The 72089-nt window shown below is 41.3% G+C and overlaps 1 protein-coding gene and 1 long non-coding RNA gene across 6 annotated transcripts in view; both read left to right on the top strand.

Moving 5' to 3' along the window:
* The first annotated feature begins 11461 nt into the window (after positions 1-11461).
* On the top strand, positions 11462-30264 carry LOC133564819 (uncharacterized). 5 transcript variants are annotated; one of them, XR_009809348.1, is made up of 7 exons: positions 11462-11653; positions 11783-11832; positions 11961-12017; positions 23487-23855; positions 27673-27864; positions 28077-28146; positions 28457-30264. It is a non-coding gene; the product is annotated as an uncharacterized LOC133564819 (long non-coding RNA). The 5 variants fall into 5 exon arrangements; XR_009809345.1 differs by having other exon boundaries at positions 28105-28146; XR_009809344.1 differs by having other exon boundaries at positions 23487-23672; positions 23761-23855; positions 28077-30264.
* A 25108-nt stretch (positions 30265-55372) lies between these two features.
* bcas3 (BCAS3 microtubule associated cell migration factor) overlaps positions 55373-72089 on the top strand; it is a 262841-nt gene continuing 246124 nt past the window's right edge. Inside the window, exons 1-5 of the mRNA XM_061919330.1 lie at positions 55373-55460; positions 56511-56586; positions 60647-60701; positions 61016-61091; positions 63146-63252. Coding sequence (XP_061775314.1) covers positions 56516-56586; positions 60647-60701; positions 61016-61091; positions 63146-63252 — 309 coding nt within the window. The 5' untranslated portion in view covers positions 55373-55460; positions 56511-56515. The remainder of the gene's footprint in view (positions 55461-56510; positions 56587-60646; positions 60702-61015; positions 61092-63145; positions 63253-72089) is intronic.

Here is a 72089-nt window from a genome sequence, read left to right on the forward strand (position 1 = left end):
TGTTCAAGGCCTGTTCAAGTCCTGTTCAGGTCCTGCTCAGGTCCTGTTCAAGTCCTGCTCAGGTCCTGTTCAAGTCTTGCTCAGGTCCTGTTCAAGGCCTGTTCAAGTCCTGCTCAGGTCCTGTTCAGGTCCTGCTCAGGTCCTGTTCAAGTCCTGCTCTGGTTCTGTTCAAGTCCTGCTCAGGTCTTGTTCAAGGCCTGTTCAAGTCCTGCTCAGGTCCTGTTCAAGTCCTGCTCAGGTCCTGTTCAAGTCTTGCTCAGGTCCTGTTCAAGTCTTGCTCAGGTCCTGTTCAAGTCCTGCTCAGGTTCTGTTCAAGTCCTGCTCAGGTCCTGTTCAAGTCTTGCTCAGGTCCTGTTCAAGGCCTGTTCAAGTCCTGCTCAGGTCCTGTTCAAGTCCTGCTCAGGTTCTTTTCAAGTCCTGCTCAGGTCCTGTTCAAGTCCTGCTCAGGTCCTGTTCAGGTCCTGCTCAGGTCCTGTTCAAGGCCTGTTCAAGTCCTGCTCAGGTCCTGTTCAGGTCCTGCTCAGGTCCTGTTCAGGTCCTGCTCAGGTCCTGTTCAGGTCCTGCTCAGGTCCTGTTCAAGGCCTGTTCAAGTCCTGCTCAGGTCCTGTTCAGGTCCTGCTCAGGTCCTGCTCAGGTCCATCCTGACCCAGGTTGCAAGTCCAGGATTTTAGACCCTGCAAGTTGGGATCTGGGCAGGTTGAGGTTTTACAACAGTTGATCTTTCTTTGAATAAACTCAACAGTATAGTAAACATCCTCAGTTTTATTTGTTTTATTTACTATGTCATCATTATTTTATTATAGTCAACAAAATATTAATGTGTATTATTAGTAAACAATACATCTATTCTAGTAGTAAACATCATATTTATAGTACTGTATTACTAGTAATTAGTAATGTGTGTGTGAGTGCGTGTGTGTGTGTGTGTGTGTGTGTGTGTGTGTGTGCGTGTGTGTGTGTGCGTGTGTGTGTGTGCGAGGTTTGAGGTGTAAGAGACATAGTTATTGTCATGTATATTATTACATACAGTATTAGTATGCAAATGAGGTGTTGAATATGCAAATCTGATGTCCTTAAGTATTTCACTTCCTGCACCACAGAAAAGAAAGTTAGGAGGATTTTTTTCTTCATCAGACAAAATGAAACAGGAAGTTGTTGCTGGTCACGTGACAACATTTTGTCCTTGACCCTTTGACCCCAGATGACCCTTGCAGCCCCCCTCCCCATCCTGAAGCAGATGCTCAGGTGGAGGCGTGCTGGCTCTCAGGTTAATTGGAGGTTAATTGCAATGAAAAGTGCAACTAAAGGAGTTGATTAAAACAAATGTTGCTGTCACTCAAACTTTGTCCCTCCGGTGCATGTTATTAACCTTTCACACCGCAGGACGCCGTTGCCATGGTGACGTGTGTCAATATCACTATCATATTCACGCCCTAAACATTACATATGCTGACATGTGGGGGTGGAGCCAGCACTCACACCTCCACCTAGCAATAATAATAATAACAATGATGACAATTATTATAATAATATCAACAATAATATTATAGTAATTATATATATATATATACATATATATATATATTCCCCAAAAGAGCGATATCAGTTTGGTGTGTAGTAGAGTAGATGTGTCCTCCATGATGGTCAACTCATTGCTACCTGTTGCCATGGTGACAGTGCTCCACATCAGCACCGAAATGAAAGCAGTTTTTCCTCCTTCCATTTCTGACACAAGTTTCCTCCTCAACCATCCATAACTTTGACTCATAAACAATAATAACCTTCATTATGATGAGTCAGCAAACATTTCCAGACATCTAAAATTCATTTCATTTTTTCTTGTCTGTTATTTGGAGAAGATCATGATGTTTTACCTTCAATCTGCTTTGAAATGACAAATCTGAACAGAATCATCTTTTCTTGTCTCTAATGAAATGTTTTCATCAACACTGCCGGAAATATTCTCCTCCTAATTTATTTGAATACAAAAAATAGACAACTTGGACCAAAAGTAACATCACGGTGACATTTAGATATTCTATTTTGTTGTCGATGTGGAAGAAAATTGACTAAAGCTCACGTTGGATTGGTTAAACAGAGTCACGTGACATAATAATACTTTTTTAGCAAGTCTTAATTAATAGATTATAAATAATTATTAGTTTGTTGGTTTATTATTTCTTCGGTCAGTGGTCAACAAAATAAACAAACAGTTGTACATTCATAAATAGAAAATGTTGCAGAGCGAAATGGTTTAGGCTGAAGTTGAAGACTTATTGCGTCTAACCTGATAAACAATGTCAAATACAAGAGGAGCTTCCAAAAAATATGACATTTCCATTCCTCAACATATTATAAATGCACTTTGTACACAACATAAACCGTAAAGACATGTGAAATATCCTTGTAGACGTCAACCTTTGTTCCAATTATAGACTGTATACAAACAATTATTAGGGACCGAATGTCCCTTTTTGGACAGAGGACCCTATTGAATTTCTAGCGTTTTATTCTTTCTTTCTTCATTATTATTCTGCAGCTTTGAGCTGTAATTTGACCCCCTTAATATAATTCAAAACTCACCATATCTGACACACACATCAGGACTGGCGGACAATGCGATTTAATCAAAAAACCTAACCCCAAAACTAAAAATTGCTCTCCAGCGCCGCGTAGGAAGAAAACACAAACAAAACTGTTTGTAACGTCCGGTAGGAATGTTGTAGCGACATGAAACAAAAACCTTTACGTAGGTCTCATTTAGACCTAGATTTCATACACTGATATCCTTCAGCAAAAATCTACAGGAAGTTTGCAATTCCCCCTTCAAAACAAAGGTTTTGTAAAAACACTCACCTTTGCCTCTTTGAGCTGTAATTTGACCCCCTTAACATGCTTCAAAACTCAGCAAACTGGACAAACACATCAGGACTGAAGGACAATGCGATTTAATCAAAAAACCTAACCCCTAAACTAAAAATTGCTCTCCAGCGCCCTCTAGGAATAAAACACAGACAAAACTGCTCCTAGGAAGAAAATACAGACAAAACTGCCTGTAACTTCCAGTAGGAATGTTGTAAAGATATGAAACCAAAATTTCTATGTAGGTCTCACTTAGACCTACATTTCATATATTGACAACCCCCAGCAAAAATCAACAGGAAGTTTGCAATTCCCGCTTCAAAACAAAAGTTTTGTAAAAACCGGTCACCTTTTTTCAAACATTATCTCCTCTGAGCGTCTTCGTCATGTCGGCTTCAAACTACCACAGGAGAGAGATTGAACCCTTCTGATTAAAAGTGAATGAAAGACTTTTAATTACTGCTACAGTTTTGATTTTATCTGTCTTCAAAGAACTGCTGCGCTGAAAACCATTTCAAAGATGGCCGCCGTGCGCAGACACAGTGAGGGAGACGTTGTCTTTTTTTGTTGCTTTTTCCGTACCGTCTGCTGCTGGTGCGCACGCACCAACATTCGTGAGGGAGGGGCTGTGATGGTCTATACCAGGGGTGTCAAACTCAAATACAGAGTGGGCCAAAATTTTAAAAGGAACAAAGCCGCGGGCCAAGGTTGAACAAATGAACCTTTTAATAGGGACCCAAACAAGTTTTGCATTAAATATTGAAAAATCAAGGCTTATATAACTTTAGTGACATGCAAAATCCAGTTTCAAATAATAATAATAGTAATTTAAAAAAAATATCAATGGCATATCAAATAAAATTTAAATAAAAATTGTATGCCTTTTTTTTCTATTTGCAATCTTCTGAGGTAAATATCACATTTTTTCCACAGGCTAATAATAAATTTGAAAATAAAATAACAATATTGAATGAACCAAACATTCAAGCCTTGAAGTGGCAAGAGAAAATGCATGAATAAAACGTTAATTATTGGTCAGTTTGCTGGAAGTTTCCTGGAAGAGTTAGTGCTGCAAGGGTTTCTGCGTATTTGTTCTGTTGTGTTACGGTGCGGATGTTCACCCGAAATGTGTTTGTCATTCTTGTTTGGTGTGGGTTCACAGCGTGGCGCATATTTGTAACAGTGCTAAAGTTGTTTATACGGCCACCCTCAGTGTGACCTGTATGGCTGTTGACCAAGTATGCGATGCATTCACTTGCGCGTGTGTGTAATAGCCACAAATATTATGTGACACGCTGTTAGTATGGAGGAAAAGCGGACGTGACGACAGGTTGTAGAGAACGCTAAAGGCAGTGCCTTAAATGCACGCCCCCAATATAGTTGTCCAGGTGGAAATTGGTAGAAATTCGGGAGAATGGTTGCCCCGGGAGATTTTCAGGAAGGGCACTGAATTTCAGGAGTCTACCGGGAAAATTTGAAGGGTTGGCAAGTATGAGTATTAGCGGTGATTGCAGTGTTATACAGCGGCACCAACGCTGTATAACACGCGGCGGGCCAGCTCTAATGCTAAATTGATATTGCCTCAAGCCCCAAATTAAATTACACGGCGGGCCAGAGTTTGACACCCATGCTTTAAAGCAGGGGTGCCCATTACGTGGATCGCGAGCTACCAGTCGACCGCGGGGGGTGTGTCAGTCCATCTCCAGCCAGGCTTTTAAAAAAAAATAGACCTAAAAATGAGTGATCATCAATCTTCACCAAGACGTCACTTAAATGACATTCACGGTACCGGAGGGTCTTGTGAGATGACGCTGGCTGCTGCAAGATCATTATTATGAAAATATGACCGAGAGGAAGGCGAGAAACACTTTTTATTTCAACAGACTCTCGCGCCGTACCTTCCGTCAAAACTCTAAAGGCCGACTGCACATTTCCTATCTTCACAATAAAAGCCCTGCTTCATGCTGCCTGCGCTAACTAAATACAGAGTCTCGGAAAACTGGCGTGCACAAGCGATCCCTCAGAAAGCTGGCGTGCACAAGTGATGTGCGTTCCGAGACTCTTATTTTGTTAGCGCAGGCAGCATGAAGCAGGGCTTTTATTGTGAAGATAGGAAATGTGCAGTCGGCCTTTAGAGTTTTGACGGAAGGGACGGCGCCAAAGTCTGTTGAAATAAAAAGTGTTTCTGGCCTTCCTCTCTGTCATTTTTTCATAATAATGAACTGGCAGCAGCCAGCGTCATCTCACAAGACCCTCGGGTGCCGTGAATGTCAATCAAGCAAGCTACGGAATTTGCCGCCAATGTTTTTCTTGTAAAGTGTATGGAAGCTGGATGAATTAGATGCCAAAAACCAACCACTTTCATGTGGTATTGTACAGGAAGGACAACTTTTTTTCTCCTCCATTTGAAAATGTGGGCGTTATCATCATTACTGTCTGATTCCAATCAATGCAAGTCATCAGAATCAGGTAATACACCAACTTATATTCTTGTCTTTGTGAAAGAAAGACATCTATATGTGTTACACATGCTTGTATTATCATTAAACACATTTAACTTGTTTACAAAAATGTCTCTCTCATAAATAAATAAATATAAATGATATATATAAATGAGGTAGATCCCCTTGAGTTGGTTAATTGAAAAGTAGCTCGCCTGCAGAAAAAGTGTGGGCACCCCTGGTCTGTACCAAGATGGCTGCCAGGTGCCGTCGCTAAGCCGCTATGTTTTAAAGTTGTCCTTTGCCTGCATATCGTAAAAACAAGCGTCCAACATTTTACAACTAATTGTAAACTTTTAGGCGCCGACCATCAGGGCCGAGTTGGGACGAGAGAGAGAGAGAGTGTCCATGTTAGGACATTACGGCGAGGTAGTAAGTCTGTCTGTTTGCTAATAGTTGCCAAAGCGGTCCCTGCTTGCAGCTCAAATACTTCCATTATTATTTATATCCCACATTTACTTTGTAATGAACAATAATCATATTATTAACTACTGTGTTGATTCGAGAGTGATATATTTGTTCAAGACTATTTATTTATATCATTAGTGATATAAATAAATGTAACGATCCTAATGAAAGTCAACTAATAAAGTAAGAGTAGCCTTTCTTGGTCACAAAAATACTAAAGTCCAAGTATGTTACATTAAAACTACAATGTAAGACATGTCCTTTTGCTACCGCTTGTCCCTGGGCGTCCATGCAGCTCATGGTGATCAGGACCTCAGTAATCTTGGAGAGGAGAAGTGAGCAGTGAGGAGGCTGCTGCTCTTGTTGCTCACAAACTAATCTGCTTGATCGCATATTAGCCAAGGCTTGTGTCGCTGACACGGCTCAGATTAGTCCGTCCACTGGACTCACAGATTTATGGCGAGGTTACCGCCGATAAATCAAAGGAGCATAATCGTCTGATTCGCGCCAAGTCGTGGGCTTGAAAACCTGACCTGAAAATGTCATTTCTTCACTTCATCTAAGCTTCAGATTGTCTGATGTTTCAGCACAAACTTCAACATCACACACTTCATGCCTTCGGACTGAGAGCCAGCGTTAGCTTAGCGCTACAACTTGTCTTCAAGATGGCGTCAGCTTAGCTCTGCAACTCTGCAATCTACTAATAAAAGTTTCCATCAATCAATCAAAACTCCTCTTCAAGAAAGCGTTGGTTTAGCGCGTGTCTGTCACGACTCGGACTCGGGCGGGGATTTTTTTCCCGAGGTAAAGGAAAGTTGTCACGGGCAAGACATGAATGTAAGTACATATTTTTTATTAACACTATAACTAAAAACAGGAACAAACAAAAGGCGCGCACAAAACTTGGGTGTGAAAACAAAACTGGCACTAAGGCAAAACTATGAACATAAAAAACAAAAACTTGCACTGTGGCATAAATAATGAGAAAACTTACTTGGAACGGAAAGAGAACGGGACATGGATCTTTGGCATGGATTACAAGGTGCGTAGCAGGTGATCGAGGGTGTGATGTTGCCAGGACAACGAATAGAAACAGAAAGGCTTAAATAATACTGTGGTGATGAGTGAAAACAGGTGTGAGACATGAGGACAGGTGTTTCAGCACAAACTTCAACATCACACACTTCATGCCTTCCGACTGAGAGCCAGCGTTAGCTTAGCGCTACAACTTGTCTTCAAGATGGCGTCAGCTTAGCTCTGCAACTCTGCAATCTACTAATAAAAGTTTCCATCAATCAATCAAAACTCCTCTTCAAGAAAGCGTTGGTTTAGCGCGTGTCTGTCACGATTCGGACTCGGGCGGGGATTTTTTTCCCCGAGGTAAAGGAAAGTTGGCACGGGCAAGACATGAATATAAGTACATATTTTTTATTAACACTATAACTAAAAACAGGAACAAACAAAAGGCGCGCACAAAACTTGGCTGTGAAAACAAAACTGGCACTAAGGCAAAACTATGAACATAAAAAACAAAAACTTGCACTGTGGCATAAATAACGAGAAAACTTACTTGGAACGGAAGGAGAACGGGACATGGATCTTTGGCATGGATTACAAGGTGCGTAGCAGGTGACCGAGGGTGTGATGTTGCCAGGACAAAGAATAGAAACAGAAAGGCTTAAATAATACTGTGGTGATGAGTGAAAACAGGTGTGAGACATGAGGACAGGTGTTTCAGCACAAACTTCAACATCACACACTTCATGCCTTCGGACTGAGAGCCAGCGTCAGCTTAGCGCTACAACTTGTCTTCAAGATGGCGTCAGCTTAGCTCTGCAACTCTGCAATCTACTAATAAAAGTTTCCATCAATCAATCAAAACTCCTCTTCAAGAAAGCGTTGGTTTAGCGCGTGTCTGTCACGACTCGGACTCGGGCGGGGATTGTTTTCCCGAGGTAAAGGAAAGTTGGCACGGGCAAGACGTGAATGTAAGCACATATTTTTTATTAACACTATAACTAAAAACAGGAACAAACAAAAGGCGCGCACAAAACTTGGGTGTGAAAACAAAACTCGCACTAAGGCAAAACTATGAACATAAAAAACAAAAACTTGCACTGTGGCATAAATAATGAGAAAACTTACTTGGAACGGAAAGAGAACGGGACATGGATCTTTGGCATGGATTACAAGGTGCGTAGCAGGTGATCGAGGGTGTGATGTTGCCAGGACAAATAATAGAAACAGACAGGCTTAAATAATACTGTGGTGATGAGTGAAAACAGGTGTGAGACATGAGGACAGGTGTTTCAGCACAAACTTCAACATCACACACTTCATGCCTTCGGACTGAGAGCCAGCGTTAGCTTAGCGCTACAACTTGTCTTCAAGATGGCGTCAGCTTAGCTCTGCAACTCTGCAATCTACTAATAAAAGTTTCCATCAATCAATCAAAACTCCTCTTCAAGAAAGCGTTGGTTTAGCGCGTGTCTGTCACGACTCGGACTCGGGCGTGGATTTTTTTCCCGAGGTAAAGGAAAGTTGTCACGGGCAAGACATGAATGTAAATACATATTTTTTATTAACACTAAAACTAAAAACAGGAACAAACAAAAGGCGCGCACAAAACTTGGCTGTGAAAACAAAACTGGCACTAAGGCAAAACTATGAACATAAAAAACAAAAACTTGCACTGTGGCATAAATAACGAGAAAACTTACTTGGAACGGAAAGAGAACGGGACATGGATCTTTGGCATGGATTACAAGGTGCGTAGCAGGTGATCGAGGGTGTGATGTTGCCAGGACAAAGAATAGAAACAGACAGGCTTAAATAATACTGTGGTGATTAGTGAAAACAGGTGTGAGACATGAGGACAGGTGAAAACTATGGGGTTGTCATGGTGACAAAACAAACCAGGAAGTGCAAAAACAGGAACTGAGCCAAAAAAACAAACAGAACATGACAAAAACAAAACATGATCACATAGACATGACAGTATCAGCTCCAAACACTGATGACATCTATTAAACAGAAAAGAAGCAAGGAATCTTGCAGAGACAGCTCAATTTGGCTCAATGAGGAGAGACGTTCGGAGCTGTACACTCAGCTACAATCCCCCACCACGCTCTAAGGTCCAGTCCCACGTGCTCTTCTATTTATTTGAGAGGTCCCTGGTTACATCACTGAGGCTGCTTCTGAAGGAAGGGGGGTAGGGGGGTAATTTCAGCAGCCCCAGTTGAACACAATATATGATTATTCAGAAATGCAAATGTGCTGCCATTTGTGATATCGCCCTGTCTCTGCTTTGTCTGCGTCACAGCCCTCGATGATCTGGACACAAACACTGATACAAGACGACTGCAATCCGAGATTGCAAGTGGTCCCTTTGCACAGATAGAAAAGTACAACTTCGGCGCAATTGATAATAACTATAGCAACGGCCTTTAAACATAAGAGTTGTCTGAAAACTTACACATAACTATTCTAACAGGCTACAACTCCTCTCCAAGATAGCGTTAGCTTAGTGCTACAAGTCATCTTCAACATCTTAAACATTCTGCTAGCTATTTTCCAGCCTGTGGCTCAGCAGTAACTGGACACCATTTCCCTTTTTCCCAAGCTACGGAGCGTGCCGAGGGTCAAACACGTTAACCGCTTGTAAAATAATATTGCAGTTTTATTCAATGTGTTATTATCGCGTTGAAACTCTGACATCACTCATTTAAACTTAAAAATCATGCATTTTGATGCATGGCGCCATCTTGAAAGTATGCTAACGTCTCCTTATTGACATGCTAACATTAGCATGCTAACATTTTATGCCAGTTTTACCTAAATTTGTATATTTAAACCTAAAAATCATGGATTTGGATACTCGGCACTGTCTCATAAGTATGCCGGCTTCAAACAACTCACTACATGAGAACAGTACACACTACATGAGTACAGTACACACTACATGAGAACAGTACACACTACATGAGTACAGTACACACTACATGAGTACAGTACACACTACATGAGTACAGTACACACTGCATGAGTACAGTAAACAGCACATGAGTACAGTACACACTGCATGAGTATAGTACACATTACATGAGTACAGTACACACTGCATGAGTATAGTACACACTGCATGCGTACAGTACACACCAAATGAGAGTATAGTACACACTACATGAGTACAGTACACACTGCATGAGTACAGTACACACCACATGAGAGGACAGTACATCCTGCATGAGTACAGTACACAACACATGAGTACAGTACACACTACATGAGTATAGTACACACTGCATGAGTACAGTACACACTACATGTGAGTATAGTACACACTACATGAGTACAGTACACACTACATGAGTAAAGTACACTCTGCATGAGTACAGTACACACTACATGAGTACAGTACACACTACATGAGAGTATAGTACACACTACATGAGTACAGTACACACTGCATGAGTACAGTACACACTACATGAGAGTATAGTACACACTACATGAGTACAGTACACACTGCATGAGTACAGTACACACCACATGAGAGGACAGTACATCCTGCATGAGTACAGTACACAGCACATGAGTACAGTACACACTGCATGAGTATAGTACACACTGCATGAGTACAGTACACACCAAATGAGAGTATAGTACACACTACATGAGTACAGTACACGCTGCATGAGTACAGTACACACCACATGAGAGGACAGTACATCCTGCATGAGTACAGTACACAGCACATGAGTACAGTACACACTACATGAGTATAGTACACACTGCATGAGTACAGTACACACTACATGAGAGTATAGTACACACTACATGAGTACAGTACACACTACATGAGTAAAGTACACTCTGCATGAGTACAGTACACACTACATGAGTACAGTACACACTACATGAGAGTATAGTACACACTACATGAGTACAGTACACACTGCATGAGTACAGTACACAGCACATGAGTATAGTACACACTACATGAGGACAGTACACACTACTTGAGTACAGTACACACTACATGAGTACAGTACACACTACATGAGTACAGTACACACTGCATGAGTACAGTACACACTACATGAGTATAGTACACACTACTTGAGTACAGTACACACTACATAAGTATAGTACACACTACAAGAGTACAGTTCACACTACATGAGTACAGTACACACTACATGAGTATAGTACACAATACATGCGTACAGTACACAGCACATGAGTACAGTACACACTAAATGAGTACAATACAAAGTACACAGAACATGAGTATAGTACACACTACTTGAGTACAGTACATACTACTTGAGTGCAGTACACACCAGGGGCGTCACTAGCTTTTAAGGACAGGGGGGCTTAGCCCCCAGGACATGCACAGGATGCGAACGAATGTAGCGCACGAGCACAAAACTTTGGCTGACAAATATATATTCATATGTAATAGTGTGATGTTGTTGCGCTATATTATGAACGAGACAGGGTGTTATGTTTTATTTTGAGGTATTGGTTTTATTTTGAAGAACCGGATGTGCGGTGCAGGAAGTGAGGCTGCGTTTTTTTCGGGTATTTACTTCCTCTTCTATCGGACTTTTGCTGATGAGGTAATAGTTTGCATTGCTCTGTGTTTCGTGTGTAAATGTTATTTCTAAACTTTCATAACACTTTAAAAGTTAAAACATTAATGTTGTAGGTATAAGTGATGTGTTGTTTTAAGTATTTTTTATGCACAATTTTGTTAAGTAAGGATTAGAGCGTCGAATGTTTGAAATGTTTGGTCATAATTATACATGGTATTTACGCAGGTATCACTCCGCCAGAAAAGTAGAGACCTGTTTATGTGTTTCGTGTTTCGAAAACAGGTATGTGGATTTGTGTATTATTATTATTTTATTTGTGATAAAAACGTTTTTGTTAATGTAATTTTAATTATTATTTTTGTATGAATGAATGTTGTTTATTTCCTCTTCTATCGGACTTTTGCTGATGAGGTATCACTCCGCCAGAAAAGTAGAGACCTGTTTATGTGTTTCGAGAACAGGTATGTGGATTTGTGTATTATTAATATTTTATTTGTGATTAAACGTTTTTGTTAATGTAATTTTAATGATTATTTTTGTATGAATGAATGTTGTTTATTTCCTCTCCTATCGGACTTTTGCTGATGAGGTATCACTCCGCCAGAAAAGTAGAGACCTGTTTATGTGTTTCGTGTTTCCAAAACAGGTATGTGGATTTGTGTATTAATATTATTTTATTTGTGATAAAACGTTTTTGTTAATGTAATTTTAATGATTATTTTTGTATGAATGAATGTTGTTTATTTCCTCTTCTATCTGACTTTTGCTCAAGGTATCACTCCGCCAGAAAAGTAGATTATCCAGAGAATATATATGTGTGGGTAAAAAAATTACAAGACCACTTCATCTCTACAGAACTGTTTCATGAGGGGTTCCCTCAAACATCAGGAGATTATAAAATCTCCTGATAGTTTTATGGTTCACAGAGGAAAATAGTTTAGCCATCCATTCATAGAAAGTTTCTATGCTTGAACCAGGTGCCCGTTATAGACAACTCATGAAGATATTTGTCTTTTTGTCAATTAGGATTTCCACTGTTAAAGTCCTACTAAAAGCCACTACTAGCGACCACGCAGTCTGATAGTTTATATATCAATGATGAAATATTAACATTGCAACACATGCCAATGCGGCCTTTTTAGTTTACTAAATTACAATTTTACATTTTTCGCGGAGTTTCTTGTTGAAAACGTCACGGAATGATGACATGTATGATGACGCGTGCGCGTGACGTCTCCAGTTGGAGGGGACATATTAGCGGAGCACCACTAGCGGCTAAAAGTCGTCTCTTGTCATCGCGCAATTACACAGTATTCTGGACATCTGTGTTGCTGAATCTTTTGCAATTTGTTCAATTAATAATGGAGAAGTCAAAGTAGAAAGATGAAGGTGGGAAGCTTTAGCCTTTAGCCACACAAACACACGGTGTTTCCTTGTTTAAAATTCCCGGAGGTGAAGCTTTACCATGGATCAGAGCGGTCAAGCGAACATGGATCCCGACCACTTGTCAACCGGCAGTTTTTGGTGAGAAAATTGTGGTAAAAAGTTGCCTCTTACCGGAGATCTGCAGAACTTCTGTTGTGGTGCTGCTGCCGTGACTAATTCCCTCAGAGACTGGCGTCAGGACACCGTGGCCACACCCCTCTGACCATCAGGTACTATATAATCTCACTAAAACACTAGCAACACAATAAAAGATAAGGGATTTCCCAGAATTATCCTAGTAAATGTGTCTAAAAACATCTGAATCGCTGCCAATGCAATCGCCTTTTTTTTTTAACTTTATTTATTTATTTGTAGTCCTTCGCTATCAATATCCTCTGCCACAAATCTTACATCCTCGCTCAAATTAATGGGGAAATTGTCGTTTTCTCGGTCAGAATAGCTCTTTATTTTGGAGGCTCCCATTAAAAACAATGTGAGGACGAGAGGAGCCATCACACTTGTGATGTCATCGTCTGCGACTTCCGGTACAGGCAAAGCTTTTTTATTAGCGACTAAAAGTTGCCAACTTTATCGTGGATGTTCTCTACTAAATCCTTTCAGCAAAAATATGGCAATATCGCGAAATGATCAAGTATGACACATAGAATGGACCTGCTATCCCCGTTTAAATAAGAAAATTTTACTTCAGTAGGCCTTTAAACATTCAAAAAAGCCATAGACTGCTATGGTGATGTTTGTTAAAACTTTAACTGTAACAGATTTATGAATATACAATGCGACTCCTCCTCCCATTTGATTTATTCTGTTTATTTATCTTAATTCATAGTCATTCAAACTAAAATCAATACCTTTCTCGTTGAACCAGGTTTCAGTCATTGCAATAATGCTTAATGGATGAGTAAATTATTTCAAGTAATCCTTGATAGCCTCAAAGTTACTGTACATGCTTGGACTTTTTAATGTATTTTTGACAGACTATCTTCTGATTTTACACTCTTTTAATATTGTTCACAGGTCAAATAATTACAGTTTATTACAATCGCAGAGAAAACATTCTTATCAGGGTCTATCTCCATATCAGTCTGCTTTTGATCCTCACACATTTGCAGTTCTGATGTTGTGGGATCTTCTGTAACCTGTCCGAAGAATCCACACCTGTATCTCAGGCTACTAATGCTAGCCCGCAGCAGACAGTGACACAGTCAAGCCACAAAAGTACAAATAAGCAAAGAAGATGTGCTGGTTTTGCGCAAAGTGACATTAAACTAGACAGTCAGACGCGTGCGGACTCCAAACAGGAAGTGACGTGAACAAGTGGAATGGACCCAAACTGAGTGAATAATGACTGGTTATATGATTATTTATTTTTAACTCTTATTTGGGCCACTTTAAAATGAATATTTCGGCATGTATTTGTATAAAAATAAAATATCACGCCAAATTATTTAGGGGGGCTTAAGAATATTTTAGGGGGCTAAAATAGGCCTAGTGACGCCCCCGGTACACACTACATGAATATAGTACACACTACTTGAGTACAGTACACACTACATGCGTATATTACACACTACATGCGTATATTACACACTATTTGAGTATAGTACACACTATTTGAGTATAGTACACACTATTTGAGTATAGTACACACTACTTGAGTATAGTACACACTACATGAGTATAGTACACACTACTTGAGTATAGCACACACTACTTGAGTATAGTACACACTAAATGAGTACAGTTCACACTGCATAAGTACAGTACACACTACATGAGTACAGTACACATTACATGAGGACAGTACACTACACAATAAATGAGTATAGTACACACTACATCAGTACAGTACACACTGGATGAGTACAGCACACACTGCAAGAGTACAGTAAACACTAAATGAGTATAGTACACACTACATGAGTGCAGTACACACTTCATGGTGTCTACTGTACTCATGTATCCATCTATCCCAAACAAATGGATGGATGGATAAATGAGTACAGTGCACATTACATGAGTACAGTACAAACTGCATGGGTACTGTACACACTACATGAGTACAGTACACACTTTATGGGTACAGTACACGCTACATGAGTATAGTAGACACTACATGAGAGTATAGTACACACTACATTGATGTAGTGTTCATGTGTTTGTGATGACATGAACGTACAAAATGACTGAACATTTTAATAACATGTAGGAACACACTTTAGTTTGTGCATCATGTGATACAACAGGCTGTCTTTTATACTTCCTCTTAGAAATGTTCTGTTCTTGGCCTACACCTACTCTCTCTCTCTCTCTCTCTCTCTCTCTCTCTCTGTGTGTGTGTGTGTGTGTGCGTGTGTGTGCGTGCGTGCGTGCGTGTGAGAGAGAGAGACTTTATCTTCCTATATTCTCTCTGTCCCTGTATTAAAAATAGCTTCCAGTCCCAACTGGGAGGGAAGCTAGTTTAGAAATAAATATTCCCTTTGCGGAAAAAATGAGAAGTGTGTGTGTGTGTGTGTGTGTGTGTGTGTGTGTGTGTGTGTGTGTGTGTGTGTGTGTGTGTGTGTGTGTGTGTGTGTGCGTGTGCGTGTCAGAGTATAATGCTTTATCTGGTGCACCTCCCCCGCTCTGCACTCTTTATCGGCAGCCAACAGTGGTCTGTTAATCAGAGCAGAGAAGAGAAGACTGAAGTACTAATCTCAAGTCTTGCTATCTAATACTAATTGCAATCCCACAACTCTTTGTTTGTGGCAGTGTTGTGATGTCGGGGGAGAGCAGATGAAACTCTCTTCTGGCCTTCAGAACAAGTCTCACTTAGTGTGGACTCCTGTGACCATCAGAGAACACCAACACCTCCTCCTTTAGGAGGAAGACATGTTTCTTCCACTACTTAGAAAGTCCCATTTTGGGGCAGGGGTCTCATCAAGTGGTCTACTTGTCAAGTGTGTGGACCCTCAACAGTCCAGGGGCCTCATGTATTAAGCGTGCATACACACAACAACAACCTGGCGTACAAACATTCTCCCCTGCAGAGGTGAGATCTACCAACTTGGTTACTCAGGTGCATCCATCTTCCATGCTGAGGTCCTCACATCCACACACATCCTCACATCCACACATCCTCACATCCACACACATACACACACATCCTCACATCCACACACATCCTCACAGCCACACACATACACACACATCCACACACATCCTCACATCCACACATATCCTCACATCCTGACATGCACACACATCCTCACATCCACACATAGCCTCACATCCACACACACACACACACATCCTCACATCCACACATCCTCACATCCACACATCCTCACATACACACACATCCTCACATCCACACATATCCACACATCCTCACTAGCACACACATCCTCACATCCACACACATCCACACATCCACACACATCCACACATATCCACACATCCTCACTAGCACACACATCCTCACATCCACACATATCCTCACATCCACACACATACACACACATCCACACATCCTCACATCCACACACATCCTCACATGCACACACATCCTCACATCCACACACATACACACACATCCACACATCCTCACATCCACACACATCCTCACATCCACACACATCCTCACATCCACACACATCCTCACATCCACACACATCCTCACATCCACACATATCCTCACATACACACACATACTCACATCCACACATCCTCACATACACACACATCCTCACATCCACACACATGCACACATACACACACATCCTCACATCCACACATTCACACACATCCACACACCTCCACACATACACACACGTCCTCACATCCACACACGTCCACACATACACACACATCCTCACATCCACACACATACACACACATCCTCACATACACACACATGCACACATACACACACATCCTCACATCCACACACATCCTCACATCCACACACATCCTCACATCCACACGTACACACACATCCACACACGTCCACACATACACACACATCCTCACATCCACGCACATCCACACATACACACACATCCTCACATCCACGCACATCCACACGTACACACACATTCTCACATCCACACACGTCCACACATCCTCACATACACACACATCCTCACTTACACACACATCCTCACTTACACACACATCCTCACATCCACACACATCCTCATATCCACACACATCCTCACATACACACACATCCTCACATACACACACATCCTCACTTACACACACATCCTCACTTACACACACATCCTCACATCCACACACATCCTCATATCCACACACATCCTCACATACACACACATCCACACACGTCCACACATACACACACATCCTCACATACACACACATCTTCACTTACACACACATGCTCACATACACACACATGCTCACATACACACATCCTCACATCCACACACATCCTCACTTACACACACATCCTCACATCCACACAACTTGGATTTCAACATTGGGAAAAAAGATGGAGTCCAGGACACAAAATGCATTCATTGCTTCACATTCACATTTGTGTGGATGTGAGGATGTGAGGATGTGTCACTTTCACCTTGGCTTGTGTTTCCATGCTTTCTCTTTATTTCCTGTCAGCGCTCTTATTTTAGGTCCATTTCCTGCATGTCTCCCACAGCGCTAGATTCCCTCACCTGGCCCTAATTGTCAGCCTGGCACACCTGCTTGCAGTTGACATTCAGGCTACTATTTATGCCTGCCTCGCCCTCCAGTCAGGGCTCCATGATTGTTTCCTGTTTACTGTTTCCTGCTGCCTGCTTCCCATTTCCTGTTGCCTGTTTCCTGGTTCCTGTTGCCTGTTGTCTGGTTCCTGTTGCCTGTTGTCCTTTATCTGTTATGTGTTATCTGTTCCCTGGTTCCTGGTTACTGTTGCCCGTTTCCTGTTGCCCGTTGCCTGTTGCCTGGTACCTGTTGCCTGGTTGCTGGTTCTTCCTTCCTGTTTCCTGTTGCCTGTTGTCTTTTATCTGTTATCTGTTAAGTGTTTCCTGGTTTGTGTTTCCTGTTGCCCGTTTCCTGTTGCCCGTTGCCTGGTTTGTGTTTCCTGGTTCCTGTTGCCTGCTTCATGTTTCCTGGTTCCTGTTTCATGTTGCCTGTTACCTGTTGGCTGTTTCCTGATTCTTGTTTCCTGGTTCGTGTTTCATATTTTGCCTGGTTCCTGTTGACTGGTTCCTGTTGCCTGGTTACTGTTGCCTGGTTCCTGCTGCATGTTGCCTGTTACCTGTTGGCTATTTCCTGATTCCTGATTCTTGTTTCCTGTTTCCTGGTTCGTGTTTCCTGTTGGCTGGTTCCTGTTGCCTGTTGACTGGTACCTGGTTTCTTTTGCATGTTTCCTGGTTCGTTTTTCCCCTGTATGTGCACTTACCAGTTGCACTATATGTTTGTTGACATTAAAGTCATGTTTCCCGGCACTACGCCTGCCATCTCTGCATCTTGGGGTTGGTCCCCAGCAGTTCTTGACAGAAGACACACATTCATTCATCATTCTGCCACATATTGCTGTCAAAAGGTGTTCCCGGGACTCCTCGGCCATTCACCGACGGCCGAAGAAGATGTCACATACACGGCTGCCACCGCCAGAAGCGCTTCTGGGTTGTAATGATAAATTGAGTGATCAAATAGGTTGGCGACATGGTGAGATGACATCATTTGTCCACCGGGAGGCGTAACCTGGGCATGGTCTGATCAAGCCAACTCCTGATTGTGATGTTACAAAGAAACAACCCCACACCATAATTCCTCCTCCACAAAACGTCAGACTCGGCACAATGCAGTCTGAAATGTAGCGTTCTCCTGGCAACCTCCAAACCCACACTGGTCCATCAGATTGCCAGATGGAAAAGCGTGATTCATCAGTCCAGAACAGACTGCTCTAGAGTCCAGTGGTGATGTCCTTTACACCACTGCATCCCACGCTTTTCATTGGACTTGGTGATGTATGGCTTGGATGCAGCCGCAACGCCATGGCTCTCCGCGTACTGTACGTGGGCTAATTCTTTGCATTATGCTGACCTCTCTGTCAGTTTACCAGGTGGCTGAGTTGCTGTTGTTCCCAAACGCTTCACTTTTCTTATAAAAAAGTTGATTTTGGAATATTTAGGAGGGAGGACATTTCATGACTGGATTTGTTGAACAATTGTTTGTAGAAACAGCCTCCATGCCTGAGTGCTTGATTTGATAAACCTGTGATTAGTGATTAGGACAACTGCTCCTCATCAATTGGATGGCTGGACACCATACTTTTGGCTGGCAATAATATAGTGTATATATATATATATATATATATATGTATATGTATGTATGTATGTATATATGCAAACTGACTGGTGTAGATGTGCGAACAATAGGTTGCGTTATAGTGTTGACAAACATAAATATGGTGCATGTTGTCCAGAGACTAAAGTGGACTGTTGTTATGATGATGATTGTCGTGCATGAAAAAGCGGTCCTGACTTGACGGGCGCCTGATGAATATTCATGAAGTTGTGATCCCAAACAAAGTGGAGCCTGGCTTAGGCAGATTGTTAATGACTTCTTCCTTTAAGCCCACATTCAAAGCCCCCAATTTCCTTCAGCTTGTAGTCCATGAGAATATTTAATACCATAATTAATCATTTTAATCCTCTGCTTTTAATTAAGAAGCAGCATGTTGCTGTCCTATCAGCCCCTGCCAGCACTCACGCCAGCTTAAGATGGCCGCCATGATTCTTCACATTCTTTTACACCACCTTGGGAACTTGCCAGCACTCCACACACACCATCACTGATCCTCCTTTTCCTCCACCTTCTTTTCCTTCTCCTCCACCTTCTCCTTCTTCTTCTCCACCTCCTATTCCTTATTCTTCTTCTTGTCCCCCTCCTCCTCCACCACCTTCTTTTCTTCCTCCTCCTCCACTTTCTTCTCCATCTTCTCCTTTTTCTTCTCAACCTCCTCCGCCTCTCCTTCTTCTCCTCCACCTTCTTCTCTTTCTTCTTCTCCACCTTCTTCTCTTTCTTCTTCTCCACCTCATCCTCTTCTTTTTCTTCTCCACCTCCTCCTCCTTCTTTTTCTTCTCCTCCTCCCCTTTCTTCTTTTTCCTCTTCTTCTTTTCTTTTTTTTCTTTTTCTTCTTTTCCTCCTTTTTCTTCTTGTTCTTCTTCTTCCTACTCTTCTCCTTCTTCCTATTCTTCAGCTCCACCACCTCCTCCTCCTTCTTCTTTTTCTTCACCACCACCGCCTCCTCCTTCTTTTTCTTCTTCTTCTTCTTCTTCCTATTCTTCTTCTTCCCTCTTCTGTCTCCACCACCTCCTCCTTCTTCTTCTTTTCCCTCTTGTTTGTCTCCACCACCTCCTCCTCCTTCTTCTTCTTCTCCTTCTTCTTCTTCTTATTATTATTCTCCTTCTTCTTTATCTTCTTCTCCTTCTTCTTCTTCTTGTCCTTTTTCTTTTTCTTCTTTTTATTCTTCTCCTTCTTCTTCTTCTCCTTCTTCCTCTTCTTTGTCTCCACCACCTCCTCCTCCTTCTTCTTCTCCACCACATCACTCCTCCTCATCCTTCTTCTTCTTCTTCTCCTTCTTCTTCTCCTTTTTCTTCTTTGTCTTCTTCTTCTTATTCTCCTTCTTCTTCTCCTCCTCTTCCTAGGTGGATGCAACAGGTCTACTTCCAGTCCCAGAATGCAACACTGGGACATAGTTCCCTCCCTCATTTATTATGATGATGATATTTCACGTCTGAATTAGCTTCACCTTCTTGCGTCCTCAGGATGTGAAGTAAATGTTTGCTAAATATTTCACTTTCAACTTCATGTTGGGTGCGAACATCAAAGTGCAGTAAATGGATTTAATGACATTTTAAAATGCAACAAAAAGTGCAAAGTGCCAGCAGCCAATCCCACGAAATAAATATATCTCTGAGAAAAAAGGGTATAAATATGACTTAATAGTGTTTACCACACTAACTAGTCGTATGTTATTGTTTTGTTTACATCCTCTGTTCTCTTCTCAGCGTGTGGAGTAGCCACCAACATTTAGCACTTAGCAAGATAGCATTTAGCACACATCCTGTGTGAAGTTAGCAGCTTGTCCAAGTCTCCACAAACTTCTCCCATTTCTTTGTCCTGCAACAACTGTTGATCCGATTTTTGCACATTTTAGACAAGGAACCTCTAAATGTAAAACTATCTTAGTTTGCACAAACAAGTTTGATCCAGCTGGGAGTCCACGTGTATTAAAAACATATTTATTCTGATGTCACTCTCTACGTCTCCTCCAAATATAATACTACACTACTTTTACTTCATTTGGAATATTTCAAACAATGGCTGACAGTTAGCATGTTAGCAAATATGGCGCTAGCACTGCTCGTTAGTGATTTGACATCACATCAAGTGCAAAACATGCATTCAGCTTGCAAGATAGTACAGGCTGTGTATATATATATATATATATATATATATATATATATATATATATATATATATATATATATATATATATGGTAGAGAAAGGAGGTATTTAGTTGACGGGCCAGAACAAAGTCCACATTAGAGGCGGCAGAAAAGGGGCGTCAATCATGCAGCGTCTCCCAAGCTCAGCACTTACAAGACATTTGCTGCGCCTCACAGCATCGCTCAGTCAGAGCAGGAATATCAGCCAGCACTTTCTTCACTTTGAACCCCGACTCAAAGACACCTGACCTTCCCTCTGCAAATCATCCATTTTGTCTGGCCTGCAGCCTTTAGTCCCACTTGTAGTCCCAGGAACACATCTCCCACATGAACTATGTCCATTTGCAAATTGCTGTGTCAGCGCTTTCATAGCAAGTGGAGGCTCTGAGACAAATGATATTTTTTATTAACCTTCATTAATTATGTTATTAATATGGTGCTCTTAACTAGCGGCTGCTCCAACATCTTCTACCTCATAATGAGGAAACCATTATGTTAGCAACATGCTAGTACACCTTCACTTTTCTCTCTTAGCACACACGCACGTGCACACACACGTACGAGCACACACACGTACGCACACACACACACACATTGCGTCTCTCTTGGCTTCCAGTGAAAATCATTGTTTGTATGTTTGTTGGCAGTTTTTATATGTTAGCACTTTCTGCACGTTAGCACTTTCTATATGTTAGCACTTTCTACATGATATCTGTTTCTATATGTTAGCAGATTCTGTATGATAACAGTTTATATATGTTTTCGGTTTTTGTAAAAGTCAAACATTAAAAGTGTGTAAAAGTCAAACATTAAAAGTGTGTAAAAGTCAAACATTAAAAGAGTATAAAATTCAAACATTGAAAGTGTATAAAATGCAAACATTAAAAGTGTATAAAAGTCAAACATTAAAAGTGTGTAAAAGTCAAACATTAAAAGTGTATAAAAGTCAAACATTAAAAGTGTGTAAAAGCCAAACATTAAAAGTGTGTAAAAGTGAAACATTAGAAGTGTGTAAAAGTCAAACATTAAAAGTGTGTAAAAAATGAAACATTAGAAATGTATTAACATCAAGTGTGTAAAAGTCAAACATTAAAGGTGTGTAATAGTCAAACATTAAAAGTGTATAAAAGTCAAAGATTAAAAGTGTATAAAAGTCAAACATTAAGTGTGTAAAAGTCAAACTTTAAAAGTGTGTAAAAGTCAAACATTAAAAGTGTATAAAAGTCAAACATTAAAAGTGTGTAAAAAATGAAACAGAAGTGTATTAACATCAAGTTTGTAAAAGTCAAACATTAAAGGTGTGTAATAGTCAAACATTAAAAGTGTATAAAAGTCAAAGATTAAAAGTGTATAAAAGACAAACATTAAGTGTGTAAAAGTCAAACTTTAAAAGTGTGTAAAAGTCAAACATTAAAAGTGTATAAAAGTCAAAGATTAAAAGTGTGTAAAAGTCAAATATTAAGTGTGTAAAATTCAAAGATTAAAAGTGTATAAAAGTCAAACATTAAAAGTGTGTAAAAAATGAAACAGAAGTGTATTAACATCAAGTTTGTAAAAGTCAAACATTAAAGGTGTGTAATAGTCAAACATTAAAAGTGTATAAAAGTCTAACATTAAAAGTGTGTAAAAGTCAAACATTAAAAGTGTATAAAAGTCAAACATTAAAAGTGTATAAAAGTCAAACATTAAAAGTGTGTAAAAAATGAAACAGAAGTGTATTAACATCAAGTGTGTAAAAGTCAAACATTAAAAGTGTATAAAATTGAAAGATTAAAAGTGTATAAAAGTTAAACATTAAAAGTGTATAAAAGTCAAAGATTAAAAGTATATGAAAGTCAAACATTAAAAGTGTGTAAAAGCGAAACATTAAAAGTGTATAAAAGTCAAATATTTGTGTTTTGCCAGATTTGTTCCATCTCCACTTAGCATGGCTAGCAGTGCTAAAAGTGCTGCTAGCAGTGTGGCTAGTGCCATCACGTTGGCGCTGTGTTGTTAGCATAGTTCAGCATAAAGAGAAGTGGTGCTGGTGAATCCATCTTCATCAACTCAAAAACAGAAAATAAGACAAACCAAGACATGTGAGATCAAATCAGACTTATTACAAACCTTTTTAACCTTAAAAAGCTTTTTATTCTTGAAAAAATGTGGTGAAGCTGCACTGAGAATGTTAGCAGATGACGGAATAAATATTGTCCTCTTCTCAACTTAGATGGAGACCAGGAGGACACAGATGTGTGGGGGGGGGGTGTCCTTCCTGCCACGGCCATCCATCACAGCCCACTACCACCTACCACCTCCACTTAGGGTCATACCACTTCTGCAAGTACTAATCACTAAGCTCACATTGGTGGCCTTCAACTTCTGGGACTTCTTTTAGGTGAAAGTGACTAAAAAGGTGAAGTAAATCTTAAATCTAACCTGGAACTTAGTGAAGTAGAAACAAACACAAGCGCTGACTCTTTATGTTGGCTCCACTCTCTCAGAGTAAATGTCCAAAGTCAAACACGTCCACTAGAAGCTGTTACGTGAGCGCTTGGTGACTGGACCCCAATATGCAGGGACGGCAGGCAATGTGCAGGTATACAAGGTCCTTTGATCAGAAACAACTGATGATCGATGCAGTGACTCAGGAATAAAAACACAGTATATGGAAAAGTACACACAAGTGTGTACAAATATGTACAAGTACACACAAGTATGATATGTTGGGCCTTAGGAGCTTCCTGATTGAAAAGCAGGCACAGGAAAGAAAATGGAGGCCACAGGAAATGGAATGGAAACAATCGGGAACATAACAAGTACAAATATAGCATAAATAATAAATATAATGACTTTTTAAAGTCATTTTCTAAAACTCAGCACAACTATGTCGCTATACAGATGATCCAGGTAAAGTCTACGTTGGATCAGGTGATCCAGGTGAAGTCTACGTTGGATCAGGTGATCCAGGTGAAGTTTTCCCGGTTAGGGTGAGCGACAAAGAAAAGGTCAGCAGTTTGTAATAATCTGACTAAAGTGTCAGTGCTAGTCTCACAAGTCTGACTATTGTGTCAGTGCTAGTCTCACAAGTCTGACTGACTATTGTGTCAGTGCTAGTCTCACAAGTCTGACTATTGTGTCAGTGCTAGTCTCACAAGTCTGACTAATGTGTCAGTGCTAGTCTCACAAGTCTGACTATTGTGTCAGTGCTAGTCTCACAAGTCTGACTAATGTGTCAGTGCTAGTCTCACAAGTCTGACTATTGTGTCAGTGCTAGTCTCACAAGTCTGACTGACTATTGTGTCAGTGCTAGTCTCACAAGTCTGACTATTGTGTCAGTGCTAGTCTCACAAGTCTGACTAATGTGTCAGTGCTAGTCTCACAAGTCTGACTATTGTGTCAGTGCTAGTCTCACAAGTCTGACTATTGTGTCAGTGCTAGTCTCACAAGTCTGACTAAAGTGTCAGTGCTAGTCTCACAAGTCTGACTAAAGTGTCAGTGCTAGTCTCACAAGTCTGACTATTGTGTCAGTGCTAGTCTCACAAGTCTGACTATTGTGTCAGTGCTAGTCTCACAAGTCTGACTAAAGTGTCAGTGCTAGTCTCACAAGTCTGACTATTGTGTCAGTGCTAGTCTCACAAGTCTGACTATTGTGTCAGTGCTAGTCTCACAAGTCTGACTATTGTGTTAGTGCTAGTCTCACAAGTCTGACTATTGTGTCAGTGCTAGTCTCACAAGTCTGACTAAAGTGTCAGTGCTAGTCTCACAAGTCTGACTGACTATTGTGTCAGTGCTAGTCTCACAAGTCTGACTATTGTGTCAGTGCTAGTCTCACAAGTCTGACTATTGTGTTAGTGCTAGTCTCACAAGTCTGACTATTGTGTCAGTGCTAGTCTCACAAGTCTGACTAATGTGTCAGTGCTAGTCTCACAAGTCTGACTATTGTGTCAGTGCTAGTCTCACAAGTCTGACTAAAGTGTCAGTGCTAGTCTCACAAGTCTGACTGACTATTGTGTCAGTGCTAGTCTCACAAGTCTGACTATTGTGTCAGTGCTAGTCTCACAAGTCTGACTAATGTGTCAGTGCTAGTCTCACAAGTCTGACTATTGTGTCAGTGCTAGTCTCACAAGTCTGACTATTGTGTCAGTGCTAGTCTCACAAGTCTGACTAAAGTGTCAGTGCTAGTCTCACAAGTCTGACTAAAGTGTCAGTGCTAGTCTCACAAGTCTGACTATTGTGTCAGTGCTAGTCTCACAAGTCTGACTATTGTGTCAGTGCTAGTCTCACAAGTCTGACTAATGTGTCAGTGCTAGTCTCACAAGTCTGACTATTGTGTCAGTGCTAGTCTCACAAGTCTGACTAAAGTGTCAGTGCTAGTCTCACAAGTCTGACTGACTATTGTGTCAGTGCTAGTCTCACAAGTCTGACTATTGTGTCAGTGCTAGTCTCACAAGTCTGACTAAAGTGTCAGTGCTAGTCTCACAAGTCTGACTGACTATTGTGTCAGTGCTAGTCTCACAAGTCTGACTAATGTGTCAGTGCTAGTCTCACAAGTCTGACTATTGTGTCAGTGCTAGTCTCACAAGTCTGACTATTGTGTCAGTGCTAGTCTCACAAGTCTGACTATTGTGTCAGTGCTAGTCTCACAAGTCTGACTATTGTGTCAGTGCTAGTCTCACAAGTCTGACTATTGTGTCAGTGCTAGTCTCACAAGTCTGACTATTGTGTCAGTGCTAGTCTCACAAGTCTGACTATTGTGTCAGTGCTAGTCTCACAAGTCTGACTATTGTGTCAGTGCTAGTCTCACAAGTCTGACTAAAGTGTCAGTGCTAGTCTCACAAGTCTGACTGACTATTGTGTCAGTGCTAGTCTCACAAGTCTGACTATTGTGTCAGTGCTAGTCTCACAAGTCTGACTAATGTGTCAGTGCTAGTCTCACAAGTCTGACTATTGTGTCAGTGCTAGTCTCACAAGTCTGACTATTGTGTCAGTGCTAGTCTCACAAGTCTGACTATTGTGTCAGTGCTAGTCTCACAAGTCTGACTATTGTGTCAGTGCTAGTCTCACAAGTCTGACTAATGTGTCAGTGCTAGTCTCACAAGTCTGACTATTGTGTCAGTGCTAGTCTCACAAGTCTGACTATTGTGTCAGTGCTAGTCTCACAAGTCTGACTAATGTGTCAGTGCTAGTCTCACAAGTCTGACTATTGTGTCAGTGCTAGTCTCACAAGTCTGACTATTGTGTCAGTGCTAGTCTCACAAGTCTGACTATTGTGTCAGTGCTAGTCTCACAAGTCTGACTAATGTGTCAGTGCTAGTCTCACAAGTCTGACTAATGTGTCAGTGCTAGTCTCACAAGTCTGACTAATGTGTCAGTGCTAGTCTCACAAGTCTGACTATTGTATCAGTGCTAGTCTCACAAGTCTGACTATTGTGTCAGTGCTAGTCTCACAAGTCTGACTATTGTGTCAGTGCTAGTCTCACAAGTCTGACTAATGTGTCAGTGCTAGTCTCACAAGTCTGACTATTGTGTCAGTGCGAGTCTCACAAGTCTGACTAATGTGTCAGTGCTAGTCTCACAAGTCTGACTATTGTGTCAGTGCTAGTCTCACAAGTCTCGTATAGCAGCTGTTTGTTGGCATCTCACTTGTCATTTGTAGAAGTCTCGAAATTGCCGCGTCAAATTGCTAATGCTATCGAGCTAGCACATTTTTGAACACATGGGACCTTACTGTACTTTGGCGTTGAATATCGCAACTTTACCTCGAGATAGTCCGCTCTCAGTGCTGCTGGAGTGAGCACCAAGTGCTTTTTCCATTGCACCACAATTTAATTTGTTGTTGTGGAAATGATATCCTTTATTTCTGTACTTTTAAGCCACTTCCTTTAACAGATACCAGTCCTTTATTTCTCAGTTGATGGTGTGTTGGTATTGTTCGGTCTCCGCTGTCTGTTGCGCCCTACAAAGTATACACACAGTAAGTACTATACTTTTCACACAGCAGTTGTTTGATTCCACCTCAGTCGTAGTTTTCATGAACACATTTGGAGACATTATAATTGCCATGTAAAATTGCTAATGCTTATGGGTAGCATATTATTAGCATCAATTGGCACATTTTTAACAAGTGACTTTGTTGTCATGTGGAGCCTTTTTTTTGGGGGGGAGTCACTGTCTCCGTTGGCGTTGAATATCGCAACTTTACCTCGAGGTAGTCCGCTCTCAGTGCTGCTGGAGTGAACGCCAAGTGCCTTTTCCATCGCACCACAGTTTAATTTGTTGTTGTGGAAATTATATCCTTTATTTCTGTACTTTTAAGCCACTTCCTTTAACAGATGCCAGTCCTTTCATTTCTCAGTTCAAATTGAAGTAAATGAAGTATATTTAAATGTAAAATATATATGTTCTGTTCTTAGTCATTCGCCATGGTGGACTGGTGCTGGTTGTTCCAGACAAAACCCTGACTTGTTCCCACCCAGCAAGGCCATGTTCTTGCTCTTCTTGGCCCCCCCGTGCCACTCCGGGCCCCCACCATCTGTTCCCTGGCACCGCCACCCCTGACCCCTTGGAGGGGGACCTAGAATGCTGACACCTTCACACTCGCTCAGGTGTGTGTGTGTGTGTGTGTGTGTGTGTGTGTGTGTGTGTGTGTGTGTGTGTGTGTGTGTGTGTGTGTGTGTGTGTGTGTGTGTGTGTGAAGGAGAAGCAGGATAACCTTCACAAAAGCAACAATGTAGATCATTAACATAATAAGACTATTGCTAATTAATAATGTTTTTTTTTTTTTTTATCATTTCTTCTTCTGCTTGTTGACGTCCAGCTCCTGAAGACCACACTTTCTCTTTCAGTTCCAGGACAAGATCCCAGGCCAGCATTGAGACATGAAGCAGGTAATAATGGTGATAATCATGCTTTATGCTTCCTGTTTGTGTTTATTTCCAACATGCTTACACTCACAATATGTTGGAAAAGGAGTAGGAAGAAGTAGACTTTACAATTTACTCCATCTAATCATCATTTTGTTGTAAACATATTCTTCAAGTGGATCCTACTAGGTTATTGTTCATTAATCCATCCCATAATTCCACACAAGGGTTGTACGGTATAGCGTTACTACTATAGTATCACGGTACTAATGAATCAAACACGGTACTATACTCTCTTTGAAAAGTACCTCTTCTCCATATTTTATTTTTACAGGCATGATGGTGTGTTGTCATTGCTGGTTTTAGGAGCAGAGGAGCATGTATGGCAGCGCACACACACAGAGTACTTCCAAGCAGACACAGTGTGTGGACAGAAAAGGGAAAATGGACGCATTTTGGTGTAAAAAGTCAAGATAAAAGTGAAGTTATAACACTGAAACACCCTCAGGAAGAGCTGCTTTAACACATGCAGCTAACATCCATCCACAGTGTTTTAGCTACTTCAATTAAATAAAGTAAGTTTCTTACAGGTATTATTATCACTGGAGGACGAGAAATAGCTAAACATGCTTCACTACACACCGTAGGAGGATACCGTAGCTCACCGCTAACGACGCCTTTCCTGAATGTAAACAGATGCCATGTGTGGATCAACACCTGACATCCACAGTAATGATACCAAGTACAGGAGCGGGTTTCTAGTCGATACTTCTATGATTACATCGATATTTTTTATCGTCACAAAATATTTTTCTTTTTTTTTTAAATTATATTATGTTTATAAAGTAAGTAAATACGTGCTTGGACACATGAGGACTTTGAATATGACCAATGTATGATCCTGGAACTACTTGGTATCGACATGATCCATACCTAAATGTGTGGTATCATCCAAAACTAATGTCAGGTATCAAAGCAGAGAAGAATAAGTGATTATTACATTTGAACAAAAGTGTAGATAGAACATGTTGAAACAGAAAATAAGCAGATATTAACAGTAAATGAACAAGTAGATTAATAATGAATGTTTACAGTTTGTCCCTCATAATGTGTATCAAATAATAGGTGTATAAATGACACAATATGTAACAGCAGACTAATTAGGAGTATTTGTTTGTTTGTTTGTTTACTACTAAAAGACAAGTTGTCTAGTATGTTCAACATCTTATTGAAGGACTAAATGACAATAATAAACATACTTTTCATCAACACTAACATCTGTTGTTCAGATAAAGACAATAATGACATTTTTTGTGGTCCTTTTATTCATAAAAATATTGAAAAGTATGGAAATACATTTTGCTGTGGCGACAAGCTTATTGCACAAAGTGATGTAGTGCTAAATGTTTGAAGTGTTGTACGTGCAAACTGACTTATATTTCTCCTCTTTGGTTGAAAATAATTGTGGCTCGCAGCTTACACTTTACATCCATTTACCAAATCACTACATTTGAATATTTTTCATTCAATAAATAATGTTTGTTATTTCTCTCTATCCAACACAACGTTTTATTCTCAGTGATATTTTTGTAGCAGTTAGTGAATGAAGTGTAGTTATTTCCTCATAATTCTGCACAACAACTCAGACATGCTAACACTAGTAAGAGGATATGATGTTTGTTTTTTTAATCCAATTATATTTATATTATTGACATATTTCCTGCCACTTTATGTTGTATATTTTGTACATGAGGTTCATTTGATCATCTATTTTTACACCCAGAAATATGATTTCTTTCACCCTTTCAGTGTCTACTCTATTATATATATTAGGTAGAGAAGCCAACAATGAATAATTACTTTAGAGCAGTGGTTTTTAAACTTAGTTTTTCACATCCCACCTCAGAAAACACCATAGCCTCCATAATGACCAACATTAACATGCAGGAGCATAAAAGGCCTAAATATTCATTAAAAACAAGGCAGAGGTTGTATTTATTTAATTATCCATCCATCACTCCATTTCCTACCGCTTGTCCCTTATGGGGTTGCGGGGGGTCGCTGGAGCCTATCTCAGCTGCATTCGGGCGAAAGGCGGGGTACACCCTGGACAAGTCGCAGCCTCATCGCAGTTATTTAATTATATATTTGTTCATTTTATTTATTTATTCATTTATTAATGTATTTATTTATTTACTTTTTATTTATCTATTAATTTTATTATATTAATTAGTTTATTCATTTATTTATTTTTAATTTACTCATTCACTTATTTAATTTATTAGTCATTTTATTTATTAACAAATTTATTTAATTATTTTTAATGTATTCATTTAATGGAATAATTAGTTTATTTCTATTTTTATCAATCTATTTATTTTGTATTTATTCATTCTATTTATTGTTTGATTTCTTAATTTATTTATTTAATTAATTCATTAATTTATTGAATTTTTTCTAATTTTTTAAATTAATTTATTCATTTAATTTATTTATTAATTTATTTTATTTCTTGTCCTTTTATTTATTAATTTATCAATTTGATATAATTTATCTTTGTATTTATTTTATTTATTAACTCATTTATTAATTTATTTAACTATTTTCAATGTATTCATTTTATTTTGTTATATAATTTATTTTTGTTTTTTGTCATTTTATTTATTTATTTAGTCATTTTATTTAATTTATTCATTCATCTATTAGTTATTCATTGTATTTAATAATTTATTTAATTTGTTCATTTATTTATTTTTACTTTACTCATTCACTTATTTAATTTATTAGTCATTTTATTTATTAACACATTTATTTAATTATTTTTAATGTATTCATTTAATGGAATAATTAGTTTATTTGTATTTTTATCAATCTATTTATTTTGTATTTATTAATTTATTCATTCTATTTATTGTTTGATTTCTTAATGTATTTATTTAATTAATTCATTAATTTATTGTATTTTTTTCAAATGTTTTTAATTAATTTATTTATTAATTTATTTTTTTTCTTGTCCTTTTATTTATTAATTTATCAATTTGATATAGTTTATATTTTTATTTATTTTATTTATTAACTCATTTATTAATTTATTTAACTATTTTCAATGTATTCATTTTATTTTGTTATATAATTTATTTTTGTTTTTTGCCATTTTATTTATTTATTTAGTCATTTAATTTAATTTATTCATTTATCTATTAGTTATTCATTGTATTTGTTCCTGTTTTCCTTTTATTTATTTATTTGATGTATTCATTTCCTTTTTTTCCCCACTCTTGTTACCAAATATGATTATTTTACTTTTAAAGTCTGTCAACATAATGACAACAATACAAATAACAAAAACAATCATTACAACACTTTCAGTTTGTGAAACTGCATCATGAAGGTCATTAAAGCCCTCGTCCTGTCCCCCAATTTAACCTTTCACCTTTGACATTTGGGGTCAGAGTGCCTTGTCGCCGCCCACCTTTCACTTTTGCTTCCCACATCCTTTTAGCCGTGTGTCCTGCTGTCTGTCGGGGGAGGGGCTACTCGGGCTTTTATCATGCTGGCGGCTACTGGTGGGAGGAGCCTATTCAGCCCCACCCCCACCCGAGGTGTCAGCCAACACTGTCACCTTGAATTGGAATACACACACACACACACTCACACACACACATTCACACGCACTCACACACACACACAGACATATATATACCCACACACACATATATACACACACACACCCACGCACACCCTAACACACACAAACACACATGTATATACACACGCACACAATTACACACACACACGCACACACCCACACACACACATATATACATACACACACACACACATATATATATATATACACACACACACACACACACAGTGCTGCCAAAAGACATGTTGCTAGCTGGCGCTAACGCTAAGTTGACTTTTGGAGCGACTTGCTATGATTAGCTTAGCTGAGGTTTGTCCTGCTAAAAAAGTCAAGGAGTGGTGTGGACTTGTGGAGGTGAGACTGTCAAAGTGAGGACCTTCAAGGAGTGGGGTGGACTTGTGGAGGTGAGACTGTCAAAGTGAGGACCTTCAAGGAGTGGGGTGGACTTGTGGAGGTGAGACTGTCAAAGTGAGGACCTTCAAGGAGTGGGGTGGACTTGTGGAGGTGAGACTGTCAAAGTGAGGACCTTCAAGGAGTGGGGTGGACTTGTGGAGGTGAGACTGTCAAAGTGAGGACCTTCAAGGAGTGGTGTGGACTTGTGGAGGTGAGACTGTCAAAGTGAGGACCTTCAAGGAGTGGTGTGGACTTGTGGAGGTGAGACTGACAAAGTGAGGACCTTCAAGGAGTGGGGTGGACTTGTGGAGGTGAGACTGTCAAAGTGAGGACCTTCAAGGAGTGGTGTGGACTTGTGGAGGTGAGACTGTCAAAGTGAGGACCTTCCATCAACACATCAGGCTATGAAAGTGACGTTTGAAGTCTGGACAAGAGTGGGAAAGGCGAGCTTCTGTGGATGCTATTGCTCTCAGAATTTAACCGCATATTGGATAACATCTCGGAGAAGCTTTCTCTTCTGCAAGGCTAACCGATGATCCATTTGAGAGCCAGAATGGAGGGTTGGAGCAGACAATTCTTTGGAATGTTTTTGTTGGCCCTAATCAAAACAACCCTTACCTGCAATTCATCGCTCTCTGCATTGCTCTTGGCAGGGTCCTGCTCAACACCCCAGTGTGACCAGTGCAGTGAAACAGAAGTCCATGGCTTATCGCCATAGCACACACCCATGGACGACAACTACACAGATAGTTGGGTCGACACAATAAAGCAACCAGGAAAACAAGGAAAGTGAAAATTAATTACTGTAAATTTTAGACTATAAGACGCTACTTTTTTCCTACGCTTTGAACCCTGCGGCTTTTCCTCGCTGCATAAAGCAGATAGTGTTTACAAAACACACCAAAAAGGTGTGTTATTGTTAGTGCTGTGGCGCCATCTTTTGGACAAGTTTGCTCCTTCTGTTGGGTGAATGTGAATACCTCCTCTTTAAAGCTCTGAACCGGATGTAGAAGTGACATTTTGTCTTTCAGCCGCCCATAGCGTTTTTACACCTCAACTTCACTGCTCCTTTGATACCACACCTCAACTTCACTGCTCCTTTGATACCACACCTCAACTACACTGCTCATTTGATACCACACCTCAACTACACTGCTCATTTGATACCACAACTCAACTACACTGCTCATTTGATACCACACCTCAACTTCACTGCTCCTTTGATACCACACCTCAACTTCACTGCTCCTTTGATACCACACCTCAACTACACTGCTCATTTGATACCACACCTCAACTACACTGCTCATTTGATACCACACCTCAACTTCACTGCTCCTTTGATACCACACCTCAACTACACTGCTCATTTGATACCACACCTCAACTTCACTGCTCCTTTGATACCACACCTCAACTTCACTGCTCCTTTTGATACCACACCTCAACTACACTGGCAGTTTGATACCACACCTCAACTACACCGCTCATTTGATACCACACCTCAACTACACTGCTCATTTGATACCACACCTCAACTACACTGCTCATTTGATACCACACCTCAACTACACTGCTCATTTGATACCACACTTCAACTACACTGGCAGTTTGATACCACACCTCAACTACACTGCTCATTTGATACCACACCTCAACTACACTGGCAGTTTGATACCACACCTCAACTACACTGCTCCTTTGATACCACACCTCAACTACACTGCTCATTTGATACCACACCTCAACTACACTGCTCATTTGATACCACACCTCAACTACACTGCTCATTTTGATACCACACCTCAACTACACTGGCAGTTTGATACCACACCTCAACTACACCGCTCATTTGATACCACACCTCAACTACACTGTTCATTTGATACCACATTTCAACTACACTGGCAGTTTGATACCACACCTCAACTACACTGCTCATTTGATACCACACCTCAACTACACTGGCAGTTTGATACCACACCTCAACTACACTGCTCATTTGATACCACACCTCAACTACACTGGCAGTTTGATACCACACCTCAACTACACTGCTCATTTGATACCACACTTCAACTACACTGCTCATTTGATACCACACCTCAACTACACTGGCAGTTTGATACCACACCTCAACTACACCGCTCATTTGATACCACACTTCAACTACACTGCTCATTTGATACCACACCTCAACTACACTGCTCATTTGATACCACACTTCAACTACACTGGCAGTTTGATACCACACCTCAACTACACTGGCAGTTTGATACCACACCTCAACTACACCGCTCATTTGATACCACACTTCAACTACACTGCTCATTTGATACCACACCTCAACTACACTGCTCATTTGATACCACACTTCAACTACACTGGCAGTTTGATACCACACCTCAACTACACTGCTCATTTGATACCACACCTCAACTACACTGCTCATTTGATACCACACCTCAACTACACTGCTCATTTGATACCACACTTCAACTACACTGCTCATTTGATACCACACCTCAACTACACTGCTCATTTGATACCACACTTCAACTACACTGCTCATTTGATACCACACCTCAACTACACTGCTCCTTTGATACCACACTTCAACTACACTGGCAGTTTGATACCACACCTCAACTACACTGCTCATTTGATACCACACCTCAACTACACTGCTCATTTGATACCACACTTCAACTACACTGGCAGTTTGATACCACACCTCAACTACACTGCTCATTTGATACCACACCTCAACTACACTGGCAGTTTGATACCACACCTCAACTACACTGCTTGTTTCCTGCAGAAGATACTCAAAGCAGACATAAAAAACTGGACGTCAGTTATCATAATCGGTGTTTTAAAATAAAATGAGATGTGATCATCCATAGCAAGTGATGATTATTAACACACACACACACACACACACACACACTTGCATGCACACACACAAACACACACACACACGCGCGCGTGTGGAAGGCCGCCACAGTGAAGTATCAGTGTCGGTACCGTATCGCTGAAAGGTGAAAGATGCCCCCACTAGCCAGCAGCAGGCAAAAGTGCTTTTACTTTGAAGGGTGGCGTGGTGATGATGACGCCAGCAGTGATGATTATTATTATTATCACACATGTAATGGCGGTGGTAAGTATTGATTCCAGCGATGGCGGCCATGTTTTATTCAGCCAGCGTTGCTATGATTTGCTGCCATTAGCACTTCAGGCTGTGAAGAGTGAGAGACGTGATTGCGCTGCCTGGAAATAAGACGACTCTTTTCCTTCTCAGTCGTCTGCACTTCTTCCACAAAGTCACACAACACCAGCTCATCAAACTGCAATGTTGAAAGTGAAAGTGAAAGTGAAAGAGTTGTCCATCCACCACCAATCTTTCTTCATTCAAACCCTTTACTTGTTACTTTAATATCATACAACTCTTTTATCTGTTATTTAAGTATCATACAACTCTTTTAAACATCTGCTGCTGCCGACATGAAGATGGCCTAAAACTGTTTTTAAAGGGGATTTTTACTGAAGAAACTATTAATAATAAAAGTAAAAACATTTGTTTTACTGTATTGTCATCAAATATTTTTTCAAATATTATGAATCAATTTAGAAATAAGATGAATTACTGGTTTGAATGTAACTTAGATATTGGGTTTCACTATGTAAAGCGCTTTGAGTCACTAGAGAAAAAGCGCTATATAAATATAATTCACTTCACATGAATTAGATCCACGATTTGAATGTGCATTAGTTGTGCATCCTGAGTGTATAATACTATATTATAGTATATTAAATACTGTATTAGAGTATTTATAATACTATACTGTAGTATTTATAATACGATAATATAAAATTATAATTACTATACTATATATATATTATACTGTATTATCGTATTTATAATGTATAATAGTATACATAATACTATATTATAGAATATATAATACTCTGTAATACCAAATGTAATAATGTACTATAGTATACGTAATACTATATATATAATGCTGTGTAGAAGTATGTAAAATACTGCACCACAGTATATATTTTGTAGTATACAGTATATTCATCCATGTTCTAGAAAGTTTATTTATCATTAAGTTAAATTATGTCTGAGCTGGAGCCTATCCCAGCATGTACACCAGCTATTTGCAGATATAATACTTTATATATATATATATATATACACATATATATATGTATATATACATATACCTGCAAATTGCTAGATAGATAGATATGTATAAATGTATATATATATAATATATATATATATATATCCATATATATATATATATATATATATATATGGATATATATATATATATATATATATATAGTGTATACAATACTCAGATAGGGTTTATCTAATACCATATTATTGGATATAATATAGCAGTATATATAACACAATATTATAGTGTATATAATACTTTATAAAGGGATATAATACAGTATAATGTATATAATAATGTATTTTAATGCTTATACTCCTAAATAATGAGATATATAGGAGTCTGAATGGAAAAAATACAGTATAATGTATATAATACTGTATAATAGTGCATATACTGCTCTATAATGATATATATTATAGTCTAAAGAGCTATAATACAGTATAATATTGTGTACAATACTGTATAAAAGTAAGTAGGAGTATATACAAAGTCATTTTCCCATAAGAAAAAAGGTAAATGCAATGAAGTCATAAATGTGAGCAAGTACAAAAGTGTTCCACCATACATACTTCTACATCAAAGTACTGCACTCACAGCTTTATTTGGCCCCATGTTGGGTTATTTTATTATTATTATTATTGATGCAATCATGCGCAGAAAAGAACTCCCAGAAATGAGACGATCAATGTGTGGATTCTGTCATTTGACAGAATAAAAACATTATTCATGGCTGCAAGATGGAGGACATTGTAGTCAACATCCATCCAACATCCATCCAACATCCATCATCCATCCATCCAACATCCATCCAACATCCATCATCCATCCATCCATCCATTCATCCTTACATCCAACATCCATCCATCATCCATTCATTATCCATCCTTGGATTCTTTCCAACATTGGCTGGAAAAGTCAACACTTGGAATAGAAAAAAAAGGCAAAGTTTTACTGCAGAAAAAGATCATATTTTGCAGAAAGTGTCAGACATGAGAAGTGTGCACGGCGACAAAGAAGTTAAGGCACACGTGTACACGTGCACGTGCACGCCGACACAAGTCTATCAAAATGTGTTGCAGCTCAATCACAAGCGACTGATGGAGAAGAAGAGAGCAGCAGCTGGGCCTCCACTTCCTCCCAGGCCAGCCACTGGAGTGTGTAATTACTTTGGGGCCAGCCTGGGGGCTCGACACACACACACACACACACACACACACACACACATGCATCTCAACCACGACAGCAAACAGTACCACCCCCAAGTCACACACCTCCACTAATAGCCCCCACACTGCCACCATTTCCACAAACACACACACACACTAGTAAACACACACACATTATAAAACACACACACATAAACACACTCCCTGCAAAGAAAGGTCTCCAGCCTGCAGTTGATGAGCCTGCTTGCTCCAGGCTGAACATTCATGATCCAAAAGTGCAAGCAAGTCTTCTCAGTGAATAATCTCACACAGCAGGAAGACACACAAAGAGACGAAAATAAAGGAATATATAGACATGGACATCAGAACATAAACATAAAATAATAAATAAAAATGGAGGTCATGAAATAAATTTTAAAAAAGAATAAATACAAGTGAAGATAAGAGAATATAATTAAAATCAATGAATAAATAACAACAAAGATCATTAAATAAATAAACAAAAATGAATTTCATCAAATAAAAACAAATCAATTAAAATGAAGATTATAATTTTAAAATAAATAAATTAATAATAAAATCGTAAAATTGAAAATAAATCAATAAATAAAAATGAAGGTCAGAAAATTTTAATAAAGAAATACAAATAAAGGAACGCATACCAACAAAGATTGTTAAATGAAAATAAAAGAAATAAACAAAAATGAAGATCATGAAATAAAATGCAATTTATGAATAAAAATGAAGATCATTTAGATAAAAAATAGAAGAAACAATATAAAATAATACATTAAAATGAAGATCATTGAAATCAAAATAAATCAATAAAATTAAAGACTAAATAACAATAAAGTTCATAAACCAAAAATAAAAGAATAAATAAAAAAAATTAAGATCATAAAGTAAAAATACATCAATAAATAAAAATGAAGGTTCGATCCAGATATTTCTACTATTGATAACGGGTTAGTTTCAGTATCAAATCAATACCGGCTTGATGAGATCAATATTTACATGTTTTCTGTGTTGATTTTCACAAATATATTCTTTGATGTTTTGTTGGTGTAAAATAAATTATAACTTAACTTTTTGTCTGATTGGACATTTTGCTCCAACCTTCTTAATCTCGCCCACTTGTTGTACATTACAAACAATCATCATAGTCTGTAGTATTATTATTATATTATTATTATTCCATCCATTTTTTACCACTTTCTTCCCCTAAAGCCATAATAACCAGCAGGGTGGTCCCTCATAGACCTTCATTGTATACTTCAGCACCTCTCTGCTAGTTGCACTTTGCACACACAGTCAGAATACCCCCAGCCATCCATTTTCTACCGCTTATTCCGTTCGGGGTGGCGGGGGGCCCTGGCGCCTATCTCAGCTACAATCGGGCGGAAGGCGGTGTACACCCTGGACAAGTGGCCACCTCATCACAGGACCAACACAGATAGACAGACAACATTCACACACTAGGGACCATTTAGTGTTGCCAATCAACCTATCCCCAGGTGCATGTCTTTGGAGGTGGGAGGGGCCTATCCCCAGGTGCATGTCTTTGGAGGTGGGAGGGGCCTATCTCCAGGTGCATGTCTTTGGAGGTGGGAGGGGCCTATCCCCAGGTGCATGTCTTTGGAGGTGGGAGGGGCCTATCCCCAGATGCATGTCTTTGGAGGTGGGAGGGGCTTATCCCCAGGTGCATGTCTTTGGAGGTGGGAGGGGCCTATCCCCAGGTGCATGTCTTTGGAGGTGGGAGGGGCCTTCCCCCAGGTGGATGTCTTTGGAGGTGGGAGGGGCCTATCTCCAGGTGCATGTCTTTGGAGGTGGGAGGGGCCTATCCCCAGATGCATGTCTTTGGAGGTGGGAGGGGCTTATCCCCAGGTGCATGTCTTTGGAGGTGGGAGGGGCCTATCCCCAGGTGCATGTCTTTGGAGGTGGGAGGGGCCTATCCCCAGGTGGATGTCTTTGGAGGTGGGAGGGGCCTATCCCCAGGTGCATGTCTTTGGAGGTGGGAGGGGCCTATCCCCAGGTGCATGTCTTTGGAGGTGGGAGGGGCCTATCCCCAGGTGCATGTCTTTGGAGGTGGGAGGGGCCTATCCCCAGGTGCATGTCTTTGGAGGTGGGAGGAGCCTATCCCCAGGTGCATGTCTTTGGAGGTGGGAGGGGCCTATCCCCAGGTGCATGTCTTTGGAGGTGGGAGGGGCCTATCCCCAGGTGCATGTCTTTGGAGGTGGGAGGGGCCTATCCCCAGGTGCATGTCTTTGGAGGTGGGAGGGGCCTATCTCCAGGTGCATGTCTTTGGAGGTGGGAGGAAGCCAGAGTTACAGACTCAGTTTGCGTTGGCATAGAATTTGTTTGCACTGAAAGCGACTAAGTTAGCAACAGTAACACAGAGTCAGTTAAGACAATGACTCAGTTAACAGAGAGTGAGTTAAAGTCCTACTAAAAGCCACTACTAGCCACCACACAGTCTGATAGTTTATATATCAATGATGAAATATTAACATTGCAACACATGGGTTGGTTTACTAAATTACCATTTTAAATTTCCCGCGGAGTTTCTTGTTGAAAACGTCGCAGAATGATGACACGTACGATGACGCGTGCGTGTGACGTCTCGGGTTGTGGTGGACATTTTTTTCCAGCCCGATCCAAGCTAAAAGTCGTCTGCTTTAATCGCATAATTACACAGTATTCTGGACATCTGTGTTGCTGAATCTTTTGCAATTAATAATGGAGACGTCAAAGAAGAAAGATGTAGGTGGGAAGCGGTGTATTGCAGCTGCCTTTAACCACACAAACACAGCCAGTGTTTCCTTGTTTAAAATTCCCGAAGGTGAAGCTTTACTATGGATCAGAGCGGTCAAGCGAACATGGATCCCGACCACATGTCAACCGGCAGGTTTCGGTGAGAAAATTGTGGTAATAAGTCAGCTCTTACCGTAGACATCAGTGGAGCTTGCGTCCTGCTGCAGCTGCCTGGCTTCCCTCAGAGACACTGGCGGTCACCACACCCACAGCCACACCCCTCCGACTTTCAGGTACTACATAATCTCACTAAAACACTAGTAACACAATAGGCAGATAAGATATTTTTCAGAATTATCCTCGTAAATGTGTCTAATAACCTCTGAATCGCTCTCACTGGCCTCACCTTTTTTTTTTCCCTAGTCCTTCACTCTCATTATCCTCATCCACGAATCTTTCATCCTCGCTCAAATTAATGGAGGAATCGTCGCTTTCTCAGTCCGAATCGCTCTCGCTGCTGGTGGCCATGATTGTAAACAATGTTCAGATGTGAGGAGCTCCACAACCCGTGACGTCACGCACACATGGTCTGCTACTTCCGGTACAGGCAAGGCTTTTTTATTAGCGACCAAAAGTTGCGAACTTTATCATGGATGTTCTCTACTAAATCCTTTCAGCAAAAATATGGCGAAATGATGAAGTATGACACATAGAATGGAGCTGCTGTCCCCGTTTAAATAAGAACATCTCATTTCAGTAGGTCTTTAAGTGACTGCACTGTGTGTGCTGTCAGGTGGACGGTGTAAGCGTGGACATAATGTCTGCGTGTAAGCACGAACATAATGTCTACGTTTAAGCGTGGACATAATGTCTACGTGTAAGCGTGGACATAATGTCTACGTGTAAGCGTGGACATAATGTCTACGTGTAAGCGTGGACATAATGTCTACGTGTAAGCGTGGACATAATGTCTGCGTGTAAGCGTGGACATAATGTCTACGTGTAAGCGTGGACATAATGTCTACGTTTAAGCGTGGACATAATGTCTACGTGTAAGCGTGGACATAATGTCTACGTGTAAGCGTGGACATAATGTCTACGTTTAAGCGCGGACATAATGTCTACGTTTAAGCGCGGACAGAATGTCTACGTGTAAGCGTGGACATAATGTCTGCGTGTAAGCGTGGACATAATGTCTGCGTGTAAGCGTGGACATAATGTCTGCGTGTAAGCGTGGACATAATGTCTGCGTGTAAGCGCGGACATAATGTCTACGTGTAAGCGCAGACATAATGTCTACGTTTAAGCGCGGACATAATGTCTACGTGTAAGCGCGGACATAATGTCTGCGTGTAAGCGTGGACATAATGTCTGCGTGTAAGCGCGGACATAATGTCTACGTGTAAGTGTGGACATAATGTCTGCGTGTAAGCGCGGACTTAATGTCTGCGTGTAAGCGTGGACATAATGTCTACGTGTAAGCGTGGACATAATGTCTGCGTGTAAGCGCGGACTTAATGTCTGCGTGTAAGCGTGGACATAATGTCTACGTGTAAGCGTGGACATAATGTCTACGTGTAAGCGCGGACATAATGTCTGCGTGTAAGCGCGGACATAATGTCTACGTGTAAGTGTGGACATAATGTCTGCGTGTAAGCGCGGACATAATGTCTACGTGTAAGCGTGGACATAATGTCTACGTGTAAGCGTGGACATAATGTCTACGTGTAAGCACGGACATAATGTCTATGTGTAAGCGTGGACATAATGTCTACGTTTAAGCGCGGACATAATGTCTACGTTTAAGCGCGGACAGAATGTCTACGTGTAAGCGTGGACATAATGTCTGCGTGTAAGCGTGGACATAATGTCTGCGTGTAAGCGCGGACATAATGTCTACGTGTAAGTGTGGACATAATGTCTGCGTGTAAGCGCGGACATAATGTCTACGTGTAAGCGTGGACATAATGTCTACGTGTAAGCGTGGACATAATGTCTACGTTTAAGCGCGGACATAATGTCTACGTGTAAGCGTGGACATAATGTCTGCGTGTAAGCGTGGACATAATGTCTGCGTGTAAGCGTGGACATAATGTCTGCGTGTAAGCGTGGACATAATGTCTGCGTGTAAGCGTGGACATAATGTCTGCGTGTAAGCGTGGACATAATGTCTGCGTGTAAGCGCGGACATAATGTCTACGTGTAAGCGCAGACATAATGTCTACGTTTAAGCGCGGACATAATGTCTACGTGTAAGCGCGGACATAATGTCTGCGTGTAAGCGTGGACATAATGTCTGCGTGTAAGCGCGGACATAATGTCTACGTGTAAGTGTGGACATAATGTCTGCGTGTAAGCGCGGACTTAATGTCTGCGTGTAAGCGTGGACATAATGTCTACGTGTAAGCGTGGACATAATGTCTGCGTGTAAGCGCGGACTTAATGTCTGCGTGTAAGCGTGGACATAATGTCTACGTGTAAGCGTGGACATAATGTCTACGTGTAAGCGCGGACATAATGTCTGCGTGTAAGCGCGGACATAATGTCTACGTGTAAGTGTGGACATAATGTCTGCGTGTAAGCGCGGACATAATGTCTACGTGTAAGCGTGGACATAATGTCTACGTGTAAGCGTGGACATAATGTCTACGTGTAAGCACGGACATAATGTCTATGTGTAAGCGTGGACATAATGTCTACGTTTAAGCGCGGACATAATGTCTACGTTTAAGCGCGGACAGAATGTCTACGTGTAAGCGTGGACATAATGTCTGCGTGTAAGCGTGGACATAATGTCTGCGTGTAAGCGCGGACATAATGTCTACGTTTAAGCGCGGACATAATGTCTACGTGTAAGCGTGGACATAATGTCTGCGTGTAAGCGTGGACATAATGTCTGCGTGTAAGCGCGGACATAATGTCTACGTGTAAGTGTGGACATAATGTCTGCGTGTAAGCGCGGACATAATGTCTACGTGTAAGCGTGGACATAATGTCTACGTGTAAGCGTGGACATAATGTCTACGTTTAAGCGCGGACAGAATGTCTACGTGTAAGCGCGGACATAATGTCTACGTTTAAGCGCGGACATAATGTCTACGTGTAAGCGTGGACATAATGTCTGCGTGTAAGCGTGGACATAATGTCTGCGTGTAAGCGCGGACATAATGTCTACGTGTAAGCGCAGACATAATGTCTACGTTTAAGCGCGGACATAATGTCTACGTGTAAGCGCGGACATAATGTCTGCGTGTAAGCGTGGACATAATGTCTGCGTGTAAGCGCGGACATAATGTCTACGTGTAAGTGTGGACATAATGTCTGCGTGTAAGCGCGGACTTAATGTCTGCGTGTAAGCGTGGACATAATGTCTACGTGTAAGCGTGGACATAATGTCCGCGTGTAAGCGCGGACTTAATGTCTGCGTGTAAGCGTGGACATAATGTCTACGTGTAAGCGTGGACATAATGTCTACGTGTAAGCGCGGACATAATGTCTGCGTGTAAGCGCGGACATAATGTCTACGTGTAAGTGTGGACATAATGTCTGCGTGTAAGCGCGGACATAATGTCTACGTGTAAGCGTGGACATAATGTCTACGTGTAAGCGTGGACATAATGTCTACGTGTAAGTGTGGACATAATGTCTGCGTGTAAGCGCGGACATAATGTCTACGTGTAAGCGTGGACATAATGTCTACAAGTAAGCGCAGACATAATGTCTACGTTTAAGCGCGGACAGAATGTCTACGTGTAAGCGCGGACATAATGTCTACGTTTAAGCGCGGACATAATGTCTACGTGTAAGCGTGGACATAATGTCTGCGTGTAAGCGTGGACATAATGTCTGCGTGTAAGCGCGGACATAATGTCTACGTGTAAGCGTGGACATTATGTCTGCGTGTAAGCGCAGACATAATGTCTATGTGTAAGCGTGGACATAATGTCTACGTTTAAGCGCAGACATAATGTCTACGTGTAAGCGCGGACATAATGTCTACGTGTAAGCGTGGACATAATGTCTACGTTTAAGCGCGGACATAATGTCTACGTGTAAGCGTGGACATTATGTCTGCGTATAAGCGCAGACATAATGTCTATGTGTAAGCGTGGACATAATGTCTGCGTGCAAGCACGGACATAATGTCTACGTGTAAGCGCAGACATAATGTCTATGTGTAAGCGTGGACATAATGTCTACGTTTAAGCGCAGACATAATGTCTACGTTTAAGCGCGGACATAATGTCTACGTGTAAGCGTGGACATAATGTCTACGTGTAAGCGTGGACAGAATGTCTACATTTAAGCGTGAACATAATGTCTACGTGTAAGCGCGGACATAATGTCTACATTTAAGCGTGAACATAATGTCTACGTGTAAGCGCGGACATAATGTCTACGTGTAAGCGTGGACAGAATGTCTACGTTTAAGCGTGAACATGTCTATGTGTAAGCGCGGCCATAATGTCTACGTGTAAGCGCGGCCATAATGTCTACATGTAAGCGTGGACATAATGTCTACGTGTAAGCGCAGACATAATGTCTACGTGTAAGCGTGGACATAATGTCTACGTTTAAGCGTGAACATAATGTCTACGTGTAAGCGCGGACATAATGTCTACGTGTAAGCGTGGACATAATGTCTACGTGTAAGCGCGGCCATAATGTCTACGTGTAAGCGTGGACAGAATGTCTACGTTTAAGCGTGAACATAATGTCTACGTGTAAGCGTGGACATAATGTCTACGTGTAAGCGTGGACATAATGTCTACGTGTAAGCGCGGCCATAATGTCTACGTGTAAGCGTGGACATAATGTCTACGTGTAAGCGTGGACATAATGTCTACGTGTAAGCGTGGACATAATGTCTACGTGTAAGCGTGGACATAATGTCTACGTGTAAGCGTGGACATAATGTCTACGTGTAAGCGTGGACATAATGTCTACGTGTAAGCGTGGACATAATGTCTACATTTAAGCGTGAACATAATGTCTACGTGTAAGCGCGGACATAATGTCTACATTTAAGCGTGAACATAATGTCTACGTGTAAGCGTGGACAGAATGTCTACGTTTAAGCGTGAACATGTCTATGTGTAAGCGCGGCCATAATGTCTACGTGTAAGCGCGGCCATAATGTCTACATGTAAGCGTGGACATAATGTCTACGTGTAAGCGCATACATAATGTCTACGTGTAAGCGTGGACATAATGTCTACGTTTAAGCGCGAACATAATGTCTACGTGTAAGCGCGGACATAATGTCTACGTGTAAGCGTGGACATAATGTCTACGTGTAAGCGCGGCCATAATGTCTACGTGTAAGCGTGGACAGAATGTCTACGTTTAAGCGTGAACATAATGTCTACGTGTAAGCGTGTACATAATGTCTACGTGTAAGCGTGGACATAATGTCTACGTGTAAGCGTGGACATAATGTCTACGTGTAAGCGCGGCCATAATGTCTACGTGTAAGCGTGGACATAATGTCTACGTGTAAGCGTGGACATAATGTCTACGTGTAAGCGTGGACATAATGTCTACGTGTAAGCGTGGACATAATGTCTACGTGTAAGCGTGGACATAATGTCTACGTGTAAGCGTGGACATAATGTCTACGTGTAAGCGTGGACATAATGTCTACGTGTAAGCGCGGCCATAATGTCTACGTGTAAGCGTGGACATAATGTCTACGTGTAAGCGCGGACATAATGTCTACGCTTACACGTAGACATAATGTCTGCGTGTAAGCGTGCACATAATGTCTACGTGTATGCGCGGACATAATGTCTACGTGTAAGCGTGGACATAATGTCTACGTGTAAGCGCGGCCATAATGTCTACGTGTAAGCGTGGACATAATGTCTACGTGTAAGCGTGGACATAATGTCTACGTGTAAGCGCGGCCATAATGTCTACGTGTAAGCGTGGACATAATGTCTACGTGTAAGCGCGGACATAATGTCTACGCTTACACGTAGACATAATGTCTGCGTGTAAGCGTGCACATAATGTCTACGTGTATGCGCGGACATAAGGTCTGCGTGTAAGCGCGGACATAATGTCTACGTGTAAGCGCGGACATAATGTCTACGTGTAAGCGTGGACATAATGTCTACGTGTAAGCGCGGACATAATGTCTACGTGTAAGCGCGGACATAATGTCTACGTGTAAGCGTGGACATAATGTCTGCGTGTAAGCGTGGACATAATGTCTACGTGTAAGCGTGGACATAATGTCTACGTTTAAGCGTGGACATAATGTCTACGTGTAAGCGCGGACATAATGTCTACGTGTAAGCGTGGACATAATGTCTGCGTGTAAGCGTGGACATAATGTCTACGTGTAAGCGTGGACATAATGTCTACGTTTAAGCGTGGACATAATGTCTACGTTTAAGCGCGGACATAATGTCTACGTGTAAGCGTGGACATTATGTCTGCGTATAAGCGCAGACATAATGTCTATGTGTAAGCGTGGACATAATGTCTGCGTGCAAGCACGGACATAATGTCTACGTGTAAGCGCAGACATAATGTCTATGTGTAAGCGTGGACATAATGTCTACGTTTAAGCGCAGACATAATGTCTACGTTTAAGCGCGGACATAATGTCTACGTGTAAGCGTGGACATAATGTCTACGTGTAAGCGTGGACAGAATGTCTACATTTAAGCGTGAACATAATGTCTACGTGTAAGCGCGGACATAATGTCTACATTTAAGCGTGAACATAATGTCTACGTGTAAGCGCGGACATAATGTCTACGTGTAAGCGTGGACAGAATGTCTACGTTTAAGCGTGAACATGTCTATGTGTAAGCGCGGCCATAATGTCTACGTGTAAGCGCGGCCATAATGTCTACATGTAAGCGTGGACATAATGTCTACGTGTAAGCGCAGACATAATGTCTACGTGTAAGCGTGGACATAATGTCTACGTTTAAGCGTGAACATAATGTCTACGTGTAAGCGCGGACATAATGTCTACGTGTAAGCGTGGACATAATGTCTACGTGTAAGCGCGGCCATAATGTCTACGTGTAAGCGTGGACAGAATGTCTACGTTTAAGCGTGAACATAATGTCTACGTGTAAGCGTGGACATAATGTCTACGTGTAAGCGTGGACATAATGTCTACGTGTAAGCGCGGCCATAATGTCTACGTGTAAGCGTGGACATAATGTCTACGTGTAAGCGTGGACATAATGTCTACGTGTAAGCGTGGACATAATGTCTACGTGTAAGCGTGGACATAATGTCTACGTGTAAGCGTGGACATAATGTCTACGTGTAAGCGTGGACATAATGTCTACGTGTAAGCGTGGACATAATGTCTACATTTAAGCGTGAACATAATGTCTACGTGTAAGCGCGGACATAATGTCTACATTTAAGCGTGAACATAATGTCTACGTGTAAGCGTGGACAGAATGTCTACGTTTAAGCGTGAACATGTCTATGTGTAAGCGCGGCCATAATGTCTACGTGTAAGCGCGGCCATAATGTCTACATGTAAGCGTGGACATAATGTCTACGTGTAAGCGCATACATAATGTCTACGTGTAAGCGTGGACATAATGTCTACGTTTAAGCGCGAACATAATGTCTACGTGTAAGCGCGGACATAATGTCTACGTGTAAGCGTGGACATAATGTCTACGTGTAAGCGCGGCCATAATGTCTACGTGTAAGCGTGGACAGAATGTCTACGTTTAAGCGTGAACATAATGTCTACGTGTAAGCGTGTACATAATGTCTACGTGTAAGCGTGGACATAATGTCTACGTGTAAGCGTGGACATAATGTCTACGTGTAAGCGCGGCCATAATGTCTACGTGTAAGCGTGGACATAATGTCTACGTGTAAGCGTGGACATAATGTCTACGTGTAAGCGTGGACATAATGTCTACGTGTAAGCGTGGACATAATGTCTACGTGTAAGCGTGGACATAATGTCTACGTGTAAGCGTGGACATAATGTCTACGTGTAAGCGTGGACATAATGTCTACGTTTAAGCGTGAACATAATGTCTACGTGTAAGCGCGGACATAATGTCTACGTGTAAGCGTGGACATAATGTCTACGTGTAAGCGTGGACATAATGTCTACGTGTAAGCGCGGCCATAATGTCTACGTGTAAGCGTGGACATAATGTCTACGTGTAAGCGCGGACATAATGTCTACGCTTACACGTAGACATAATGTCTGCGTGTAAGCGTGCACATAATGTCTACGTGTATGCGCGGACATAATGTCTACGTGTAAGCGTGGACATAATGTCTACGTGTAAGCGCGGCCATAATGTCTACGTGTAAGCGTGGACATAATGTCTACGTGTAAGCGTGGACATAATGTCTACGTGTAAGCGCGGCCATAATGTCTACGTGTAAGCGTGGACATAATGTCTACGTGTAAGCGCGGACATAATGTCTACGCTTACACGTAGACATAATGTCTGCGTGTAAGCGTGCACATAATGTCTACGTGTATGCGCGGACATAAGGTCTGCGTGTAAGCGCGGACATAATGTCTACGTGTAAGCGCGGACATAATGTCTACGTGTAAGCGTGGACATAATGTCTACGTGTAAGCGCGGACATAATGTCTACGTGTAAGCGCGGACATAATGTCTACGTGTAAGCGTGGACATAATGTCTGCGTGTAAGCGTGGACATAATGTCTACGTGTAAGCGTGGACATAATGTCTACGTTTAAGCGTGGACATAATGTCTACGTGTAAGCGCGGACATAATGTCTACGTGTAAGCGTGGACATAATGTCTGCGTGTAAGCGTGGACATAATGTCTACGTGTAAGCGTGGACATAATGTCTACGTTTAAGCGTGGACATAATGTCTACGTGTAAGCGCGGACATAATGTCTACGTGTAAGCGTGGACATAATGTCTACGTGTAAGCGTGGACATAATGTCTACGTGTAAGCGCGGCCATAATGTCTACGTGTAAGCGTGGACATAATGTCTACGTGTAAGCGCGGACATAATGTCTACGCTTACACGTAGACATAATGTCTACGTGTAAGCGTGCACATAATGTCTACGTGTATGCGCGGACATAATGTCTGCGTGTAAGCGCGGACATAATGTCTACGTGTAAGCGTGGACATAATGTCTACGTGTAAGCGCGGACATAATGTCTACGTGTAAGCGTGGACAGAATGTCTACATTTAAGCGTGAACATAATGTCTACGTGTAAGCGCGGACATAATGTCTACATTTAAGCGTGAACATAATGTCTACGTGTAAGCGCGGACATAATGTCTACGTGTAAGCGTGGACAGAATGTCTACGTTTAAGCGTGAACATGTCTATGTGTAAGCGCGGCCATAATGTCTACGTGTAAGCGCGGCCATAATGTCTACATGTAAGCGTGGACATAATGTCTACGTGTAAGCGCAGACATAATGTCTACGTGTAAGCGTGGACATAATGTCTACGTTTAAGCGTGAACATAATGTCTACGTGTAAGCGCGGACATAATGTCTACGTGTAAGCGTGGACATAATGTCTACGTGTAAGCGCGGCCATAATGTCTACGTGTAAGCGTGGACAGAATGTCTACGTTTAAGCGTGAACATAATGTCTACGTGTAAGCGTGGACATAATGTCTACGTGTAAGCGTGGACATAATGTCTACGTGTAAGCGCGGCCATAATGTCTACGTGTAAGCGTGGACATAATGTCTACGTGTAAGCGTGGACATAATGTCTACGTGTAAGCGTGGACATAATGTCTACGTGTAAGCGTGGACATAATGTCTACGTGTAAGCGTGGACATAATGTCTACGTGTAAGCGTGGACATAATGTCTACGTGTAAGCGTGGACATAATGTCTACATTTAAGCGTGAACATAATGTCTACGTGTAAGCGCGGACATAATGTCTACATTTAAGCGTGAACATAATGTCTACGTGTAAGCGTGGACAGAATGTCTACGTTTAAGCGTGAACATGTCTATGTGTAAGCGCGGCCATAATGTCTATGTGTAAGCGCGGCCATAATGTCTACATGTAAGCGTGGACATAATGTCTACGTGTAAGCGCATACATAATGTCTACGTGTAAGCGTGGACATAATGTCTACGTTTAAGCGCGAACATAATGTCTACGTGTAAGCGCGGACATAATGTCTACGTGTAAGCGTGGACATAATGTCTACGTGTAAGCGCGGCCATAATGTCTACGTGTAAGCGTGGACAGAATGTCTACGTTTAAGCGTGAACATAATGTCTACGTGTAAGCGTGGACATAATGTCTACGTGTAAGCGTGGACATAATGTCTACGTGTAAGCGCGGCCATAATGTCTACGTGTAAGCGTGGACATAATGTCTACGTGTAAGCGTGGACATAATGTCTACGTGTAAGCGTGGACATAATGTCTACGTGTAAGCGTGGACATAATGTCTACGTGTAAGCGTGGACATAATGTCTACGTGTAAGCGTGGACATAATGTCTACGTGTAAGCGTGGACATAATGTCTACGTGTAAGCGCGGCCATAATGTCTACGTGTAAGCGTGGACATAATGTCTACGTGTAAGCGCGGACATAATGTCTACGCTTACACGTAGACATAATGTCTGCGTGTAAGCGTGCACATAATGTCTACGTGTATGCGCGGACATAATGTCTACGTGTAAGCGTGGACATAATGTCTACGTGTAAGCGCGGCCATAATGTCTACGTGTAAGCGTGGACATAATGTCTACGTGTAAGCGTGGACATAATGTCTACGTGTAAGCGCGGCCATAATGTCTACGTGTAAGCGTGGACATAATGTCTACGTGTAAGCGCGGACATAATGTCTACGCTTACACGTAGACATAATGTCTGCGTGTAAGCGTGCACATAATGTCTACGTGTATGCGCGGACATAAGGTCTGCGTGTAAGCGCGGACATAATGTCTACGTGTAAGCGCGGACATAATGTCTACGTGTAAGCGTGGACATAATGTCTACGTGTAAGCGCGGACATAATGTCTACGTGTAAGCGCGGACATAATGTCTACGTGTAAGCGTGGACATAATGTCTGCGTGTAAGCGTGGACATAATGTCTACGTGTAAGCGTGGACATAATGTCTACGTTTAAGCGTGGACATAATGTCTACGTGTAAGCGCGGACATAATGTCTACGTGTAAGCGTGGACATAATGTCTGCGTGTAAGCGTGGACATAATGTCTACGTGTAAGCGTGGACATAATGTCTACGTTTAAGCGTGGACATAATGTCTACGTGTAAGCGCGGACATAATGTCTACGTGTAAGCGTGGACATAATGTCTACGTGTAAGCGTGGACATAATGTCTACGTGTAAGCGCGGCCATAATGTCTACGTGTAAGCGTGGACATAATGTCTACGTGTAAGCGCGGACATAATGTCTACGCTTACACGTAGACATAATGTCTACGTGTAAGCGTGCACATAATGTCTACGTGTATGCGCGGACATAATGTCTGCGTGTAAGCGCGGACATAATGTCTACGTGTAAGCGCGGACATAATGTCTACGTGTGCAGTCCTCCTCCTTTCTGGCACTTGTGGGTGGGACATTGGCCATTGAATGATTCCCTTCTTTCTGATTGGTGGCTTTCTTCACTTCCTGTCTGCTGCCCAGAGCCAATCAGAGAGAAGATGAGAGTATTTAGTGTGTGAATATTCAACATCATGAACATCAACATCATGTTTGCATCTACTTCAACTAACATGTTCTGCATTTGTCATCACAATATTGCATCATGCACCTTTATTGATCACCTTTACTGATCACCTTTATTGATCACCTTTATTGATGAACTTTATTGATGAACTTTGATGATGCTCCCAGGTCAAAGTTACACACTTGTAGTTGTAGAACATGTAAGAAATACTTGTCAATACTTCCTCTGTGTTGTACACACACACACACACACACACACACGCACACACACACACACACCCATACACACACACACACACACACACACAGGGACAGACAATTAAACAGGTCAGCATGACTCACCTGTCGGGGGTCAATAAGACTCTGCAGGTGTTTTCAGGTCAACACTTGTGACTGACATGCTCTCTTTTACACACGTGCACGCTCCTGGACACACGTGCACGCTCCTGGACACACGTGCACGCTCCTGGACACACGTGCACGCTCCTGGACACACGTGCACACTCCTGGACACACTGGGAACACATTCATAACTGGACTTTAGTTCAGAAAATGCAATAAAATGTAAAACAATTAGTTGATGTTCATCTTTAAGAACACTTAAAGTCTTTTATGAATATTTGTACATGATTAAGTTAACCTCCATTTATAAACCCAATTGGTTCTTCAACATGGTTTGTAAACCACGTGTATATTGATGTATGTGTGTGTGTGTGTATATATATATATATATATATATATATGATTTATATGTATATACTGTATATATATATATACAAATATATATATATATACATATATGTATATATATAACATGAAGGTTCCTTTTAAATCTCTGTAATGATTTTGACACTTTAACTGTGCTTCAATTCAACAGTTGGAATAATTATGTGTAAATTATCACACAACTCTGATGCTTAAGGGCCGTTGCTATAGTTATTATCAGTTGTGCTGAAGTTGTACTTTTCTATCCGTGCAAAGGGACAACTTGCAAATCCAAGATTGCAGTCGTCTCGTATCAGTGTTTGTGTCCAGAACATCGAGTGCTGTCATGTAGACCAAGCAGAGACAGGGCGATATCACCAGTGTCAGCACATTTGCATTTCTGAATAATCATAAATTGTGTCCAACTGGGACTGCTGGGATTACCCCCCCCCCCCCCCCCCCCCTCAGAAGTAGCCTCAGTGATGTAATCAGGGACCTCGCGAATAAATAGAGGAGCACATGGGACTGGACCTCAGAGCGTAGGTCGGCTCTGCAACTAAGAGTACAGCCCCGAACGTCTCCCCTCATTGAGCTAAATTGAACTCTGTCGCTGCACGATTCCTTGCTGCTTGTCTGCTTAATAGATGTCATCAGTGTTTGAAGCTGACATCAACTGATTAAACATCAAGTTTAATTTCATGATTTAACACGAAACAAACAAGGGAAATGTCAACATCAGCTTTTATTAGCAATATTGTGGGGAAACTATTGGTCACATTAAGTAAATTAATAATAGTACACTCAAGACAATTATTTTACATCAACATATGTTCATTTTTTTTATTTCAAAGTAGATCTAAAATGACATTAAGTATAAACATTTAATATTTATGTAACATCACATGTCTCACATAATTAATAATAAATTATTTGTATGAAAAACAGCACTAATGTTGGTGTGCGAGAGAAATGTTTTTAATGGTGAATGTTGTCCAACACCTGATAATAAAACATGTCCTTGGGCTTAGAAGAGGATTACAATCATTGCAGGAATTAATGTTGTTCAAGTCAACAATTCAATTAGCAGTGAATGTCTGTTTATTTTAAGTGTTCTCCCCTTCCTCCATCTTCTCTAATAGATATGATTTCATGTTATATTACATGAGATTATTATTGCAGGAGGAAATTGTGTCACCACAACAAAAGAGCAGGAACTACTTTAAGGTTCATAGCTGGAGATATACTGCCCTCTGCTGGACAGAAGAGCTGAAGCACTAAACCAATTCTCTGTGCAAATATAAGTGTACATTCTTTTCACATCATCCATCCATTTTCCTACCGCTTGTCCCTTTTGGGTTTACAAGTCATATATATGTATATATATATATATATATATATGTTCTTGGCAATACAATTCGAGACTACACTATACTGAAAATGTGGAATGATCTAATTTGTAATAATATATAAAATTTAAGAAAATATATAGAATATTTATTTAATACTAAAAGATAAAAATGTATCCAAAATATAAAAAATACACTCATTTTACTATTTGAAAAATGTATCTACGTACGGTACATTCTAATGACGATAATAATAATAATGTTAATAATAATAATAATAATACAAAAATAAAAAAGTAATAATAATAATAACGTTTTAATATTATTATCATTATTATTATTATTAATAACAATAACAATCATATTAATGCTGATAATAATAATAATAACATAATTTTAATAACATTACTACTAATAATGATAATAATAATAATAATAGTAGTATTAAGAGGGGATGTGAATTTTTAGTGTATCCATGATAGTGTGGACTTGAGACAAAATTGCTTTAGAATTATAGACGACACCACGCTAACATGTCAATAAAAGAAGCAGCAGGAAACAAATTGCACTTTGGCTTTTAAATGATAATCTTCACATAAACTTACTTTGATGCTGCCATTTGTTTTAAAGTTGTTGTTCATGTTGTTTCGATGTTGCGTTAAAGAATACATTTGACATTGAAAATAATCCACACAATTAGACTGGACCTTTTTGCACAATAGTGACATTCTTTGTTCTTGTATCTTACACACAATGTGTTGCATGCTAAACATACAACGCAAAACAACATAAATAAATTCCAAAAAAATGATATTTTCACAATAAAACATGTTTACATGCATGTTGCACCCGAGCATTAAGGATGTTTTTCACCATAATATGTTGTATTATAATGAAGTCTGCTCTCATTATTGTAACCGAGGTTTGATGTATACTAAACTGTATAAAAGTACAAAATAACAAACACAGTTTTAGAAGAGGAGCACTTTATTTCCTTTCTGTTCAAAACTCCGCTCACCACAACGTGTCGCCACTTCCGCTCTCTGCGCCTTCAAAATAAGAGCTCAAGGCATATACTGTATAACAGCCTGATCACAAAGAGGCAAGTCCATAAAAATAGGTTACATAATTATTCATGTAACGCATCAGACCTATCTGGTGACCAAAGTTATTCTGACAAGGACACATTTAGTCTTCGAGCGGCGGATAACATCTTAGATTTGATTTCTTGTGGCGATGTATTTACATTCTGTTGGGGGCGGAGCAGAGCTTTCCTGTAGCGGATGAACTCTTGTTTCTCATTGGGCAGCCGGCTCTGAAGCCCGCCTTTACTGCGACGTCATTGGTTTGCAAAGAACGTGGCTGTTTTGATTGGCCGTTTGACTTCCGGGTGCATGAGCAGACGAGCACAACAATTGCGAGCTCCTGAAGAAAATCTTCAATAAACACCAGGTTTGACCTTGAAATGACTTTTAATCAACATGACTCCTCTTCTGTCTGGCCTTTAAAAGCCTATTTCGAAGCTTTGCAAGTTGAGTTGAGTTGTGCTGCGTTTGTCGAGCAAACATTTGACAAACATTTCATGTCACAATCCTTAAAAGTACTATTAAGTAATATCAATCCAACATTTGTACATTCTAGCGATACTTGCGTGTTTAGTGTTTAATTCCACTGCATCGCGACATTCCGCATCAAGTCCTCTCATTGAAACCTTTTTGCTCTTTAAAGCACTTGACTAATCCGGATTAATGATTCCGTTTTAGTAATTATTAAATATTCATTCTCATCAAAGTCAGTGTTAGCCTGCTGGATCGTACACGAAGTAATAAACCCATCCATCCATCCATCCATCCATCCATCCATCCATCCATCCATCCATCTATCTTCTTCCGCTCATCCGAGGTTGGGTCGCGGGGGCAGCAGCCTAAGCAGGGAAGCCCAGACTTCCCTCTCCCCAGCCACTTGGTCCAGTTCTTCCCGGGGGATCCTGAGGCGTTCCCAGGCCAGCCGGGAGACATAGTCTTCCCAACGTGTCCTGGGTCTTCCCCGTGGCCTCCTACTGGTCGGACGTGCCCTAAACACTTCCCTAGGGAGGCATTTAGGTGGCATCCTGACCAGATGCCAGAACCACCTCATCTGGCTTCTCTCCATGTGGATTTCGATTATTCGCAGAGATGTCCCTAACCGATACACAGGCGAGCGGTCCATCCTGGGTCCCGACTCTGGACAGCCAGTACTTCATCCATGGCCACCGGACCGGACCCCCTCCACAAGGGAGAGTGGGAACGGCAGATCAACTGGTCTAAAAAGGGGTCTATTTAAAGGCTAGAGTATACAAATGAGATTTAAGATGAGATTTAAATGCTAAGATACAAATATTTCACTCAATTTGATGGCAGAAAGACGCCGACTGGTTCAAATGTAGCATTGTGGCGACTGTGAGCAGGAAGTTGAACCTTCAGCAAGAAGTTGTAGATCCATGATGGTTCTTGTGGTCCACAGAGCAGATGTCTTCAGACTCTCCTCGCAGGATGAGTCGCTGTGCTGGAGGAGCTCTGGTGCGAGCACAAGCAGCCACGTAAGCTTCTACTTCCTCCACTTCCTCCACTTCCTCCACTTCCTCCACTTCCTCCTTCCTCACACTCACTCATCCACCATAGTCCTGACGGAGAACACCAACACCTGCTGGACTAGGACATAGTCTGTGTGGTTCTACTGTAGACTTGTTAGCCAGGTGAGAGCTTCAGGTGCCACATGTTTCATGGACTGTGTAGTTCTAGAGTATACTTGTTAGTCAGGTGAGTTCCAGGTACCAGATGTTTCATGGACTGTGTGGTTCTAGAGTAGACTTGTTAGCCAGGTGAGTTCCAGGTACCAGATGTTTCATGGACTGTGTGGTTCTAGAGTAGACTTGTTAGCCAGGTAACTTCCAGGTACCAGATGTTCATGGACTGTGTGGTTCTAGAGTAGACTTGTTAGCCAGGTGAGAGCTTCAGGTGCCACATGTTTCATGGACTGTGTGGTTCTACAGTAGACTTGTTAGCCAGGTGAGTTCCAGGTACCAGATGTTTCATGAACTGTGTGGTTCTAGAGTAGACTTGTTAGTCAGATGAGAACTTCAGGTACCAGATGTTTCATGGACTGTGTGGTTCTAGTATAGACTTGTTAGCCAGGTGAGTTCCAGGTACCAGATGTTTCGTGAACTGTGTGGTTCTAGAGTAGACTTGTTAGCCAGGTGAGAGCTTCAGGTGCCACATGTTTCATGGACGGTGTGGTTCTACAGTAGACATGTTAGCCAGGTGAGTTCCAGGTACCAGATGTTTCATGAACTGTGTGGTTCTAGGGTAGACTTGTTAGTCAGATGAGAACTTCAGGTACCAGATGTTTCATGGACTGTGTGGTTCTAGAGTAGACTTGTTAGTCAGATGAGAACTTCAGGTACCAGATGTTTCATTGACTGTGTGGTTCTAGAATAGACTTGTTAGCCAGGTGAGTTCCAGGTACCAGATGTTCATGGACAGTGTGGTCCTAGAGTAGACTTGTTAGCCAGGTGAGTTCCAGGTACCAGATGTTTCATGGACTGTGTGGTTCTAGAATAGACTTGTTAGCCAGCTGAGTTCCAGGTACTCGATGTTTCATTTACTATGTGGTTCTAGAGTAGACTTGTTAGCCAGCTGAGTTCCAGGTACTCGATGTTTCATTGACTGTGTGGTTCTAGAGTAGACTTGTTAGCCAGCTGAGTTCCAGGTACTCGATGTTTCATTGACTATGTGGTTCTAGAGTAGACTTGTTAGTCAGGTGAGTTCCAGGTACCAGATGTTACATGATCCTTGTGGTTCTACAGTATATTTGTCAGCCAGGTGAGAGCTTCAGGTACTAGATGTTTCATTGACTGTGTGGTTCTACAGTAGACTTTTCAGCCAGGTGGGAGCTTCAGGGGCCAAATGTTTCATGAACGGTGTGGTTCTAGAATACACTTGTTAGGCAGGTGAGTTCTAGGCACAAGGTGTTTCATGAACTAAAGATAGTTTTTGTGGTGCTAGAGTAGACTTGTCAGCTAGGTGAGTTTCATGAACTGTTTGGTTCTAGAGTAGACTTGTTAGCCAGCTGAGTTCCAGGTACCAGATGTTACATGAACTGTGTGGTTCTAGAGTAGACTTGTCAGCCAGGTGAGTTCCAGGTACCAGATGTTGCATTGACTGTGTGGTTCCAGAGTAGACTTGTTAGTCAGGTGAGAGCTTCAGTTGCCAGATGTTTCATGAACTGTGTGGTTCTAGTATAGATTTGTTAGGCGGGTGAATTCCAGGTACCAGATGTTTCATGAACCAAAGGTAGTTTATGGTGTTCCAGAGTAGACTTGTCAGCCAGGTGAGTTCCAGGTACCAGATGTTACATGAACTGTGTGGTTCTAGAGTAAACTTGTAAGCCAGCTGAGTTCCAAGTACTAGATGTTTTATTGACTGTGTGGTTCTAGAGTAGACTTGTTAGTCTGGTGAGTTCCTGGTACCAGATGTTACATGAACTTTGTGGTTCTAGAGTAGATTTGTCAGCCAGGTGAGTTCCAGGTACCAGATGTTACATGAACTAAAGATAGTCTGCAGGGTTCTTGAGTACACTTGTCAGCCAGGTGAGAGCTTCAGGTACCAGATGTTACATATACTGTGTGGTTCTACAGTAGACTTGTTAGTCAGGTGAGTTTATTATTATTATTATGATGATGAGGATTATTATTATTATTATGATCAGACCTACTTTTCTCTACTCCTGAGAGAGTTGCAGTGAGTTGATGGCACTAACTCCTTGTAACTCCTTGTGTACAGAGAACAGTCCTACATGGAGAGTGTAGTCACCTTCCTACAAGATGTAGTTGATGGCACTAACTCCTTGTAACTCCTTGTGTACAGGGAACAGTCCTACATGGAGAGTGTAGTCACCTTCCTACAAGATGTAGTTGATGGCACTAACTCCTTGTAACTCCTTGTGTACAGAGAACAGTCCTACATGGAGAGTGTAGTCACCTTCCTACAAGATGTAGTTGATGGCACTAACTCCTTGTAACTCCTTGTGTACAGAGAACAGTCCTACATGGAGAGAGTAGTCACCTTCCTACAAGATGTAGTTGATGGCTCTAACTCCTTGTAACTCCTTGTGTACAGAGAACAGTCTTACATGGATAGAGTAGTCACCTTCCTACAAGATGTAGTTGATGGCTCTAACTCCCTGTAACTCCTTGTGTACAGAGAACAGTCCTACATGGAGAGAGTAGTCACCTTCCTACAAGATGTAGTTGATGGCTCTAACTCCTTGTAACTCCTTGTGTACAGAGAACAGTCTTACATGGAGAGAGTAGTCACCTTCCTACAAGATGTAGTTGATGGCACTAACTCCTTGTAACTCCTTGTGTACAGAGAACAGTCCTACATGGAGAGTGTAGTCACCTTCCTACAAGATGTAGTTGATGGCACTAACTCCTTGTAACCCCTTGTGTACAGAGAACAGTCCTACATGGAGAGTGTAGTCACCTTCCTACAAGATGTAGTTGATGGCACTAACTCCTTGTAACTCCTTGTGTACAGACAACAGTCCTACATGGAGAGTGTAGTCACCTTCCTACAAGATGTAGTTGATGGCACTAACTCCTTGTAACCCCTTGTGTACAGAGAACAGTCCTACATGGAGAGTGTAGTCACCTTCCTACAAGATGTAGTTGATGGCACTAACTCCTTGTGTACAGAGAACAGTCCTACATGGAGAGAGTAGTCACCTTCCTACAAGATGTAGTTGATGGCACTAACTCCTTGTAACTCCTTGTGTACAGAGAACAGTCCTACATGGAGAGTGTAGTCACCTTCCTACAAGATGTAGTTGATGGCACTAACTCCTTGTAACTCCTTGTGTACAGAGAACAGTCCTACATGGAGAGTGTAGTCACCTTCCTACAAGATGTAGTTGATGGCACTAACTCCTTGTGTACAGAGAACAGTCCGACATGGAGAGAGTAGTCACCTTCCTACAAGATGTAGTTGATGGCTCTAACTCCTTGTAACTCCTTGTGTACAGAGAACAGTCTTACATGGATAGAGTAGTCACCTTCCTACAAGATGTAGTTGATGGCACTAACTCCTTGTAACTCCTTGTGTACAGAGAACAGTCCTACATGGAGAGAGTAGTCACCTTCCTACAAGATGTAGTTGATGGCTCTAACTCCCTGTAACTCCTTGTGTACAGAGAACAGTCCTACATGGAGAGTGTAGTCACCTTCCTACAAGATGTAGTTGATGGCACTAACTCCTTGTAACTCCTTGTGTACAGAGAACAGTCCTACATGGAGAGTGTAGTCACCTTCCTACAAGATGTAGTTGATGGCACTAACTCCTTGTGTACAGAGAACAGTCCTACATGGAGAGAGTAGTCACCTTCCTACAAGATGTAGTTGATGGCACTAACTCCTTGTAACTCCTTGTGTACAGAGAACAGTCCTACATGGAGAGTGTAGTCACCTTCCTACAAGATGTAGTTGATGGCACTAACTCCTTGTAACTCCTTGTGTACAGGGAACAGTCCTACATGGAGAGTGTAGTCACCTTCCTACAAGATGTAGTTGATGGCACTAACTCCTTGTAACTCCTTGTGTACAGAGAACAGTCCTACATGGAGAGTGTAGTCACCTTCCTACAAGATGTAGTTCCTCAGGTCAGTCTCATTCACTCATTCACTACAAAATTCCTTCACAGTTGAATATGTTAATATTCCCTTTGAACACTTTAACTACTCATTTGTATTGTGTTTAGATGTTAGCATGCTAATTGTTAGCATCTGACAAATGTGGCATGTGTATATTTACATAGCCTGACATACTATAGGCCATATTCAGGCTACACTTGCACTGGAGTTAAACATTCTGCAGTCCATGAAAGCATGAAGTAACCACTAGGAGATGTCGACATGATGTATTTCAGCCAAAGGTGATGTTGTTTAGTAGACTTTGACACCTCTTCCACTTCCAGGCTTACACTGGCGCTCTGCAAACAGACGAAAAGGAGAAAATCATTTGGGTTCGATTTGAGAAGGCTGACATCAATGGTGAGTCCTGATGTCATGTGATCATCATGAACACATGAACACTCCTCAGTGTTTAGTCAGTGGTGAGTCCTGATGTCATGTGATCATCATGAACACATGAACACTCCTCAGTGGTGAGTAGTGATGTCATGTGATCATCATGAACACATGAACACTCCTCGGTGTTTAGTCCTGATGTCATGTGATCATCATGAACACATGAACACTCCTCAGTGTTTAGTCAGTGGTGAGTCCTGATGTCATGTGAACATCATGAACACATGAACACTCCTCAGTGGTGAGTAGTGATGTCATGTGATCATCATGAACACATGAACACTCCTCAGTGTTTAGTCAGTGGTGAGTAGTGATGTCATGTGATCATCACCTGCACTATGAACACATGAACACTCCTCAGTGGTGAGTAGTGATGTCATGTGATCATCATGAACACATGAACACTCCTCAGTGGTGAGTAGTGATGTCATGTGATCATCATGAACACATGAACACTCCTCAGTGGTGAGTAGTGATGTCGTGTGATCATCATGAACACATGAACACTCCTCAGTGTTTAGTCAGTGGTGAGTAGTGATGTCATGTGATCATCACCTGCACTATGAACACATGAACACTCCTCAGTGGTGAGTAGTGATGTCATGTGATCATCACCTGCACCTTGAACACATGAACACTCCTCAGTGGTGAGTAGTGATGTCATGTGATCATCACCTGCACCTTGAACACATGAACACTCCTCAGTGGTGAGTAGTGATGTCATGTGATCATCATGAACACATGAACACTCCTCAGTGGTGAGTAGTGATGTCGTGTGATCATCATGAACACATGAACACTCCTCAGTGTTTAGTCAGTGGTGAGTAGTGATGCCATGTGATCATCACCTGCACTATGAACACATGAACACTCCTCAGTGGTGAGTAGTGATGTCATGTGATCATCACCTGCACTATGAACACATTAACACTCCTCAGTGGTGAGTAGTGATGTCATGTGATCATCATGAACACATGAACACTCCTCAGTGGTGAGTAGTGATGTCATGTGATCATCACCTGCACTATGAACACATGAACACTCCTCAGTGGTGAGTAGTGATGTCATGTGATCATCACCTGCACTATGAACACATGAACACTCCTCAGTGGTGAGTAGTGATGTCATGTGATCATCACCTGCACTATGAACACATTAACACTCCTCAGTGGTGAGTAGTGATGTCATGTGATCATCATGAACACATGAACACTCCTCAGTGGTGAGTAGTGATGTCATGTGATCATCACCTGCACTATGAACACATGAACACTCCTCAGTGGTGAGTAGTGATGTCATGTGATCATCATGAACACATGAACAGTCCTCAGTGGTGAGTAGTGATGTCATGTGATCATCACCTGCACTATGAACACATTAACATTCCTCAGTGGTGAGTAGTGATGTCATGTGATCATCACCTGCACTATGAACACATTAACACTCCTCAGTGGTGAGTAGTGATGTCATGTGATCATCATGAACACATGAACACTCCTCAGTGGTGAGTAGTGATGTCATGTGATCATCACCTGCACTATGAACACATGAACACTCCTCAGTGGTGAGTAGTGATGTCATGTGATCATCATGAACACATGAACACTCCTCAGTGGTGAGTAGTGATGTCATGTGATCATCACCTGCATTATGAACACATTAACATTCCTCAGTGGTGAGTAGTGATGTCATGTGATCATCACCTGCACTATGAACACATGAACACTCCTCAGTGGTGAGTAGTGATGTCATGTGATCATCACCTGCACTATGAACACATGAACACTCCTCAGTGGTGAGTAGTGATGTCATGTGATCATCACAATATTTCGGGCTAATTTAGAAATGATTCTATCCCGGCTGGACGACTGTTATGAGTTATGAAGGTATTGGAAAATGAAGATGATTTATTAATGTCTTTTGACGTATGATTTAATGATGGCTTGACATGCCATTCTTACATACGGCTCCTTTAAAAGCGGTGTTGTGAAGGTCATGCCATGCTTGTGTTGGCACAGACTCTGCACGAAACCCCGAGTTCATGGAGATGCACGGTGGTGCCACGGACCCTCCCCTCTGTCTCATGATCGGCTACACTGATGGCATTCAGATTTGGAGCATTTCTGTAAGTAACACCTCTTCATGTCTTCATGTCTTCATGTCTTCATGTCTTCATGCTGTTTGTGATGGATTGAATGCCCAGCAAATACAATGAATGAATCTTTCTCGACAAAATAATGAGGAAAGTAAAACGAGAAGTGTGAGCACTAGAAGCAGGTGTAGTACACGTGTAACAAATGGGGCCATTTATTTTTAATGTATTTTTATTTTGTACTTGTCTTAATCTTTTTTTTTACGTGTTTTTCACCTTCCTTTAAAAGCCTAACCAGGGACGAGGGTTGTTAATTAGCCTGTGGCTACAAGTCTTATGTACTTTGACCTGGATTACCTAAGAGTAGCAATGTTTCATTCTACTGTCCCCGTCTAATAAAAATAATAATAAATGGTCCCTAGTGTGTGAATGTGAGTGTGAATGTTGTCTGTCTATCTGTGTTGGCCCTGCGATGAGGTGGCGACTTGTCCAGGGTGTACCCTGCCTTCCGCCCGATTGTAGCTGAGATAGGCGCCAGCGCCCCCCTCGACCTCGAAAGGGAATAAGCGGTATAAAATGGATGGATGGAATAATCAAGTCCACAAATATTAAGACAGTGTTGTAATCCCTTTTGCTGTCTGCACCACCATATTGGATTTGAAATGACCTCACCTGGAAAACAAAGACTCTCAGCTTCAGTGTGGACTCCCACATGATCAATCAGTAATTGTAACCCCCCCCCCCTCATTCATCCCCACATCTGCGGCCCCTTCCAAGGTTTCTTCTTTATCCCATATCGGGATTTTGGAGTTTTTCTTTGCCCAGATGTGGTTTCCGATAAGGACATGTTGTTGTGGTTTGTGAAGCCCTTTGAGACACTTGTGATTAGGGTCTGCACAAACCAACTGTGATTGATTGAAGTGTAGAAATGACACTTTTTAGGGTCAAAAGTAATGAGACAATTGGCTGCTCAGCGGTTTTATGGCCAGGTGGGTCTTGACCTCATTATTACAGGTCGAGAGTTCATTTCAAGTGTTATCAAAAAGTATATTGTATCATCAGAAATTGAAGATCTTTAACACCTCCATGATACCTGTTGTACTCTAAGGCAGTGTTTTTCAACCACTGTGCCGCGGCACACCAGTGTGCGGTGCGATACAGTCTGGTGTGCCGTGGGAGATATGTTGTTTCACCTAATTGGGTTAAAAATATTTTTTGCAAACCAGTAATTACAATCCGCAAATGTGCGGTTGTTGAGTGTCAGCACTGTCAAGAGCTCTGCAGAGTAACCATGTAATACTCTTCCATATCAGTCGGTGGCAGCAGGTAGATAATTGTTTTGTAGATGTCAACATGGTTTGTCATGATCACAATATGCAGACGACAGCGGGAGACAGTGTGAAGGAAAGGTATAAAGTATATTTGGGGCGGCATGGCGTACTGGGTAGAGCGGCCGTGCCAGAAACCTGAGGGTTGCAGGTTCGCTTCCCACCCATCGACATCAAAGTCGCTGCCGTTGTGTCCTTGGGCAGGACACTTCACCCTTTGCCCCCGGTGCCGCTCACACTGGTGAATGAATGATTGGTGGTGGTCGGAGGGGCCGTAGGTGCAAACTGGCAGCCACGCTTCCGTCAGTCTACCCCAGGGCAGCTGTGGCTACTGATGTAGCTTACCACCACCATCGTGTGAATGAATGATGGCTTCCCACTTCTCTGTGAGCGCTTTGAGTATCTAACAATAGAAAAGCGCGATATAAATCTAATCCATTATTATTATTATTATTATTATAAAAAGCTTGAACCAAAAATAAACAAAAGGCGAGTGCCGCTAAGAAAATCTATTGAAGCTTCGGGAGGGCTATGCAAAATGAAAGTAAAACTAAACTGGCTGCAAAGTAAACAAAAACAGAATGCTGGACGACAGCAAAGACTTAGAGCGTGAGGAGCAGACGGCGTCCACAAAGTGCATCCGTACATGACATGACAATCAACAATGTCCCCACAAAGAAGGATAGTAACAACTTCCATAGTCTTGATTGCGAAAACAAAGCAGGTGTGGGGAATAGCGCTCAAAGAAGACATGAAATTGCTACAGGAAATTACCAACAAAACAAGAAAAGCCACCAAAAATAGGAGTGCAAGACAAGAACTAAAACACTACACACAGGGAAACACCAAAAACTTCCAAATAAGTTACGGTGTGATGTGACGTGTCGTGACATCACACGTACTTTGACACAAGAGCTAAAGTGTTGCATGGTTGGTTATGATTTGAATTCATATCCAACAATTGTGAGAACTACTTTTTACTATCAACATGAGTTGAACTTTTTTATATTTTCTGCCGGTGGTGTGCCTCTGGATTTTTTCAATGAAAAAAATGTGGTTTGGCTCAGTAAAGGTTGAAAAACACCGCTCTATGGATTGGAATGTCTTCATTGAACCTTCAGATCCTTGCAAAAAACGAGTCCTTTCTCAAAATGTCACGATGAGATTTATGACTAAGAACGAGCTGAAGACCTTCTTTGTGCGACCAAGCTCTTTCCCATCACTTCCACAATGAAATCCAACGTCTTGAAGCCCTACAGTCGCACCAAACGCTCTACTCAAGAGAACCATGGAAGGAAGAAGAAGGAGAGGAAGACAAGCAACAGGCTGGTGAGGCAACATCTGCCACTTGACTGGTCAAACACTGAACTTAAAGACCGATAAGACCTTGTGAGGCGCAACCTGCAACTTTCTCCGTTGACTTTCAGTACGAGATTTAAAGAGCGCTCACAGCTTTTAGTAAGCCAAGTTAAAACAAGGCCGTCAGTTCTCTGGATGAAGATGAAGTTAGTGTACGTTTGTCAAAGTCAGCACTCGGTGGAAGACTTCACCACAGAGAACACGGAAGGGTCACCAAGGCTGCTACTTGAGTTTACCAAACCATTGAGGCCTCGGAATCAGAGACCAGATTAGCCAAGCATCTAAAACAACATTAGGGCTCTGGAACAACATCCTATGGACAGACCAGACCTAGACCATCTAGTACCGGAGAGATGGGAGGAGAAGAGTGTGAAGAAGGAAATAGACTTAGACTTCCTTTTATTGTCATTTAAATTTGAACTTTACAGTACGGATAAGAATGAAATGTTGTTGCATTAGTTGGTTGTAGTGCAGGATAAAAGAGCAATCATGTGCAGATATAAATAAATAAATAGATGACTGTACAGATAAATATATTTCACTTTAGCACGTGCGTCCAAGTTTATGGCTGTTTGTTTTATTGTCTTTATATTCCAGCCACTTCATCCATTTTGGGGGAAATGAGGGAATTATTATGATGCCTTCAAGAGTCTTACGGCCTGAGGGAAGAAGCTGTTACACAACCTGGAGGTTCTGCTACGGAGGCTGCAGAACCTCTTTCTAGAGTCCAGCAGTGAAAATAGTCCTTGGTGGGGGTAGGAGGAGTCTATGCACATTTTCTGAGCCCTGGTCAGGCAGCGGCTTTTCGCCATCTCCTGGATAGGAGGAAAAGGAATGTTGATGATCTTTTCGAACGGCCTGTGATCTACAAGAGTGAAGCAGGGTTAGGGTTAGAGTTAGGGTTAATGCAACAATACTACTTGTTTTTATTGGTGACGTGTCTGCTGACAAAAGTGCTTCATGTGCTGATAGTCAAATGCTTGAGACATCGTTGCTCAAAGTACAGATAGACGATGGTGTGAAGCACACTGGGACAGCAACCCGTTAGTTTTTAGGGCAAAGAAGTGGAATGTTGTGTATTGAAGGGAAAACATGCCGAGAACCAACAGGAAATGAAAAAGTTAGTCTGCAGGAAGTGAAACCAGCACAGAAGATGTCTTGGTGTTCCAGACTTCAGGCTGGCATTGACTGCAAACCTTTTCAATCAGTATTCAACAGGAAACATTGTTTAGGATCGACAATTTGCCCAATTACATTTGGCCCCTTAGAACAGTGGTCCCCAACCACCGGGCTCGATAGAATCGTTTTTTTTATTTATCTTTATTTTTTTTATTTAATTTTTTTTATTAAATCAACATAAAAAAACACAAGTTACACTTACAATTAGTGCACCAACCCAAAAAACCTCCCTTTTTCATGAAAAAACAAAACAAAAATTGATTGTTGGCCTAATTTGAAATAAGAGGATTAGTGATGCATGGATGTTTTTTTAAAATGTTTATTCACACAGGAAAGGTCCCATTGAGGTTAAGAATCTTTTTTTCAAGAGAGTCCCGCACATTCTTACACCAGACTAGTTGCCACTGGGACATAGGTGTGCCGTGATTAGGATGGCGGATGCTGGCATCGAACCTGGAACCCTGGCTACTGAGTCTCATTTCTTAACATCGTCTGCTGGTGCTTTTTCCCGACGACAAAAACCTGCCTCCTTTTAAAAAAAGGTTGAAAAACACTGTTGGAAATGATGTGACTGGGTGCACTGTCCCTGTACGGCCAGCAGGTGGCAATGTAGACCACAGGACATAGGACAGTGTAGACCACATAAGACACTGTAGACCACATAACAGGACAGTGTGGATTGTAGACCACATAACACAGGACATGTCTTTGGAAAGGAGGAGAGGACGTTTAAAAAACAGAAGGTTTCAAAGTTAAAGTACCAATGATAGTCTGACACACACTCTCCAGGTGAGGGGAGCAGTGGGCAGCACTTTTGGTGATTTAACCCCCAACTCCAAGCCTTGATGCTGAGTGTCAAGCAGGGAGGTAATGGCTCGCAATTTTATAGTCTTTGGTATGACTCGGCCGGGGTTTGAACTCACAACCTACCCATCTCAGGGCGGACACTAACAGCAAAGAGCCTAAATGTTTATTTGAAGCTACTTACGGACATAGAACACTTTGGACCAGTCGCCAGTTAATCATAAACATGTTGACTCGTCAATATTATTGATTGTTGCATCATCACATGACTCCACAACATCCACACTGATTATGATCATGAAGTCTTCTGCTTGCTGCACTCCTGTCATGTGGGGACTTCATGGAAGTACCAGGATGGAACCCTGTCAACATTTCATATCTCAGCTATTATTATTATTATTATTGCTGTTGTTGTATGTGCTCAATAAGTACTCTTTTGACCCACTTATTATGTTCCAAAAAAATAGTCTGTGTGGTTCTACAGTAGACTTGTTAGTCAGGTGAGAACTTCAGGTACCAGATGTTTCATGAACTGTGGTTCTAGAGTATACTTGTTAGCCAGGTAAGTTCCAGGTACCAGATGTTTCATTGACTGTGTGGTTCTAGAGTAGACTTGTTAGCCAGGTAAGTTCCAGGTACCAGATGTTTCGTGAACTGTGTGGTTCTAGAGTAGACTTGTTACTCAGGTGAGAACTTCAGGTACCAGATGTTTCATGGACTGTGTGGTTCTAGAGTATACTTGTTAGCCAGGTAACTTCCAGGTACCAGATGTTTCGTGAACTGTGTGCTTCTAGAGTAGACTTGTTAGCCAGGTGAGTTCCAGGTACCAGATGTTTCATTGACTGTGTGGTTCTAGAGTAGACTTGTTAGCCAGGTGAGTTCCAGGTACCAGATGTTTCATTGACTGTGTGGTTCTAGAGTAGACTTGTTAGCCAGGTGAGTTCCAGGTACCAGATGTTTCATTGACTGTGTGGTCCTAGAGTAGACTTGTTAGCCAGGTGAGTTCCAGGTACCAGATGTTTCATTGACTGTGTGGTTCTAGAGTAGACTTGTTAGCCAGGTGAGTTCCAGGTGCCAGATGTTTCATTGACTGTGTGGTTCTAGAGTAGACTTGTTAGTCAGGTGAGTTCCAGGTACCAGATGTTTCATTGACTGTGTGGTCCTAGAGTAGACTTGTTAGCCAGGTGAGTTCCAGGTACCAGATGTTTCATTGACTGTGTGGTTCTAGAGTAGACTTGTTACCCAGGTGAGTTCCAGGTACCAGATTGTTTGTGAACTGTGTGGTTCTAGAGTAGACTTGTTAGCCAGGTAAGTTCCAGGTACCAGATGTGTCATGAACTGTGTGGTTCTAGAGTAGTTTTGTTAGCCAGGTGAGTTCCAGGTACCAGATGTGTCATGAACTGTGTGGTTCTAGAGTAGTTTTGTTAGCCAGGTGAATTCCGGGTACCAGATGTTTCATTGACTGTGTGGTTCTAAAGTAGACTTGTTAGTCAGGTGAGAACTTCAGGTACCAGATGTTTCATTGACTGTGTGGTTCTAGAGTAGACTTGTTAGTCAGGTGAGTTCCAGGTACCAGATGTTTCATTGACTGTGTGGTTCTAGAGTAGACTTGTTAGCCAGGTGAGTTCCAGGTACCAGATGTTTCATTGACTGTGTGGTTCTACAGTAGACTTGTTAGTCAGGTGAGTTCCAGGTACCAGATGTTTCATGAACTGTGTTGTTTTACAGTAGACTTGTTAGCCAGGTGAGTTCCAGGTACCAGATGTTTCATGAACTGTGTGGTTCTAGAGTATACTTGTTAGCCAGGTGAGTTCCAGGTACCAGATGTTTCATGAACTGTGTGGTTCTAGAGTAGACTTGTTAGCCAGGTGAGTTCCAGGTACCAGATGTTTCATTGACTGTGTGGTTCTAGAGTAGACTTGTTAGCCAGGTGAGTTCCAGGTACCAGATGTTTCATTGACTGTGTGGTTCTAGAGTAGACTTGTTAGCCAGGTGAGTTCCAGGTGCCAGATGTTTCATTGACTGTGTGGTTCTAGAGTAGACTTGTTAGTCAGGTGAGTTCCAGGTACCAAATGTTTCATTGACTGTGTGGTCCTAGAGTAGACTTGTTACCCAGGTGAGTTCCAGGTACCAGATGTTTCATTGACTGTGTGGTCCTAGAGTAGACTTGTTAGCCAGGTGAGTTCCAGGTACCAGATGTTTCATTGACTGTGTGGTTCTAGAGTAGACTTGTTAGCCAGGTGAGTTCCAGGTACCAGATGTTTCATTGACTGTGTGGTCCTAGAGTAGACTTGTTAGCCAGGTGAGTTCCAGGTACCAGATGTTTCATTGACTGTGTGGTTCTAGAGTACACTTGTTAGCCAGGTGAGTTCCAGGTACTAAATGTTTCATTGACTGTGTGGTTCTAGAGTAGACTTGTTAGCCAGGTGAGTTCCAGGTACCAGATGTTTCATTGACTGTGTGGGTCTAGAGTAGTTTTGTTAGCCAGGTGAGTTCCAGGTACCAGATGTTTCATTGACTGTGTGGGTCTAGAGTAGTTTTGTTAGCCAGGTGAGTTCCAGGTACCAGATGTTTCATTGACTGTGTGGTCCTAGAGTACACTTGTCAGCCAGGTGAAGTCCACTGAAATCTTTTGACCCAGTTATTATGTTTCAAATAAATAGACGCGCTGTTAGAACCGGAACTATTTTGCATCTTTAGTTTCTTATGCGTCACAGATTGTGTGTGATGTCTTTTGATGACTCAGCTTTGCTCTGTACTGCCGCACTTGTTTCAATTAAAAGTGTCCAGCGGTCCTTGAACGCACCACGGAAGCACCTGGTATAGAAGGATCTGTAAGTGTGGGTTGAAAGTACACATTCATGTTTGTGTAGAACATGTAGAAAGAACACACCTGTCATGTAGAAACTCTTTAGAACAATAACGACAGTCAACTATGGAATTAACCGAAGAATCTGACAGTCTTGGTGAAGTTGATAGTTTGTGTGTAGATGGGACTGGGGTGGTCTTGTCAAGGGGTCTAGAGGTGGCGCCCGGCTAAAGTATTGATGAGCGTTGGCGAGGCGACACCTGCTGTAATGGCCCAGGACACCCTGGCTGACACAGGTGCTGACACTTGAAAGGAGGCCAAGGATTGTGTAGTCTTGGTCAGCTAAGGTGTTGAGATGAGAGCAACTACTTCTTGCTACGCTACTATCTCACTCGCTGGGTTGTCTCCTGTCCCTTTTCCTGTCCTTGTCAAAGTGACAGCTGTCAATCATTGCCATCACTGATCACACAGCCAGGTGTCCACAAGCTGTGTTTGACTTGTGTAGCCATCAGACCCGGGCAAAGGTAAAACTGCAGACTTTGACCCGGGCCTTTGCTTGGTCCCTGACCTGACCCTGCAAAATACAATCACTTTTTTTTAGTTGTGTGCGTATCAAAACAATGCTTTTATTTTGAAGGTGTTTTTTTTTTTCTAATTGGACATTGAAAGAGTAAAATAAATCACATTTTTTGGAGTTAAAATGGATGACAAATTGAAATGGAAATCTCATTAACATATACAAGACAAGGTGGCAGAGGTGGGTAGTAAAACGCTACATTTACTTAAGTAACTTTTGGGATAAATTGTAATTCTAAGAGTGGTTTTAATGCAACATATTTTTACTTGAGTATATTTATAGAGAAGAAATGTTAATTTTACTTCGCTTCATTTATCTATATTCAACTCGCTACTGATTTTTATCGATCTGTTATTGCATGCTTTGTTTGTTTTGTTTGGTCAGACAGACCTTCAAAGTAGGATCTGTCACATGCCTGCGTTTCACCAATCAAATGCAGTCACTGGTGACGTTTGACTCTGTTTAACCAATCAAACAGAGCCAGGCGGTCACATGATTAACTGCACTTTTTTTTTTATAAACATTTATTTATAAATTTCAACATTTACAAACAGTTGAAAATGATGATCAAAGTAAGTACAAAAAAAGTAAAAAACAGCGCCAGGGGGTTGTGAATTCTAAGTAACTAAAATAGAATGCAAAAAAAATACATATATATATATAAAATCAACAAAGTGCAAAGCCAGACTCACTCAATCTCAATGAATAATTTAAATTTGGAACACAGCATCCTCGTTTTCACAACTTTTTGGTTGTTAAAGATAGAGTGTTTTAATGTAGAGTTCTAAATATTTTTTAAAGGCACAAAAACAGG

The sequence above is a fragment of the Nerophis ophidion genome, linkage group LG13, assembly GCF_033978795.1.
Source record: "Nerophis ophidion isolate RoL-2023_Sa linkage group LG13, RoL_Noph_v1.0, whole genome shotgun sequence".
NCBI lineage: Eukaryota > Metazoa > Chordata > Actinopteri > Syngnathiformes > Syngnathidae > Nerophis > Nerophis ophidion.